At 38.6% G+C, this 72,089-nt stretch overlaps 1 protein-coding gene across 1 annotated transcript; it reads right to left on the reverse strand.

Moving 5' to 3' along the window:
* Nucleotides 1–3,861: 3,861 nt before the first annotated feature.
* On the reverse strand, nucleotides 3,862–24,902 carry LOC104262617 (desmoglein-4). Its single transcript, XM_009819037.2, has 16 exons — nucleotides 24,855–24,902; nucleotides 18,108–18,143; nucleotides 17,601–17,729; nucleotides 16,743–16,898; nucleotides 16,476–16,623; nucleotides 15,408–15,571; nucleotides 15,013–15,147; nucleotides 14,267–14,452; nucleotides 13,826–14,085; nucleotides 12,758–12,900; nucleotides 12,389–12,607; nucleotides 10,738–11,214; nucleotides 8,710–8,858; nucleotides 8,144–8,204; nucleotides 6,292–6,500; nucleotides 3,862–4,833 (listed from the first exon to the last, which is right to left on the reverse strand). The coding sequence occupies exons 1-16, from the start codon at nucleotides 24,900–24,902 to the stop codon at nucleotides 3,862–3,864; spliced, it is 3,492 nt and encodes a 1,163-aa protein (XP_009817339.2).
* Between the last annotated feature and the right edge of the window lie 47,187 nt (nucleotides 24,903–72,089).

The raw sequence follows: 72,089 nt of genomic DNA on the forward strand, positions 1-72,089 counted from the left end.
CCAAATACTGTGATTCAAGTGTCTTTTGCTCTCTTTCTTCTCTGTGGCTTGTACTCCAGCGTTAATCTATAGCTCCTCTGAAGCACTGTTTCAGAATTGCAGGACAGAAGAGTATCACAGAAAAGGCCATCTAAAGAGAGAGAACAACACACAGAATGATGGCTTGAGGAAATTGTACTGTAATTCTTGTGAGACCTTACACAAGTTTCTGCTTGACAACCTAAACCAAAGTGTCTTAGTTAATTTGACACACGAAATGTTTTCACCCTCGGATGCTCTGACTTTCTAAATCAACACCTTTTGTTTCAATTTTTTTTTCTGAAGGAAAATTAAAACTAGAGTTTTCCTGCACAAACCAGCAGTTTTAAGGAAACTACATTTTCCCACTGATAAATGGAAAAAAAATATCCTGAGCCACTCTACTTAAAACATGATGTTCCAAATGATCATTTATTTTATTTTTTCAGTGCCATTCAGAAATTATTACAAACAAATCTCTAATGTTTTTATTTATGAAAACACAATAACACTGTAATATTAATGATATTTTAAATAGAATGAAAATGATGCATTTGGTTACTCAATAGTGAGGAGCATTTGAATTATGCAGTTATGTTCATCCAAGCAAAACGGTAAACTTTTTTTATTTTTGCTTAAATTGTGTGGTCTTTTCATATTACAAGTAGTAGGTGCTGCTCACAACAGTTTAAATATCTTATTTATTACCACAAAATCAGGACTGAGTAAAAAGAATCGAAACCTGCAGTTCAAATTCGGACAGTGTTCCCAAGATAGAAATCTAATGAGACCCTCAGCTTTTGGCTCTATTATTTTCTTCCATGGCAGTATACTGCTGCCAAGATCTCCATGAGCCTGTGTAAAACTGTAGAATCCTGCTCTACAAAATCCAAGTGAAAAAAGAAAGCCGTAGACTTGGTGTCGCACACCGCTGAAACTTTAATAAGAGTTTTTTGCTTGAATGGTTTAGAGCAGGATTAGTATCACTACTCAAAGTTGTCTTTCTTTCCTGAAAACCATTCATTCTTCATTATTAAACAACATGATTAAAGGTAGACAGCAAGCAGGCTTCTAAATTACAACTGAAGTAAAAGAAACAAAACTAATGTCTGTTAGTCAGGATTTAACTATATGCTATGTTTTAAGAATAAAGTTAGAAAAAGAATTTGCACAGAATTTTTAATCAAGTGAGTATTTGTTCACATCTTCAGATACATTTTTCTTCCACAATTTGCAGTAACCTAAAAATGTCCACACCTCACTGAGGAAACAATTTTAAGAAAGTTTGTAAAAATTACACAGCAATAGAAATTAATATTCAGAAATGCACTGGAAATGCGCTGAGGGATAATGTTGTGATTGCTGTTTGATATTAAAAAATGCTAGAAATCTTTCAAGAAATTGTATTAAATAGTACACTATTTATCTTTAAAAAGTTGGTAAAAGACAGTGCTAGAAGTAGACAATCACTACATAACCAAAAGCTGTACTTTTTTTTTAAAAAAATTCTCTATTAATTCTTCCCCTTTCTATTTCTGGACATGCGAGAGACCATAGTTAGTTCAGACACTCATACTTTACACAGCATTCCTGTTCAAGAGGGTCACAAAGAATTCAGCATGTGCTGCTGAAGACTAGATATTACTTTGAAGCACAATTAGGAAAAATATTTCTGATTTGTGTAAGATAATTATTGAAATATTTACAAAAGGCTTCTTTTTTTACATTTAAAAATATCTCTAATTGTCTATATTGCATAGGCTTTCTAAATGTCCAGAGAGTCATACATATTTCAAATATTTGCTTTTTTATGTAAGTAGGTGGTTAGCAAAATGAAAGGGAGCTTGTCAGCATTTTAGTGAATTTCAGCACAACTTCTCCAGATATAAAAGGATGCAGCTTTATATATTAGTACCTTTTTGCCTTCTTTAAAGAATAGTTCCAGAAACCTTACTTACAGTTGGTACATAATGTATAGGAGACCTAATCCCACTGAAGTCAATGCAATTTTAGCGATAAGATAATCAAGGCTACAGGATGAAGTAAAAATAGCAATACTTCAGATATTAGGGGGAGAGCATCTAGCACGCTCAGTTGCTTCAGAAAAAAACTTGAAGCCATGGAAGGGACCCTTTCTCGAGGTAGCCTTGGATTTGGTCATGACTCCTGGAGATTACTGGTGTTAATGGCTGTGGCATTGACTCGGAGGGCACTGCAGGTTGTCTTTGACAGCGGATCTAGTTGCATTTCCAAAAGCATCTTTTAAAAAACCTTTTCCTGACATCAGACTCAGAAACTGGTCATCCAGTTCTTCTGAGATGAGTTAATCTGGATACGCAACTGAAAGTTTCTTCTCAATTTTATGGAGTGGGAGGTTCACAGACAACTCTTAAACTTTTCACTAATGTATCCATCAAAGCTGAAGAAGCAAAATTTGAGGGAAAACTACTGATTTGGTGGTCTAGCAAAAATGCTAGTCCCTCTGTATAACTCTATTGTATTTACACTGAAGCGATGTTGCGTACACTATGGTTACTATACATATGATACAGAAGTAAAATGAGATAGATACTATATTTCCATATTTTGCTCCTTCAGATCATATTCTAAGCCACATTAAGGTATTATTAGAATAACAGAGTCCAGTAGAGCTGTTTTTGTGGGAAAATAAAAGCCAGATTTAATTAAGGTTAGAGAATCATAAAGACTTTTTCAATCAACACATTCAAATAAACTTTCAAAATATCAATGCAAAATACATTGACATATGAAATAACAATTCTCCACATTACTTATTAGGAAATTTATATTGCTCCCAAGTGTTTTTTTCTTTTCATGAAGGACTTCAGCTACCAGTGTCAGTGATACAATACTTGCTATTGCTTTCCCACATCACAAAGCTTCTAAGACTTTATTTTCTTGTCAGTATTAGAAAAGAGAACTGGCATGGTATATTGTAGCCCTCTTAATATAACCTGACATTGGAGACTTAAATGGTAGTCATAGTTTGGCACAAAAATCTGACTACTAAGAGCTCCTGGTTGTCACTGAAGTCCTTTTAGATTTAAGTAAAGCTGTAACGGTAATGGAGAAAAGATGGAGCCAACATCTTCCTGGGTGACAGCGTCAACGCGGCAGTGCCGGCTGCGGCGAATTGCTGGTCACACTCCTCGCCATGAGAGTAACAATATGGCAGGCTGTGGCAGAGTGTTTGTTTTATTGAGAACTTCAGAAAGTGATGAAAATGTATTGTGTTTATATGATTATTATTTATAACTATTGAGGGTGATGGGAGAAATGATTGAAAGTGCCGGTTTGTAGCACTCCTTGAATTACATGCAAAGTGAAGTGATGCATTTGAAAGTGCTTATTTAGTCTTGAGTTGACTAATTATTAATTACATTCTTTTCCTGTATTGTCAGTGAGGGGCTATTAACCCGAATCTACTTATTGTGGGAGATCCCTCAGCAGTACAGTTTTTTAACACTTTTTTATATGACATTAATTCATACCGATACTGTATGCACACAAGGATCCCCTCTCACTGCTCCGCTTGGTAATCGGATCTCTCTCCAAAAACATTAGTATCTGTTTGTACGCTAGTAGTGCTAGGTGGAAAGAAAGAAATAAATTTAAAGCTAACTTCAACTTTCCCTTCACTGACAAAGTCTTGCATTTGACCTTGAAACGGGGCACCCTTCGGAGATCCTCACACAAGTAGGAATCCCTGAAACTTTAGCGCTATTTCCTAGTTATAAATAATAACAATATTCTTGGTGGCTGGTGGCTAACGAGTGTTGGTGCAAATGGCGATTTCGGTAGGAAGGGGCGCCGGCAGAGGCCTTACTGACTGGAGTACTGCACAGTGCTATACTTTGTCACTCTTCGCCGGGAGGTGCCGGGGGACACTGTGCCCATTGCCTGGCCAAGGTGACAGTCGGCGCTGAGCATCTGACCTGTGCTGCTCAGGCTCCCCAGATTTGCCCCCCCTAGGCTTGTCCCCCCCAGGCCGCTCATCCCAGACCCTGACACTACCCTCTCGGTGACCACCACATTGTGGGTGTTTGATAATTCCGAGGGAATATTTATTAAGCTGCCTGGCATGCCAGAGGCAGGCCTGAACACCCTTTCTGTCACCACCACATTCGACCCATCTACCAAATCAGGAATGCTTAGAGAGGTTGGGAGCCGGGAGTTGGGCGCGATTACTCTTTCCGTGACGATAACGTTGGACCCATCTGCGAGATCGGGGATATCTAGCATGCCGCGCAAATCAGAAGCAGATGCAGGACCAACAACCCTTTCTGTTACAACAACGTTGGATGCACGCAGAGGGTCAACGCAAAGAGAGGGGGAGCCGGAGGTGTAGGTCTCAGTCACCGTCATGTTGCCGTGGAGCACAGGATCCGGCATTGGTCTCGGGGGCTGTATGGTTGAGCCAGATGTGTAGGTGTTTTCAGTAACAACCGTTGTAGTGCCGACTGGGGGAGGCATAGGTGCACATCCATTGACAATGATGGTGGTTCCAGGTGGTGGGAGGTTTATATCACTTTCAGAGTTGGGAAAGGTGACATTAACGCCTGGCCAGGGTGGGTTGACATCAGGGAAAGGTTCGATCTCTTTGCCCAGACAGATCTCTGCCAGGGTCTTAAATTTTGGTCCTAATGTATCCAAATACGTTTCGTCTGTATCCTCTCCAATAAAGCTGCAGCAACCCACAGAGCCAACAGGAGTACCAACTCCTTCATGATCATATATTAACAGGCAGTCATTTGCTGGCCGACCTTCATCTTCATCTGCATACACAAATGCTTTCTGTAGTTTGCAAAATGAGGAAAAAAAGGTAGAACAGAGTCACTTTTCATCAGGTTTTTAACCATGAAATCTCAAACAATAGTAAGGGTTCCCTAACTACAGTAAGGCCCAGCAGACTTGAAAAACAGGACATTAACTGGACAAATTATATCATCAACAGTTTTGTGACCTTGAAATAAGTTTTATTCAAATGTTACTGATATTTTATTATTTTTTCTGCAAACATTTAGCATCTCAAATTTGGTCTGCCATCAGTAGGTCTGACTGTGGGGTGAAGGGAGAGAGCAAAAGGGACCGGGGAATGAATGTACTCTTTGGGCAGCAATATCAGGATGAGGCAGTAGGAAGAGGAGCGAAGCAGGATGGCCATGGGAGCAGTGGAGAGGGGATGGGACAGAGGGTTGGCCACAGCGAGGAAGGCTTGGTGGGCCCAGAGGGGAATCCATTTTGAGCAGAATGGAGATCACTGATTTGTGATGACCTTAGGGATGATGGAGTGGTCAGTGCGGAGGGATCAGGCAGGAAAGAGGAGAATTTAAAGTGAGTGATGGGTGATGTTGGAGGAAGCAGGGAAGGACAGAAGGGGAGGCCTGGGAGGGAGAGGCAGAGGGTTTGGTGATTGACATATTCAGTAGGAGGGGTAATCTGTGGGGGCTTACAGCTGGCAGACAGTTAATACCTAGTGCTCCCAGCCTAGGCAGGGAGATTGTAGTCTGGGAGAAGTCAATGCTCAGGACTTCAGGACTGCTTTGTCCTCTCCTCCACTGAATCTTGTTTAGATTTTGAAATACAGCAATCCTTATATAGTAACTGATATTTTGGTGACATATGCAATTATAGTATTTATGCCTCACAGATCATGTTAATTATGAAAATATATCCCATTAATCCATTAATCATGTAAATTCCATAGCATTTTTTTATCCCATATGTAAAGGCTAATTAATATGTTGCCAATTACAAAACTGTCTATTTGTGTCACTTGCAGTTCACAAGTCTTTTAGGGAACAGAAAGGGCAATAAAAATGAGGAAGAAAGTGAACTGGTGTTCACAGTTCTTAAAGGGTTAAAGTCACTTCATTAACCAAGCTGTACAGGAAGTACATGTGAACAATTGCACAAAGTTATTATCTATATATACACACTGAAAAAGGTGGCAAATGTATAAATTTGGTGGTCACTTGTGAAGCTGAAATAATTTAATTGCTTGCTACACATAACTGCACTGTGTCCATCAGTTTTACAAAAAGTACAAATCTACTATGCCAGCAGCTCAAAAGCAGTACTACTAGTGTCGTAGTTTTTCCTACTAGTACGATCAGCTTTGCTCTCACACCAGTCTTATACCATGGAAGTCTCAATTTGAGTGGAGTTATTTTGGATTTCCACCATGCCACTTGAGGAGGAGAATCTAACAGTAGGCTCACAGATATAATGCAAAGAAGATCAGGTAATTACCTCAGAGAAGTAGTTGTCTAGGAAGGCCATGTTCACCCCTCCTTCTCGATACTCTTTTATTGTACCTCCAATTGATCCTTTTGCTTCCCCTGTTCCAGAAATTCCTCCAGCTGTTCCATAACCAGTACCAGTGCCATAGCCAACCCCTGTAGTTTCTTCAACACCAGAAGCTACTACTCCTCCTCCTCCATATGTGTTTGTATATATGTCTGAAAACAGAAAATAAAAGTTGTCTTTCCTGTGCTCTGTGAAAATTTACACAGAATTTGCCAGGTTTTTTTACAAATAGTACAACAACAGTACTGAGTTTCTAAAGGTATTTTAGACTAATTTCAGTCACAGATCCATGCATATGTGCCAAACATTGACACTGCAATAAAAATTAAGCGCATATTAGAAGACATCTAAGATCTTGATTTTATTCATGAGGCTCGGCTGCATGTGCTTTTGTGCTTTAGAAAATCAATGATTTACTTGTGTAATCGGCTGGAGAGATTCCTCTGTCTGGTCTACATATATGCTGTCATGGAATTTGCATTAGAAATCGGAAAATGCTTATGGATATTTATGCAAATTCATAAATGTATATTCATGATCACTTTGGGGTTAAAATTATTTTGCCTTAAACTCTTTTAAAAGAAATAGCTTTGTAACTCCTGTCACATTTTCTAGGCATTAGATTGTTAAGGGGGATTTGGGAGAACAGCAATTGATCATAATAACCATCAGGGTTCATAATGCAGAATGAAAATGACCTTTACAATAAATTATAAAGTCATACTTACAGGATTTTATCTTCTCCAGAGTTTTTCATGTATGATAACAAGGAATGACTGGTCTTAAATATTGGCATGTAATATAATAAACTAATTGTATACAGTAGTCTTGACTGTGATTATATTAAGAAACATAGGCTAAATTATATTGTTTTTTTCATTTAATTTCATTAGTCTCAGTTTATAGAATTTGAACCAGGGACTTTCACCGTAATTGTACTGAACAGTGGAAATAAAGTAAATCACATGTGTAAGTCTTAAACTTCTCAATTGTTATGGCAGCAGAACTTCCCTGAGAACGAAGACTCCTAATTCATGTTTATGCCCCAAAATGTTCTCTTTTGATTTTACCTTAAGGATGAGAACATTTTTGAATAATTAATAGTCATGAGAGTAGTTGTCTTGCACAGTGACATTTCTTCCTGTCAGAAGTTAGTGAAAATGGATCTGTGCCAGCACCCTTCCTTCCTGTTGTGGAGCAAGGAATGGGGAAAAAGAGAAAGTGGCACTGCAGAGCTTGACTTATTCTCTACGGCCATCAAATTCCCTGGGGGAACCTTATCTCAGAAGCATAAATATATTGTGCTATGTACCAGCCTTCTGTCTAGGCTAGTGCACAAATGGTCAGTAATTAACTGGCTACTTGACAGGTCCTATTCTCCCTTGTGGGAAGCAGAGCCTCGAAACTGGGAAGAACTGAACCTTTCACCAATGAGTTATGAAAGAAAATTTCCTTATTCTGGCCTCAAAACTGATTTCTGCTAAAGCTGGTGTCTTGAAAAGACCCTCCATTCACTAGCTGGAATGATAAAGAAAAACTGCCTGAGATTTGAAAGCCTTGGCAGATATTTCAAAACAGATGCAGTTTGCAGAAATGAATCTTCTCAAAGGCTTAAACCTCAGAACCTTTATTCATACCAGGAGTTCTACTAGCATCAGTTTGACTATCTTTAGATGGAGGATTGGAAGGGTTGGGTTGTATCCGAGAAACCAAAGTACTCCTTGAGTCAGAAGACTTGAAGTTCTGAAGGATAGCTTTATGACAGCACACACAAAAATTTTTAGGATCTGCTTACCAGAGGGTTCACCAAAATCACCTCCTGCAGCTGTTGTTGGGGCAAGAATGTGTGAGACATCCTGGAAAACAACATTTTGACTCCTTGAATTATGACTTTGAAATTCCCATATGAAGACCAAGACTTTGTGAATCATGTTAAGGAATTAGCAGTCTAAACTGTTAACGATAGCTATTAATTACCATCTCCAGAAAAACAAACAAACAAACTAAAAAAGACTCCATCCAAGTTTTTTCATTGTCAAGGTAAAAGGTGATCAATGAAGATGGTTTGTGTTAGCTTGTCCTACTTTGCACTGAAAAAGCTTGCACTGAAAATCCTTGTGTTTCAGCTGAGGGAACAGTAACACTGAACTATTGTGCCAAGCTAACTAAACACAACTTAAACCACAAAAACTCCATCTGCAAATGTTAATTAAGAATCACCTTTCATATCTGCTTGGGAATTGTTGACAATGCCAGATTTCTTTTAGAAGATGACCCAATGCTACAATCACTTTCATGCTTCTAGTCAAATGCAGTCTTTTCCATAAGTATGAGTTACTGTGGGCTTAGAAGCATACTGACCCTGTCTTCAGGCTGTGCACCTTCTATTCCCCATGGATGAATTGCCCCTTCTGTGCATTCAGGTACAGGTTCAAATCCAGTTCCAACTCCACCTGCAGCGCCAGGTCCACAGCCACAACAGTCGCTCATTGACATCAAAATTGGAATCACTTAACAGGAAAGAAACAGGAAACAGATTTAGGACATCTCTTCCTCACAGGAATAGTTGCTTTTCCTAGAGGGCAAGTGCTCAAGAACATTTGGAAATATGTCTTTTAAAATGTTTCAAATCAAGCAGCCTGCAAGTCTGGCTTTCAGAATCATTAGCTGCTTTTGGAATTGTATGCATTTGGAAATTCAGAATAATTTGTAACTTTAGTTACAGCAGAGCAACGCGGGGGTGGAGTAGAGCTGTTACTCCAAATTTATGCCTATACACCTGGAAACAGACTTTGATCTATCTCAGGTGAATGAATATAAGTTGCATATGAAAATTAAACAAACAGAACCAGTCTTGCTACGTATAGAATTCAGTGACGTTCATTCTTGATATATAAGCATACATGTGCCTCTTCAGATATTGTAATTGAAAAGAAATACACATTAATAATAATAGACTTATGAGAATCAGTGGAGACATCTCCATCTGGCATCATTGATCTGTGGCTAAGGCTCCATTTGCTTTTTTTACATCATGTATACATAATGCTTGATTTGAAAAAAACAATAGAGGCAAACCCCAGACCCCAGTTTTAACAAATGATTACATGGAGTGAGTCAGGTTTCCCGGTGTGCTGTGTTATGCTTAGTTGTTTCAAGCACTCAGTGTTGGAAATTCCTGAATGCTTTAAACGCCAACGTTGAAAACATTGCTCATTTTAGAAAGGCACTGCAACATTAGTTCTGTCTGTCTTTAGGTCCTTAACCTAGATGGCTAAGTTAGAAACCTTGTATCGCTGCAGAGGGAGTGGGGAGAGGCGCTTGCCCACACCAGACTTAGCAGAGCATCTAAAGCTTTCAGTTTAACGTCAAAGTGAACTGAAGAGAAAAGGTGAAAGGCCTGTAAAGTGTACAAAGTGCTACCTCACACTGCATGGCTAAGGACATATTTACTCCAGACTACCAACTAGGACAGTCTGTCCTGTAACATTAACCACCTGGGAACTACAAACAAAACAGCCTTTTGCAGCTTCAAAATGTTGTGTTTGTTGATTTCTACTAATCAAAGATCAAAATCCAAACCAACCCCCCTCTCCTCAAAAAAATCAGGGGAAAAATCTATTTCCTCTGGTTCTGTAGTCAGTATTTCTGCACTGGGAAATTTTAGATGTTGATTGCTTGATGTCCAGGCTATGAAAGACGATCAAATCTGATTGTGGTGGTCTGAGAAGTAATTGCTTGCATAAGTCTAACCTGAGTCATTCTTATCCCTGAAACTCATATTTCTTCAAAAATACTAGGACATATGAATGAATGATCTGTTTTGATCCTGTTATCACAAATGATACTTGTTTTTAATAGATGTAATGTTTGGCAGCAATAGCCAAAAGGTTCAAAATTTAAGATGATTATATTTATTGTTCTACTACCAAAATCTGGCTTTGAGTTCAAAGTAAGCTTGTTCTTTACATCTTTTCATACCCAGCTTGAAGCTGATACTTGTCCATTTCTTTTAGTAATGTAACGGAAGTACGAATCGCAAAGTGTAAGTTGTAAGTGACAGGGACAGCTCTTGCCCAAAATCTTCTGAATCTTCTCCTAAAAGTTTTTACCCTGTCTCATGGTCTGAGAATTGGATAACACGTTAGGAAAAAACCCCTAAGTCTTAGGAAAGAAATAGTTATTTCTGAATGAAATATGTATATAAATATGTAGAATATAAAATATATAGAAATACTTATAATTTAAAAGGCAATTTTTCCTCTGTCAAATGGCCCATGGGAGCCAACAGGTTAACAACCAACAAGAAAAGTCACCTTGTTTTAGAAGAATTAAAAAAATACACTTTTTAGAAAATTAATAAAATTGCTTTCTTAATGTTATACTTACGAACAAATATTAATCCACCAAGAAACATCAGGCCAATGGCAGCACCGCTAAGTGTGGTAGAAGATGCGAATTTTCTGCCATCATTTCCTTCTCCAATATAAGTATCATCAGTGACTGCAGTAAATCCTTCATTACCTTCGCTGTATCCACCAGTATACTGCCAGTCTGTGTGGTCCTCAGTTTCTCCTCCAGGTCTAGACTCACCATTACCAACACCCTCTTGTCCTGTTTCTCCTTTATCTGTCTGGCCTACTTCACTACCACCACCATCACCGCCATTGTTGCTACTGCCGCCACCACCGATGATAATTATTTTCGTGGCCCCACTGGTGCAGTAATTACGACTATCACACTGACAAGCTTGCACAGGAATTATATGTGGTTTAGGGCAGCGTCGGCCTTGGTTATCTCTTACGCTGACATAGATCCTATAAATGTAAAAGTCCATGTTCTGACTCACTAGTTCTGCAGAGGAAGCTTTGGGGAAGAAAAAAAAAAGAGAAAAATATTTAGATTAAGGTATTGACTATAAATACTGTACAAATCTATAATTTTTGTGAGTAATGTTCATAGAACAGAATGAAGACTAAGTGTTCCCATTCTCAGATCTTCAGTTACTTATGCGTCTACAGTACTTACTCAAAGCTGAAACTTAGGATATTCATCTATGCTAGTTTTTTCTTTTGAAAAACCTGAGCCAGATCAGACGAGTCATCACTTTTTAACCTGAGAAATATAAAAGGGGCAAATACACTTTTTCTATCTACTGCTGCTTTTCCTGATTTTTATTCTCACAATGGTGAACATAAAAATTGCAAGTTTTATACGTTTTTTCTTCTCTCACAAGTGTTTTTCAAAAGTTTTTTCAGTAGTTTTGAAATATTTAAAGTTACACATTTGCATCTCTTTGGGACAAATAAGAGATATAAGAGTAGTTGTAATTGTGGTATTTACCATTTAATATAGTCTTCCATGCATACAGTAAGTTATGCAAATTCTGTCATTCAGTAATGTATGAGATTTGATTAATTCATTAGTTTGTCATGTCCTATTGTAGGAAACTGGAAAAGCTCCTCTGGGCACTGACTAAAATGTTTTTCTTAGAAATACAAGTAAGTACACTTTGTACAATAAATTGCAAAAGCTGTAATCTTTATTTGCCATTTTCATATGCTGCTCATAAAAGTAAAGCTCTGTCAACTAATAATTTTATACTCTAATAAATAAATTTGAGAGTTTTCTCATATGCTTCAAATTTTTTAGATAATATAGAAATAAAAAGGCATCAAATTGGTCCTTTTGAATCACCTCATTAGGGTTAGACCAATAGAGGTGCTTATCATAGCTACACTCAGGTAAAGTACAGTATTGCTGCTCAATTTTTATCAGTATATTTTTAGTTTCCTTTAAAAGATGATAACTAGATGAAACACATGTAATGATTCTGACTATAGTTCTAATATGATTTTTATATATATGTAAATACAGAGCAACTTCTTGTATTCATATGAGCATAAAATCACATTTAAGTAAGGTTAGAATAGATTCTAATAACTGTTTTGTTTGTTATTAAAAGGTTTTCCTAATATGTTATCTTGGATAAGAGCTTATTACTATGGTTTATTCTGTTATAAAATGTAGGTTAATTTACCATTTATTGATCTGATAATCCATGTAGTTTGAGGTTCACCATGTATGCTGAATGTAAAGGGGGAACCATAACGATCACCATCCTTATCCTTTGCTGTGATAATCACTGATGGGGAATGCATACACACTTTCCTTAATTCAGTATTAATAGTCGGGCAATTGTCATTGATGTCTTGTATTGAAAGCACAATAGTGCCAGTAGCAGTATATCGAGGAACCCCTGTAAAAAGAAAATATTTGTGATCAGGAAGGAATATTGATACTATAAATGATGCAGTTCAGGTGGGAAAACTAGAAAGAGGAAAAAAACATTGAGAGAGATCTGGAACAAAGAGAGTTTTGTTTCAGAAAACTTAATCTCTTTTCTTACCTCTGGTGATAGCCAGAACCTCTGCTCTGTACTGCCCATTGATCACATAGATTGATTCCCGGTTAATAACTTTGTTCAATGTGATTTCACCAGTGTTTTGATTGATCCTGAACCAGGCTCCTGGATCACGTCCTATACTATATCTGTATTTGGTGAAGTAAAAATAATCAGCATTATGTTATGGATATATGTATTACATATTAGTTTTGAAAATAATATTTGTCACTTTGGAATATTTTTCTTTAGGCTGTGCTAGGTCCTATTGCATTTCACTCTGTTTAAGCAAAATTCCTGTAGACTTCAAAAGAGGTAGACCAGAAAAATAATTAGGAATAAAGTAAATGCGTAGAAGTCCATTATATTTTGAAAGTGGTATCATAGTCTAAAAGTAAAATCTTTCTGGACCCTCTAAACCTTTACTAGAACCCTTGTTGATATCAGTCGTTAAATCCACAGCTCTTCCTATAACATTTTACAATTGTATTTGCTAACATATTTCTCTGTTTTATGAAAACTTTTCAAATCTTTGTAAGTTGGTTGTGTTTATTTCTACATACATTAAAAAACAAATTTTGGTCCCATTAATTATCATTAATTTTAGCAGAAATAAATGTAAAATTTTTAAATTTTTTTTTACTATAACATGAACTGATAGTGACATCTTCTATTCTGATTGTATAATACTGCCCATTATTGGGTTTTTCTGCTTGCTTTTTTTAGAGATGTTAACAAATTCCCTATTTGTAGTAAACATTTCAAGAAAAATATCCTTAGGTTGGGCTAGAAAAAAAATTATTTCTGATTTCTTTAAGTTACAGCCTGTTAGAAAATGGTATTTTCTTTGTCTTGTGCACAAGACTAAGGAAGGTAGGTCAGGAAACGAAAGAGGTCTTAGCATAAAAATGGGCTGAAGAATAGACTGCTCTATTGCTATTATTCTATTGCTAATCTATTAACATTTTTAAAGTTGTTTTTTAAAGCACCCTTTAAAATACCTATTCCTCATCCTGTTGAAATCTCAATTAAAAGAATTATTCCACCCAGGGAGTTAAGCGGACCAGAGCTTACACAACATTTGATGCAATAGCTCCAGTGTCCTCATCGATGGCTGTATATGTTCCCACAACATAATTCACTCTTGTGCTTTCTGATACAGAAAACACAACTGAAGATGGATGAAATCTTGGTGGTTCAATCACATTTTTTACTTCTATTGTGAGGGGTGTTCCAGACATTCGGAAGTCATGTGCAACAGAGTGGTGGAAGGCAGCTACATTCCTGACACCAATAATCAGTGAATGAGTTTGGAGTTGTTCATAATTCAATTCCTAAAAGATAAACCACAGAGAACTAGATAATAAATAAAGTTCCTTTGATTTTATTTAAGTATTTTCTATTTTAAATGGTGGAGTGACAGTATTTTTACTGCTTATTTAATTTTGTTAACAATTAATTAAAACTATTTTAAGATGATTCTTTCAACAGTTGAATCACAATATTTATCCATACCTTAATTACTCTAAGGATTCCTTGATTTGTAGCTCGATCTGTAACAATTTCAAACCAGTTATCTTCATTGCCAGATATAAAGAAAAACTCTGCTAACCAGTTGTCTGTATACTCTTCGTCAGCATCCAAAGCTTGTATTCGTAGCAGTTCTGAACTGAGTGAATTTTCTGAAATACTTGCTGAAAACTGGAATGACAGATAAATACCTATTAACAAACACTAAAATATATAATGTGAGGAAAACACAGCTGACTGCAGAGATTCTTTTGAAGGATGTCCTGCCCACAGTCCATGCCAATTTAATAAAAATAAGGCGTTCCGGGTAAATTGTGATTCTGGTTACAAATCTGAAGAGCTGTATCACCTCAAGTGTTTGCAGAGGCAGCTTAAAGGAAGTGGATTTGTGCTTTCTGTAAGAAAAGATTACACAAAGATTGGGTTAATCTATGTGATCTGGCTGTACTGCACGTGTCTGAACACCTGAATGACTGGATTTCTCTGAATACAGAGAAGTCAGTGTCAGGATTGACTTCTCTGCATACAAAAATAATCTATGTGTATGTTATCAGAATTGGTGCACAAGCGACAGATTGGATTTTGAGCACACTTCAGGGAAACTATCCTGTTAATCCAATGGAGCATTCGGATGTGCAAGCGCTCTACAGGTTATTAAGGCCTCTGTTATCAACTGAGTTTTTGAACAGGGTTCTAAAACAGTGATGCTGCTTTTGGTATTAAAAACTTACAGAGCTTTGAGCAAGAGTTGGGAAGTTGTCATTGACATCAATAACTTTAACATTACAGCTACAAAGGGATGATATTCCATCTGCAGCTCCATCCCGGTCTGATGCCTTCACAACAAGAGTGTAGCTACTATGTTGCTGTCACAGAAAGAGAAATGAGTGTGTTAGAAGGACCACCTGTACATCTTAAACATTATAAATACTCATGTCTTGCTACTATTTCCTAATGCAGGAATTTGCCTTAGACATTTTATTGTAACATACAGAAAAAATGCATTTCTCCCTTAATTTTTGTAAAAACCACAAACTTTCTTTCTCCCCCCCCCCCCCCCCCCCCCCCGTTATAACACATATACACCACAACATCATGTTATTTTACTTTGAAAGGGAAATGTTACCTCTCTGTCAAGATAATTTGCAAGATGGAGTTCTCCAGTATATTTATTCATAATGAACATGGGTGGACCTGAAGGTTCCTGACTCTCTATCTTGAAGGCAATTTTAGAATTCAAGTGATTAGGTTCATCTGCATCTGATGCAATTATTTTCATCACCAGTGTGTCTAAAAATAAAAAATAATAATTAAATAAAGTAATCAGAAAATCTGTTTTGTTCCTGCAAACAGCTTATCAAGACAATGCTAAATCTTGGTGTATAAAAATGATAGAATGCTATCTATTAATTGACATTTACAAAGAAAAACAAAAGTTTAATTCTGTAGTACTGATTCTAACTGAATGTTAATGACTTTAAAATACATTAAAAATTAAGGTCAGATGGAGTAATGCAGATTTTCACTGAAGTTCTTTAAGTCACCGTAGGGACTGTGTAAAAACAGTAAGTACTGAGCTTGTAGATATTAATGTAAGAATTCTCCACAGTCTTAGATGAGAATTTCTAGAAAGTAGAAGATGAGTGTTAGGCACCGTTGCCTCAGTGCTATTTGCATGTCTAATGTTGATCGCTGTACTTTTGGTAGAAAGAACCATTTTAGTGGTTTAAGTAAGGGTTTATTTAGTAATATTCTACTGCAACTGCAATACTCAGGCTACAAAATCAAATATTTGAAATAGAAAAAATGTGAAAAAACATATTTTATATACCCTCAAAGGAAATAAGTGTAGGTGTAATGTTAATTTTTTTGATAAGAAGGAATAAACTGATTTATTTTAAATTTTCACATCTGAAAGAGTTTGCATAATGGTATGGTTAGAAACTTGAACATTCAGCATTCACGTGTTTGAGCAAAGGCGGAAGGAAGCGTCACTGCTTAATTTTAGGCAATGAGCTCGGGCCCGGGCTTGAATAGCACTTGGAGAAGCATCTGCCACTCCTTCCTCTGCAGTAGCCCTGGCCAATATATGCAATTGCCTAAGAAAATGTAGAATGAGCACCCCAGGTTTATATTAACTGTATTCTGGGAGCTTCACTAATTATACTAGAACAGGCATAACATAGTTACTTACTGTCCATACTGCTTTCTTCAATAGATCCTGTAAATACAGTTTGCGCAAATATAGGAGGGTTATCATTTATATCCAGAACTCTGACTCGAAGTTCAAGAGGTGGTTCCAAATCTACACCCGTCACTGAGTGTTTAGCAAAGCAGCGTATCTAGATAAAGAGATTTACTTGTTTTAAAACCCAAAACAAATGAATTTGACTCCTTCTGCTCTCCCTGCCCCACCCTGGATCCATCATTATAAAGGTAAAAGAAAAAGGGGAGTACTTACAACAAATACCGGGGTTACTTCCCTATCCACTATTGATGTTATATTAATTTCTCCTGTTCTTGGGTTAACAACAAATATTCCATAGGGGGCACGATCAATTCCAACTCCAGAGATGCTGTATGTGATTGGATGGTTTTCTTCACAATCTGATCGGATCTACAATAATAAATAATAATAATTTATGCCAGTTTACTGAGGACACCCGCAGGGCTTTTTTCCCTGTTACTAGTTCCTTTAAAAAAATCTATATAATTTGAGTTTCTCAACCAGTCATCACAAGGTTCAATTGACAGAACCAATAGAAGGCTCTTCTACACAACAGTCGGCCTAGAGATCCATCTCCCCTTAAGTACTGGACAGGCTTTCCATTTCTCTTAAATCTTCTGGCAGGGAAGTGGAGAGAGAAACTTCTAAGAGTATCACACTGCAGCTGGACCTCAGTAAGGGTACAGTCATGATGGGAGGATAGGAAGACCCCTTCTTTGCTCTGTTGCCCACAGAAGTCATGCACTATCCTTGAACTTCTGCTCAGGGGTTCCTCAGGGTGAGAGAGAAAAGAAAAATATTGTGATCTAGTACACAGATGCTGTACATGAAGAGACTATGGTTGGAGCTGTCCAGGAAGTAGACTCATGGCAATGTTCTAGGAAGCCTTTGGTCCCTCCTCAGCAGCCATGTGGGTTCACCTTATGAGACTGTCTCAGCAGAGCTGGAAATATTGCATCATCTTCTTTTTATTCTCCATTCCTTCCTTTGACTACTCTAAGCAAATACACTTTTAAATCTCTCTGCTTTTATCAGCCTGACTTGAAAAAAACTTCCTTGTCAGTGAACACTTTTGTTTTTCTTTCTACTTACTTTGGCAATTGGATTCCTCTTAGAATTATCTTCACCTTCTCTGCAAGCTGCAGCAAATTTGATCCATTCACGTTTTTGTCTTCTGAAGGTTTTCCATCTTGCCATTCCATTTTCATCCCATTCTTTTACCTTTGACAGAGAGTTCCAGTATCATATGACCAGTAACCTCAATCCATTTTAAATTAATACAGACATTTAGAATTTCCAGCAATAAGGAGAAAGGGGATTTTTTATAGATCATGTGCTTTTTTATTTGTCTGTGAGTCCCAAACTCTAAGACTGTATATGTTTTCTTTAAAATTATTCCTGTGTATGAGATACACATTTAGGTTCAGGAGAATTTCTCTTGAGAGGGTGAGCAGGTTATTACCTGCAACTGTTCAATATTTAAATATGTTTTCAACCTTCAAGTTCAGAAATATCTTAGTTCAGTATTTTGCATTTCATTTTTGCATTGGTTACATTTAATTTGATCAGAAAATCAGTTTCTAAAGAAATATATATTACCTCTACATGAAATCCTGTGCTGAAATCCAAGAGTACCTGCAAGAACAATAAGAAGATTGGCATATAAAAATGCAGGGCAAAATGCAATAAGCAGAACCCAACTGCCATACATTGCTATACTGCAGGACTGGAGCAGTACTATTTTTTCAAGTCTATTGCAATAACCTATCTAGGCAGTAGCTACAGGATTTCCATAAATGACTTTGTGCAATTCATTTTTTTCTATATCCATCCCTTGAATTCCTTGAGAGTTAACACCTTCAAAATTAGTTCTGTCTTTCAAGGCTGAACTTTAAGTTTGAATGCATGTGCTACAGCAAATTTAAAGTTGTACCTACATCAAAATACAGGTTTCACACAGATTTTTAGGTTGTAACACCTCAGCTGAAGAGAGAAGTGGTTGCAAGAGTTGTTATTAAACAGTATGTCTAGGAAACTAGAAAAAGGGTATTTATATATTCTGAAGAATTTATTCTTTATTCTTTATTTTGTCTTACTTAGAAAGTCCACAGTAGACCTGAAGAACTTAACTATATATTTTAACCAAAAAGAATGAAAATGTTTTCTTGAAACTTCCCACTGAGGTCGAAGAGATTCAATGTAAGATGGAAAGCCAACTGCAATCATCAGGCAGATTTCCCTGGAGTGCGGTGGGCTTTGAGCTGAGGTCTAACTATGCAAACAAAGTCTTGAGTAAATAAAGGTGGCAGGATCAGATGCAATATGTAATGACTTCAAAATTAAAATTGAAATAGTAGAGAATACGTAATTTCTTGATTATCACAATTTAAAAGAAGGCACAGTTTAATTAACCTTGTTCCTAAAGAAGGTGTGAAAATGAAGTTCACTTGGTGCATGTACCTCTTCAGAGCATCTCTTTTGGGTTTAGGACCTGCCTCTGCTCGCTTCAGATGATAAAGGGTGAAGAATGTGGGATTTGCAGGACTGGATGCTTGCTTCATTCAATATTGGGAGAAAAAAAATATCCAGGTGACTTAAAAAGTGTTGCAGAGTTTCTCTTTTCTCACCAAATGTGGTTAACAGCTGTAGTTATCAATTTTCCACTTTCATTATAATTTCCCAGTACTGTTCAATAGCTTTTTTTTTGTCTGACGTGTTTTATCTAGTGGGTTTTATGTCAGTTATACTTGGATAAAACCTGTGACAATCTTTTTCTCTATGGTAGCTTTACCTTATGGGACTTCCCTCACTTCAGATTTATTGCATTGTTCTGTCAAGGCTGGAACATGGGCAGAGACTTTTTTCCACTTACTTCATATTAAAATAACCTCTTACCTGCAACAGATTAATGAACAGCAGCTTCACCCTCCTTCCTCTCTCTTCCCCCTTTTCCCCATTTACCTATATGCCATAAGAGGTCCACCATCTGCCATTTACAAAACAATGATCTGATCTTGCCCAGAACATTCCCTGAGACCTCGGCACATAATGGCTGCTCTAATCTGCTTCTGAATGAGGGAATTTAGACTGTGGATTTGCCCATTTGGTGTGCATATATCTTGAAATTTATTGGACTATTCATGGAGTAGGGATTCTTTTTCTTGGTTTTTTTGAGCAAGCCATTGACATAAATGGTTAAGAAAAGTACTCTGCAGGAAAATCATTACAATATGTTCATGCTGTGTGAAAAGTGTCAATACATCTTTTAATCTGAGTTTATGTCTTGGTGACTATTTAAATCTTCAGCTGCAGAATGGGGTTCAAATTCATGTGCAGCCATTACTCATCTTAGAGAAGGGACAATATCAGACTCCATTTAAACTGTGGGGTTTTTCACTCCAGTGGGAGCTCAGGCCTGTACTTGGATCTTGGGGAAACATGGGGGAATAGAAGGGGCAGAGCACACCCTCACCAGAGAACTTCCGTGATGAAGTCCACCAGAAGTAGCACTGATTCAACATCTCTTGTCTTTTGATCCCACCGGCAGAACAGAGCCGCTTTGGTGAGTACAGTGGAATCCTCTCCACCCTTAGGCTGAAATCCCTTCTGGCATGCAAGCAATTGTCTTGACCCAGAAAAGTATGGGTGTATACCTCTCAGTGCAATGTTAGTGAATCTTGTCTACTGTCTGCGTCCTGTGGCCTATTCTGTCATTTAACAGTGAAACTAACATCTCACATCCAGTCACATCACTCTTATACTCAGCAGGCCTAACTGAAAAACTGTGTTGAGTATCTCTGAAATAAGAATTATGCCTGTAAAGAATTCTGTTCTTTAAGGACATGAATATTCATAAAACACTTGATTTATGCCAATAGGGAGTTCTGTTTTCAAGCAGTGAAGAATATGCCTTTTACACTGGAGTTTCATCCTTTGTTTTTGAGCACCAATAATTGGAATGTTAGGAATTTGTTCATCAGTAGTGCTGGAGATTGTAAATTTAGGCCTGGTATTTCCACACTTGTCCGGTGCTAAGGAAAACCCCATTCTGCTACGTGTTGCTAAGGGAAGATCTTGAAAGAAGTCTTGATGGTTTTGAATCCAGAGTCCTTAGTACAGTTTGTGATATTATTTGAAAAGGCTGATCCGATGAACTTGATGTCTGCATTTGGCATGTCTTTCTCAGTTACTGCCGTGTTATAGGAAGGAGGGCAGGCAGACACCAGACAAAGTTGTCTAGTTCACCAGTTAAACTTCAACAATTCTGGAGTGACATCTATCCAACTTGATCCAGGGATGGAGGTTCCTTTGCCTCCCCAACTAACATTTTCCAGTTCTCCACTGTCACCAGCTGTTATAAGGCTCCCCCCATCCCAGTTGTTTATTTCTAATATCTCTCTGCGATGCAAACCCTTTTTTTCTAGTGCTATTTCCAGCAGAGAAGTACTGTCTCCTAGCAGCTAACTCCAGCATACTTATAGGTAGTGAACAAATTTCCCTTCTAAACTGGTATCCGGGTACAGTACTTTCCATAGATTCAGTGATTAACAATAATTAAAGCATTAGAAGCCACTGGAATGTGTGGGACGCATCCTGAGGACCTTGGGGTAGGCAAGCTGATCAGAATGATAACAAGTTTTGCTGTCCTGTTAGTCTCTGAGAGACTGTGAAAAAATGGAAACTCTGCAGAGAAGCTAGAGGCTCGTTGCACAAGCTGTTTCTGGTTTGGGTTGGGAAAGGTGTAGGCAGGAAACATGTCTATGGTGACTGTCATGTGCACAGTGGTCTGTCTTAAAGCTTGTCTTTTGCTGTAATGATCCAGAGCCTCAACCTTATGCCCAAAATTACGCCTTAGAGTCACACCAGAGTTATTCTGGATTTATTCTGATGTAAGTGGGAACAGAATTAGGCCCATAGGATGTGTATGGCTTTTTGCACCTTCAAAGCAATTACAAACAAGAATTAACTAATCGTTAATTGACTGCCAAGCAATATTACACGCAATTATGGAATCCTCCCTCCTCCACCTACTCAAATCTAAATGACTGACCACGCCTTTAACATCTTCCCAGCATTATTCATATTGGATCTGCTTCTCTCTCTCTTTGAAGTCAACAGCGGTATTGTTATTGGCCTGGACGGGAGGAGTGCTGAGAACTCACACATATTATATTAGTCATCAGGGTGCCATGGTAGCTCTGGTTGTGTCAGCATTTTGGGACTTTTACGTCTTTCTTGCTCAGCCAAAGCCCTGACTAGTAAAGGGTTGAAATAACGAACCCTTCCCTTTATTCATTCTGCATATCTTTAAAAAATGATAAATCAGTGCACATGAAATAATGAGAAGCGGAGTTGAAACATAAGAAAAAACCTCATATTTTAAAAAGAAGCCATTTGGTCCCTTTTAAATCGAAACATGAATGTGTTTTTGTCTATACTTTTCATTTTCATAGCTCACTAATGAATATGCTTCTTCCAGTTTAAGGGGGAAGTTTTTCAGGATGTTTTTTCTATAATTTTGTTTTCTAATTCTGTGGAAGTCAGGTGTTTCTGTTGCTTCCTGTGTTAGCAACTGATGTCAATATTTTGTGTCGCACTCAGGATGGACAATCCATTGCTATTTCAGCTGAAGTATGACAATGCTTATGTCAGTCAGAAGAATATACTCCAAAGTTTTATTTATCTTAAAATACGTTTATTCAAAGAACTGACCACTTTGGGAAAGTTTCCACTGAGATTGTTTCTGTTCTGCTAAGCCATACAGATGTAATGAATTTCCATACAGTAACTGAGCGTAACCATTAGAAAAATGAACAGAAAAGTAATTTCAATACAGGGTGTATGGCATTATCATTCAAATTTGAGTTTTTCAAATTAGTCATGCTAAGTCTCCTCAATAAATCTCCTCAATAAAACCTGAATTCTAATACGGCTTAGAGTGCTCTAGCTGCAAATGCGTGTTTGCTCAGGGGCCATTTTACTTAGGAATGTAGAACTGCAGACTTAAGAACCTAATCTGAGGTGATAATTCCTGGATGCAGAATGGCTTTAGTTTCTATTTCTAAAACAAAATTCTTTGGCAGAAGAGCCTGCAGGTTCCTGGCTACATCCTGGCTGATGTTTCATATGCATACGCAAGGAGAGGATTTGGCCCCTTAATATTTTTGTGTGTGACCAATTTATGAGTAGGAGGTGTAACCATAGCCTAACAACTGGAAAAAAAAAAAAGAAGCATAGATAACACATGGGAAAATGTAGCCAGACAAAACTGCATGTAAGAGATGTGGTGAATTTAAAATTATTAACTGTCACATGATAGCTGGCAGGAGAAGAGTCATACCTGATCAAACAGGTTGTTTCCATAAAACGTGTCTATGCAAGTATCACAAACAGAACTCCCTTACTCATGAGAATAACGCCTTTGAAGTCACGTGAGCAAGGGTTGCAGAATCAGTTCCACCAATGGTGAAATGCATATAGAAAATTATTAGTTTCAGGGCTGGTAAGTTTTCTTTTTTTGAAAATGTAGTAGTGTACTAAAATATGTGTAACTCCACAGCAATTTTATTTGATACAACTTATTAACAATATACTAACCATACACACCATTCAGAGAAGTGATTTTCATGAAAGATTAATCAAGCTGAAAACCAAGACTGTTTCTCAGAATACACTAAAATTGGATACATAATTTGTAATTTATTTAATCTCTAGAGGTTGTCCGTCAGCTTTCTATAAAGCACTGAAAGATGCTATTAAGCTGTACAGTCCACCATCTACACTGTTGTGCAGAAGAACGTATAATAAGAACAACAATTGTTTCCTCTGGGTAGTAAAAATTCAAATATTTGATAGTCATCAAAACATAATGGCAGTTTTCACAATTGCTCCTTTTTCCTGATCCAACACATATCCTTCATCGGTCACAACTGTAACAAAAATGTACTGAAAGAATGAAAATGGATCCAGAGCTGCCAAGAGAAGTAAAGCAGAAAAATCTCTTTTGAATGGACAGATCTTAGGTAAAGTACAGTCGATTTTTTTTTGAACTTTGACACATCAGGAGTATGCATCACCAAGTAACTGAGTAAAATGAATAGTCACTAATGCTACCTGAAAATCCAGAAGTATTAGCGTGATGTGCAGCATACCAATCTCAGAGACCCCTGCGCTGCGTTAAACAAGCAGAAACTCATCTGAACCATAACTTGCTTTTGCCAAGTTTTGTCGTTGTTTGCTTGGCAGCTGCCCTGTGTTAGTTAGTTCTACTTCACTGACTGCAGAGCTGTCATCTAAAATTAATGGATTATCTTTTCAAAGTAAGTCTTAGGTTTTAATGTTCTATAACAGCAAACACTTTTTCCCTGACTATAACATTTCTAGAGAGATCAATAACAAGAAGTTTACCAACATTTACACTTATTAATACATTGCGTAAAATCGAAGCCACAGAAGGACATAACTGTAATAGAAATCCTACTCTTTTCAATCTTCAGGGCCTTAAACCTCTACCTAATTTTCGAAGAGCAGCACAGATGAGTGAAAATAAACCACACAAAAATTGGGTTGCAGGAGTAGAAGGGCCTCCATAATTCTTTTAAGTCCTTTCTGGGTAATTTCTGTGCCTTGATGAACACATTGTACAACTATGCCACTTGACTACCACAACTTTCCTTTTACAGTGAGAAAAACAAACCCAAACAGCAACACTTTCATCATGCATTCACTTGTTCAGCACATGGCGGCTCAGACACTAATGCACTACAAGACAGGAATTCTTTGTGATGTGAAATAATAGGCCAAGTCTTGATTTTTACCTAGCTGAGGTCTGCGCTAAATTTCGTATTTGTCTCTTAAATATAGCTGTAGGAATTGGTCAGCTCTGAAGCACTCTTGCTAATCAGTTTAGAAAATGAGATTTGCTCTTCCTATTCCCTCAATTGATAAAAAAAATAAAGACATAGAACCAAATAATATCCAGTCAAGTTATTAAGACTTTTATAATGATAACACTTTTATTAATAACAGTGACTCCTTAAATAGTAGCCACAGACAACATTCACCTGAAAAGTCATGCATTAAACATAGAAAGTCACATATTGAACAACAACAGACTGCAGAAAGTCATAATAAAAAGAAACATGTCAGCATTTCATGAAAAACTAGATTATTTGTACAGAACCTTCAGAAGTGCAGTTTAAAAGAAGCACAGCTTTATTTTTATGCTAGATGTCACAAGATTTTTTTAGGGAGGTAGTTTAAACTGTAAAATATAATGCTCTGCTGAGGAAGATTCAACTGGCGTAATCACAGAGTTTACAATTATTGTTTTAAAATCTGACTTACCAATAAAAGGAACAGAAAAGCAGCCGTTCGGTGAGGGAGCCAATCCATGGCATCTGCCTTCTCGGGTACAAGTCCAACAGAGTTAGGGTTACAAGCCTGTTCCTTTTCCCCTCCCCCCCCCAACTCTGGTGTCTATTTAAAAAGACACTCGGTAGATGTCCTTATACTCAGCCCTTCAAGGTGTCTCTGCCTCCCTCTGAGGGAAGCACTGAAGATGCTGTATAACAGAGTGTCTTTCCCCACCCCAAAATCCTGGGCTGGTCTCACCTGAAACGCTTGACAACATCATTATTGCTTGCAGGTAAAAGCTAAGAGACACACCTTAATTCTTATTGCACTGAAACCCTTTGTTGGATACGAAAAGGTACGTTTTAAAAACAGAAGGCAAGCTTTGCTGGGAAGATACTGAATGATTTATAAATTACTCACGACATAAGGAATCATTAAAATGGTAACTTATCATTGCTTTGAATGCAATTACCAGTTTTCTCCGTGCACCAAGTGTAATAGAAGACCTTAATGAATATTACTGTAAAGAATATGGACTTTAAGAAATGATTAGTTTGAATTAAAATATAAGCCCATTTGTTTACTTCCAGGCGCGAAGAAGTCAGTTCCATGCACATTGTTCACAGAGGTGCAGCACTCAGAGCAGAATGGCTTGTCATTAAAAAGGTAACATATTAATTTGGGGAAAAAATAGTGTTTTATTCATTAGGCCACAAGAATATCTGAAGCAGAGGAAGAAGACTTTCTGCTTTCATCAACTGCAAAGCCTCCTTATGCCATACCTTTCCCTTCCTACGGGTTGTGCTCTCTCTGACATGGTGGAGAGGGAGATGTACCCATGCTCCATGCCAGAGAAACGGGAAAGCTGCTCAAAACAACAGCAAAGGGAGCATGTGCTGCACAGCTCACTTCTGGCCTCATTTTGGATGGCGAAAGCGCAAATATGTGAGGGACGGAAAAATCAAAGAGGATTCCCCACTTTGTTCAGCAACAGGTCCCTCTGTTCCGCAGCAGAGGTGTTGTAAGCCCCTCCTTGCATCCTTGGGACATCTGAACCGCCCTGTAATGGGCAATAAAAAGATAGAGTGAGCTTCTGCTCTGCCACTGAACCTGGGAGGAGGGTACACGTTTCATCCCTGAAAGTGCTGGTGTGCTCCTGAGCCTGCCAAGCCCTCCACGGTGCTGGGCATCTCCCAGGACTGAACTCAAGCTGGGAAAAGAGGGCTCAGCACCTCCCAGGATGAGGCCCCATGCTCCTGCTGGGTAAGCAGCTTTGCAGCATGCAGTGCCCACACGCTGCTTAGCACGGGTGCCTTGCTGCCTTTCAGCTGGCTGGGGCTGCCAAAGCCAGTCGTGCATGTCCCTGCTGTCACTCAGCTTTTGATATTGAGCTCAACATGCCCAGCAGTGAGTCAGTGAGGCAAACTGGGACAGGCAATGTTAAATGGATCACATCTAGATTTTCCCTTTTCTGGGAAATTTTCAACAATCTGAAATTTGCTTTTGGATTAAGTAAAAATAAAAAGTTATTTGTTGCACATATAAAATATGCATATTCTATTATGAACCAAAGTATCTTATTTTGGAACTTTTGCTTAATCAAATATTACAGAAGATGACAACTTTAAAACATTTTTCCTTCTAGATTTTTCAAATGTTCTGTTTGGAGGGCTTATTTTTTATTTTGCAGAATTTTTAACATTATTTTTGTACGTTCTTTAATGTTTCATACTATACTGATGTCATCATTATTGCAGTAACACGTAAAATATCCATATTACTAATGCAATAGTCAGTGGTTGAAGTGGGCCAGTATTCTGGCATTTCAGAGTTTCCATGTAGGGGAAATACATACAATAAGGGCAAACAAGGCTTCAGAATGAGTAGTTCTCAAACTTTTCTACAGACCTTCAGAGAGTTGGGTTAGTAGACTATTTTTAGAATATCCTTGAAAGAAGATTGATAAAACTTATTTTATTTAGATTATTGAGAAATCACTGCATGTGAAAGCTATATAGGAGCCCTGATAAGAAACCAAGAAAGGCTGAAAGTGTGTATCACTCAAAACTGCTCCTGGCAGTTCTGAATTTCCATTTTGTCCACTGGATAGAAGTAGTTATTTCTTGTAAATGTAAAATATGCATATTGTTTTAGAGACCAAAATATCTCATTTTTGTTGCGTCAAATTTTTTATTGTAACAGAAGATAATTCGATCTACAAAAGGTGAGAAAATGCCTCAAACAACAATAATAAGTCCCAGCAAAAGTGAAAACAAAAACCCCAGCTGTTACACTATATCTCTCTGTGCCATACCTCATTATGAAGAAGAGTGCACATGGACTAATCAGAAAAGATACAATCATTCACTGGGAAAACTTACATAGTAATTCCAAATGGGATTTCAAAACAAATGTTCAAACTTTCAAAAATATAATTTGCACATTAATAATTAAAAAATATAGTTTAGTCTAAACAAAAATGACCAAAAATGTACAATAGCTTGATCTAGCTTCAAGAAGAAATCCTAAAGCACTGAGAATTACCTTTCGGGAATATTGGAGTTAATAAGACAGAGTTAGTGGTACTAACAGCAATTTTGTGCTCTTGGAGCATTTCTCTCCTTTACATTTTGTGTGAAGATTTTTATTTTTTCTCTTACCCCTGTTAGCATCTTACAGAACAGCAGAGGAAAGGATCTTGCATCATTGTGTAAACAGAGCTGTATAATTCAAAATATAATTGGCATATAATGCAGTCAATTAAATTTTCACTTTTCTTTTAATGAAAAGATTTTGAAACATATTTTAGTGTCTAAAAATTCAGTCAGCCAATTACTGATATTGCAAAGCCAGCTAAGAGTCCAGTTTCTAGTGACTTCCATTTGCGTGAGGTAACTAACATGTTTAAGTGCTTCAGAAAGCACCCTTTTCCTATTGCAGTTGTCTCATTACTTTTAAAATACTGTTCTTGAGTATTTTTTTTAAGTGAGGAATAACCTTTTAAGCCTCCAAGACTGCAAGACTACAGCTGGTTTCAAACCTGCTTCATCCGTATTTGATGCAGCCCGCTTTCACACACACACATATATATACACAGACACACACACACGTAAGTCAAATTTCTGAGCATCTCACAGGAAAAAGTTTGGTCCTGCACCCCTCCTGGCACAGTCCCCAATATGACTTATGCCTGCCCCTGTCGTGGGGCTCGGTGGGGGGGCTTTTGCCCCAGGTCAGTAAAGAGTGAGGCCCCCATTTGAGGGTCAGTTGCTGTCCTCACTGGGTCAGCGACCACTCAGCACCTTTCTGAATTTCAAAATAAATAAATCTGCTCCACATTCAGAAAGGCTTCTTTACTTCCTGCCTATATTATTTTCATACTCAAAGACATTGGAGAGACATTCTTTTTTAATATTTCCCACGGTGCACAATATGCAGGAGCAAAAAGAGCTTCATGGGACCTAGAAAAAAAGACTGGGAAATAACAAAGAATGACATGATGAAGTAATAATAAATACCTTAATTACAGAAAAGTTAGGGATATTTGTGTATGCTAATAAATTTTTGGTACTTTTCATATTTTGATATTCTGAGAACAATTCAGGTAATGTGCTAGGGTAGCCCTTCTATAAAGTGGCCAGGTCTCATGGACAGAAATATTGATTTTTTGTCTGAATCTGTAAGATGTCCAGTGAGAGGGAGACATGCAGAAAAGTTAGTGGTGTAAGATACATATAACAGTAATACAATGCTGCTCTGTGCATTCAATTTCAACAGAAACTATCTTAATATTTAGATGGCTAAGTACAACTTTTGTGTCTCATCTAGATTGAAAACATAAAATTTTTCACTTAATAAAATTTCTGGCAATACTCTGTGATTGTTAATTACATCTCTAAATTAGTGCTCTTCATTGAACAAAACAGACCAACACATTATCCGTCATTGGCAAAATGCATGAAAATGAAATCAATACAATCTGAAGTTGCCTATAAGCTTCTTCATGCTACAGATGGGTTGAAGAATCAGAATCATCCTACAGTGTGATATGACTACAAAAAGAAAAGCTATGTGATTTCTTTGGCTTGTTTGTATTACAGGTGAAGGAGGAGGTAGTCACTGATGATGAGATAACTTGAGTTGCGGATAAGAAATTCCTACTGGCATAAATCCACCTCCGGCACTTGCTTCAGTGTGGAGGTTGTTGAAAAGCTTTGCTCCCAAGGCCCCTTCCCTTCAGGACGAGTGATGAGGTTACCAAGTGGGAATGCTAAAAGACTTAGGGAAATGTGGTGTCAGACTGGGCATCTCAATCAGATGTACGAGGCTGGAGGTATTTTCATACATGGCTAACATTAATCATAGAATGGTTTGGGTTGGAAGGCACCTTAAAGATCTTCCAGTTCCAAAACCCCTGTCATGGGCAGAGACACCTTCCACTAGACCAGGTTGCTCAAAGCCCTGTCCAACCTGGCCTTGAACACTTCCAGGGTTGGAGCATCCTCAGCTTCTCTGGGCAACCTGTTCCAGTGCCCCACCACCCTCACAGTGAAGAATTTCTTCCTAATATCTAATCTAAATCTACCCTCTTTCAGCTTAAAGCCATTACCCCTTGCCCTATCACTACATGCCCTTGTAAAAAGTCCCTCTCCAGCTTTCTTGTAAGCCCCCTTCAGGTACTGGAAGGCTGCTGGAAGGTCTCTCCGGAGCCTTCTCTTCTCCAGGCTGAACAACCTCAACTCTCTCAGCCTGTCCTCATAGGAGAGGTGCTCCAGCCCTCTATATTCCTGTAGACTAAAGCTCATAACCTTAACTCAAGAGTTGTCCTATAAGGGGAAAACACATGAAAGACACTAAACGTGCCTTTAAAAGTAAGCATAGTACAGTCTGGGATGATAAGCCCACAACTGACTTACTCATAAATTCATCATGACTGTATTAGACTGTTACAGAGCAGGCTAATGTGGATGTCTTAATTGAATTTTTAAATTAAAAGATTTATCACTTTTAATGTATTCCCTTTAGTTCTTCAGTTTCATAATATCCATCACATCTTGTAAAGTTTTTCTTTCTTAGCAATATTTATTTTTCAGTTTAACTTTCTTTTTTTGGTTTGCTTTGATTCAGTCTGTTTTATTTAGGGACAGTTTCATTCTGATCTTTTATTGTTTTTTTTTCTAGAAGTTTATGTTAAATATTTTTGTAGTTTTTCTTTCTTAACTAATCATATGCATTTATACAATTTTGTATTACCCACAACTGTAAAGAACATGCATATACTCAGTTGTGTGAGAGGCTGCATATAATTTTCAGATTTCCTAAATGGCTTAAACCCTGCATTTTTTCAAAAGGCTAAATATCCAGAGCAGTTGATGGCAGGGAGGAAGAGCTGAAGGTGCCGAGCCAGGGGCAGAGGATGGGTAGGACAGCCCCTTTGGGCTGTAGCAAGGGCTTGGATCTAAATGAGATAACCATGAACACACCCCCTAACACTGCAGTCTCAGACTTAGCCTTAAGTGAAAGTCTCTCGTGTGGGAAGTGAAAAACCCCAACAACTTTTAAGTAATTAAACTTTTCTGCTCCAGCCTTACCTTCTTGATTAAAGGAAACATGTTTCCCCAGCAGTTACCCGGAGGATCTGTCATTCCTAAATTAATACAGACATCCATTCTGAAAGAGGAAGCCAGCCTAAGACTTTCCTAAACTATCTGTTTTCTGGCAAGCACCCAGGAACGTAGATTTAAATTATTTTATCAATGCTATATTCAGACCTATATGGAAGGCTAAAAAAGAGAGTTTCTGTAATAGCAAGAGAAGGCAAATGGGAAATGCCATTAGCTCTATCAAAGCAGTGTATGATGAAGTTGGCACCATTTGCCCTATTCTGATGTGAGGAACCCAAGGCACAGCAAGATGAAGTGACTTGTCTGAAATACCTCGGCAAAGCAGGAACAGGACTCTGTCTCATCTGCTGCACTTCAAGGTATCTTACAAGTGGCATATGCATCTTACATATGGCAATGCACTCACCTCTGATATATCTTACTTTACATTTATGGAGCTGGAGGTCCTGGGAATTACTTGACAGCTAAGGCACACAGACACACTTTGTAATGCTTGTGGTATACAGGTCTATGTTTCCTCATATAATTTATGTTTTGGTATGTTTTGGGAAACTCACTTGAATATCAGCAGGATCACTGCTGTTGATGATAAAACTTCTATGGAGTAGGGGCTTCTCCTGCCAAGATTATTTCAGACTGCTAAGCATCCATTTCAGCCCAAAAGAATTTCTCTCCTAACAAAAATAGTTGCTAGGATGGGTAGTATCTCTTGTTATCAGCCTGATTAACAACACCATGCATTATATTATCAACCTATCTGTCTGGATATGAAAATGAATGTTAAAATTTGATTTAGTCAGGATCATGTCAAAGGCAACTTTTCAGTTTCTTCAGAACAGACGATTTTTGCAGCCTATTCATTTCAGCTTACTGATGTTGTTAGTAAGTGCTGATAATAATAAATGTGATGATAACATTGTCATTTCTGAGTTGCTGAAGATGTGCAGGCCAAACCTAGGAACATAATCAGAAAGACAGCCTTGCAACAAAACTAGAAAAATTCAACATGATGCAAGAAGTAGAGGGTAAGGAAGAAAAATAGTGTGTCAAAATGAGAACGATTAGAGCAATGCAATCATGAAATTTCTCACTTTGAGTTGATGCCTGCCTTCTCTGTCAAACCTTTGGACTCAACAGCAACAGAAAAATGTTCAGATTCATAAGTGCCCTGGGTAACAGTCACCTGCTACTTTTTCAAGCAGTTAGCATCTCCTGGCTGCCTTCTTATTCTCCCAAGCTGGGAAACAATTTTCCTTTTATTGATAATGAACAGCTAGTGAGGTTTATCTTCTGGTGAAGCCAAATTCACTGACTCTAAGGTTTGCAGTAGGGTCCAGGCTTATGTGCAGGTTAATGTTGCCTGCATGAGTTACTGCCATGACTCCCTCTGAATGATGAGTCCCACCATTGAAAGTCAGTATTAATGCTCTTGCCATCTCCCTGCTATGAGAAGCATAGCAGCACTTCCCAACTCCTGGGCGCGGCTGCATGGCCCAGGAACTCTCTAAGACCCTTCTGCAAACCATGACACTCCCTTGAGTTTTCTGTGTAAGGCAGGTCTGCAGCCACAAAGCACAGACTTCTGGTGTAAAATAGAAGATTCATTGGCATGTCCCCATGGTGGCAGCAGCTGGGAGGTGGTATCAGAGAACACATCAGGTGCTTGCTGACCAGTGAAGTTCTTCAGAAGTCTTCAAGTATTGTGGTAGAAAGTCAAGAAAGTCTTAGGGCCCATAATCCTCCCCATCTCTCTCAAACCCCAAAGTTATCCTCTCTTATCGATTATTATCTCCCGAGGAAGAGTTAATTCAGGAGGCAGAATTAATCTTGCCCTCAGAGACTTGAGAGAAAATGATTGGTCAGTATGGGCACAGGTGGAAGACCTGTGAAGAGCTAACATGTCTATGGGTATGTGTTTAGATTCACTTACTACTGAACCATCCCAAGCTTCCTTACTTTCTGCCACTCTTAGAGGAAAAGAGGATAAGCAGATTTTTTTTCTTTCATTGATTTTACTCAGACTATAGTGTCTAGAAAGAAAGAACAGAAGGCGAGGTAGTAGGCATCAAATAGGCTCTATAAAGCAGCAGCAAACCAGGAGCAGTAAAAATCAAAGAGATCTTTGCTCGGGTGGCAAGGTTCATATGCAGTGGCCAGTCTCAGAAGTTATTCCTTTAAAGATGGGGTTGATGACCACCTTAATTTTCTTTTCTGGGTTTTACTGCTGATTGATGCCTTCTCTGGTTTTCAGTAACACCCCAGATGCAGTGTCTCCCACTCCTTCCTGCAAGATCCAAGGGTGCTTGGCCTGGGTCTCCAAAGCAGTAGCTGTAGCTGTGTATAAAAGGTTTCTGGTATTTGTCCAGACTAGATTTTGCTTTTGTTTCTGGTTAAACAGTATCTGTTTGTAGGGAAAGGACTGCGGCTTGCTCCTATCCCACTTTCACCAGAGAGAGTAACAGAGAGGCCCAGGATCATAGGTCTGAGCAGGAGATGGGAGTGCTGGAGGAAGGTGAAGGCAATGGCCTCCTGGCACAGAGAGAAATTGTAAATGCATCCATCATGAACAAAGCTTAGCCTAACTTTTACTTCAAAGTCAAATAAAAAGAAGGAGATGCTCAGTAACTTCCGCACAGTTTTTACTCAGGTATCACAGAAAATAATGATGCTAGAGACCTATGGTTCGTATTAATGAAAGATGAACATCTTGTATTCCTGGTGGGATTAGCAAAGTCATTATGAATCCATACCTTTACTAGCTTCAGCCTGTGACAGTGATTTTGGAGCTGCAGTTTCAGATATATTTAGGTATGAAGACAAGCAACCTTGGAGCAGGGAACTGAAACCAGAGGAGAGGTGTACCTGTTGCTGAGCTGAGGTAGGAAATGGTCTTAGTACAAGGTTAGGCAGGTCAGCTACAGGACCTGTGTGATGCTTTCCCACAGGTTATTAAAGTCTGGGATGCTGTATGGAAAGAACAAAGCTGCCTGTATGGTGGCCTGGTTTCTCCTAGTTTACTGAGTAAAACAAAAAAATTATAAAACATTCTGATACAATAGGAGAAAGAAAACCTGTTCAATTCAGACAGTGAGCAAAGGTTATGTGAGTGCAAAATAAATGGTTTATATTACTGTTTTTTTAATATTCACGATGGTTAAAACATCATTCGCAATGTATAATTAACTTCCTTCTTGTTAATCTAATACATTGGCTTAACCATTTTATCTGAAGACTGGTCTGTTTATAAATCTACCTCAGCTGATAACTTGCCTGACTTACTTTGAGCATGAGTGAAGTTGATGTACTTTCCTGTGCTGTGCCAACGTCTTGTCAGCATTTTGAAGCTTCTGGACATAATCCCCTGCAAGTTTCTGAGGTAGGGTTGGAGACAAAGAACCAAACTCACAATACAGATGCATAGATTGAGGAGTAAAGGGGACACTGTTATTTGTTTGACTTCAGAAGCACTGGAGACCAATCGGTCTCTCACCTTATAATGCATGAAAAAGTAAAAAGCAGATTTGTAAAAAAAATACATGAAGAAAAAACAGTATGCTTCTGGAATTATTTCATAAAACCTCTTATGTCATTAAAAGCTATTGGAAAGTTGGGCTTTGCAGTACCTATAACATATATATAGGCGGCTAGATAAATAATGAAAGATTACCAGAATTAAAGAGACTGTAATGTTAGTTGAAACATCCATCAGAAGCCCCAAAATATGCTTTTTATTAAAGGGCAATGCTGTATTTGCTATTATATTGAGCATCAAAATCAAACTGAAGTCACATCATAACTCATATGATTGAACCTGTGTGTTGCAGTAGAGCACAGAGACTGCCCAGAGGCTGCCTTCGGCATCTGGCCCCGTTGTGTTTGTTGCTAAATAACTCATACTGACACGGTCTCCCTTCTGAGGAGCTCACAGTGCAGAAAAGAGATTCACAGTTTTAAAAAAGAGTTTTCAATCTCAAGTCGATATTTTAAATGTCAGAACTCCACTTCCCCACTTGTAATCCTGCTTTCCTTTCTGTCATCTGAATTGAGGATGCACTTTAAATTATTTTTATAGGTCAGTATGATGCCACAGTCTCTGAATAAAACAATATATTCACTCTATGGATGCAGTAACCAAGTCTATAGTTATTCAGGTGATATTCTGTCCCATGTATCCATGTACGTACATGGGTATGTACGTGGTGTGTACAAAGAAGCAGAGCAGAGAAAGAATGGCACCTCAGGAACATCATCCCTCTGCTTCCCTCAGAGAGCATGTAGTACTTTCCAAAGGCTTTTGTCTTATCTCTAAAATGAAATATCTATACACATTTGGTTCCAGATATCTTGCAGGCATTATAGATTATTAAATAAAAAAAATCCTACTAGTTATATTAAATTGCAAGTATTTTAACATTATTATCTCTTCAATTATTTATTTCAGTTTTTTGAATCATCAGTGTTATGTGAAATGTAATTAGTAGTGTCTGATTACATTTCTGAAATTTAAATAATGCCAAAGGCTTATATTATATCCACAGAAGCCAAAAAAAAAAAAAAAAAAAAAAGAAAAAGAGGGAAAGTTATGCGAGGCAAGTTAAAGCTAGGTTTTGGGAATAGTAGGGTGGCTAGACCAATGTGGATAAATAAACTCAGTCCTAATGTTTGAAATGTGTTCTATATTTTAGTGTTTAGATCAGGCTTTTCAGTGGCTAAAGAGTAAAATATGAAATTAATTTGGAAAATTTGCTTTTACCGTATATTTTGTTCATCTGAAAATGCGTTAGAAATCTCATGAGCTATCCTGCTTACAGACAAAGAAGAGAACCTCCATGCTGGGACAAAGAACAATTATAATCCCAGATTTAAGGGATAAAAAAGCTAAAGAATCAAGACAAGAAAGAAGCTCTAGGAGCTACAGGAGCAATGTGGAGCTACCCAGCACCACTTCTGTGACAAGTGGAGGCTCAACTTCAAGTAAAATTTCTAAAAGCTCTTACCAAGTAACAGGCTTGTTAAGTCACGTCCAAGCATCTAAGTGGCAAGACTTTCAAACATGTCAAGCATCACCAGAGTAGTGCTGCTAATTAGAAAATCAAGTTGGGTAACAGCACCACAGCATCACTTCAAAAGAAGATGATTTGAAGAGTCTAACTTCAGGAACCATTAAAAAAAAAAACAACGAGAAAATCTTGGCTTGGCAATCTAAAGCATGAACCCCTACGCGTACATGATTTAAAGGTGAATTTGATTTAGAAGGTGCAAACTTAGGTATCACTTTCAACGAGTTTGACTTCAGATAAGCAGATGGAAAAGGAGGAGCATGCCTGGGCATAAAGGACAAAGTTATAAAACTGTGTCGGGAGCCCTTCACTCTTCCAGTGTGCCTCCCTCAGCTGACTTGCTAAACTTTGGCACATGGTAAGGAGATTTTTTTCTGGGCTTTATGAATAATTTCACTGACTTTCAGTGTTGTTAAAATGTAGGGTACTTGGTTCAATTTTGCGGTTTGTTCTCCCAACTAAAAAAAAAAAAATCTATGCTGACATTTCACATTTTTACAATATGGATGTTAGTAAGACCCAAAGGTATGCGTGTTTGGCCTTTTGATATCGGTTGCAGTTAAGAATTCCCATCTTACCTCAAAGTAAGCTATTTTCTGAATGGTGGTGCTACCTCATGCAGGCTGCAGAAGTTCTGTCTTCACAGATGAAGGGCATGCAAGGGCACATATCACTTGAGAACTGGAGAAGTAAACAGCAAGGATAAGGTCTGTGTATAAGCTTGAAAAACTCAACATTCATGACGGGATAATTTGGATTTTTTAGATAAATATTAATATATATATATTTATATAGATATTTAAAGTCCATGATCGGCCCCAAATGAGCCAGGGATATATGCCTGAACTCACACAAGCAATCTCACCATCTCTATTTAAATATATTGTACTAAAACATCCATGGAGTTGAAATCCTGAGCAATGTTATGTTGTTATCCAGTCTTACTGCTTTCAGTACCCAAAGGCAAGTAAACCCCTGAAGCATAGTGCTCTCATCCTAGTTTTACTTTCAATTTTTTTCCACTCTTGCTAAGAGAATGTGATTGAAAGTCACATTCCCATGTTGGCTCAGGCGAAGTCCTGGTTGTCTGGATAACTGTGTTATCTCAGACACCCTGCACAAGTTCTGCACCTGGATCCTTCCCCCTGGGAGCTGCTGAGCAGGATGGGCAGACGAGAGGGTGCTGAAGGCAAGAACTGGTGAAGACGATGGGTCTGAGGAGGGCTGTGTGTTAGGAGTGGCACTAGAGCCGGGCACCCGCAATGGCACTGGCATGCTTTGCCTAACTCTGGATAGCAGCTTAAAGGAGACATCTTGAGGTTTTTCACCTGTGGGTTTTGAAAGGCAGGGCATTTTAATGAGCTTTTCCCATCCTAATCTCCGTTGGCTAGCATTAGACATACCTCAGAACAGACTGCTTGTCACTCCTAGCACTTCATACATACCCACTCACTTGTTTCTGGTTTTAATTAGCAATGAAATCCCTGATTTGGCTACCTGGTATGATGCCCTGTCCCACCTCTATTTCTAGCACTGCTTGAGAGTATCTCTTCCTCCCAGCCTATGTACGGCTCTGGCCATCTGTTTCCACCTGCAAGTCATGTGAGAGATAGGCAGACAGAAAGGTCTGCTCTTCCTCCAGCTCTCACTGCAGTGGAGCTAGAGGAGAGGCAGCACGAGTTCTGCTGGGTGGGTGCTCCTTGCAATGCCTTCACACGTGGTAGGAGGAGAGCTAATCCCGTAACTGCCCCTTCTTCCTGGGAAGAAAGGAAGGATGGATGAGAGAAAGGAAACCAGTGCCTTTCCTTCTAGGCCTTAGAGCTTATACTCTAATTAATGGAGTTTGCTTGAAGGCGGTTACAGAAACCCCAACACAGGCTTTAGATAGCAATGACGAGGTATTTGTATACGCTGCTGCAGGGCATGGTCGGCGGTCTTCATCTGCTGCCTTTGCTGAGGCTCAGGGAGCATTCACACTTCCATAGCACTAGCACTGTCATGACACTACTGAGAGTGTGATCGCTTCCTTTCAACTGACTGCATAGAGCAGGTATGTGAGCCACAAGGAAAGCATGCAGTTTCTTGTCTAATCTGACTGCTCAGGCAGTGATTGCTGTGTGAATTGCATGACTAATAGGACAAAGACATTCTGAATCCAGCCTTATTCAAGTATGAACTAGGTACCTGAAGCAGTAGCCATTTTCCTGGATGTTTTTGCTGTCTTAGTCATCACTACATCGATAATGACTTCAGGTGCTGCCCTGCCCCTTCAAATTATTTTGGTGCATGGATACCCATGTCTTTTTTTTCAGAGCAGATCTTTGTGGTGTAGCCTGCATCTGAGTGTTGAGGCAGTGAGAAAGTGGAAGTCATATGGTTCAGCAATCATCACTAAAACATCACCATTGGCAACAGTAACTAGTAAAGTCAAAATCATCTTTCTAACACAGCGCTTTATTAAAAATTAGTAATTAGTCATGGAAATCACTGAGTAAAATTAAGGCTATTTCCTTTTTCCTTTGAAGAGGGAGAACCATGGTATTTCAACACTCTGTGACCAATAGAAAATGCTGAATTCCGAAGTAGTGACCCCTGTTCTTTCAATTTCAACAACTAGCTTTTGTGAAATGATCACAAATATCCACATCACCCACAAAAAATATTTTAAGATGTCAGATTTTTTATTTATTTTCTTGGGTAAAAAGCCAATGCCCAAACTTGAACCTGAAATATGTATTTCGGTGTTTTCCATAATGTAATACTTCTGTTTTACATTTTATTTACATAACATATTACACATCTTCTTTAATGCAATGGCATTGTTATTTTCTGGTTTTATATGAGCACTAGTAATATAGGCATCCGAACTGTTTTAATGTTTCAGACAAAGCCTATAAAACATTATATCTGGCCAAGGATCTTTGCATATTCTCTGCTTGTATACTGAATTTGTGAGAAGATGTCTTAATAAAAATATTAAGTGGAGATAATGACATAAGAATGTATCACATAACTAGCTGTAGACATCAGACCAAAGTTCCCTCTAGCCTAACAGCTTGGGTTTGAGAGTGGCCAACAGCAGTTGCTTAGTGTAATAGCCAAGTTCAGAAAGGAACTCACAGAAAAGAGGGTGGTGGTTAGGAACTTCATGAGCTGGAAATTGCATCCATACGGCTATGCCTAACAGTATTTGATGCACCTTTCTTCCATTAATTTGTTTTAACACTTTTATACCACCAAAACATCCTCCGGCAATGAGTTCCTCAAATTTAGTTATGTGCAATGTGAAAAAGTTCTTCCTTCTGTTGTTTTAAACATGAGGACTGATTATTTCACTGAATGCACTCTGTTATGAGAAGCAGCAAGTAGTCATTCATTAGTCACCTTCTCCAGGTCATTTACTGGCATCCTACTGAACGATGGGGACTTACACAACAAAATAAATTGCATACCTTCTAAGAATGACTACTAAACTTCTCTTTTAATCAAGAGTTAGCCTTCCCTGTAAATAACAGTCATTATGCACCATTAAGGGTGAACATGGTGCATTGCTGGAAACAAAGACCAGCTTGTTCTATCTCTACAGTTGTTCTGGATTCTGTCTTTCATCTCTGGGATTTGACTGACCCAGAGACTACTGAATTCATGGGAAAGGTTGTCTTCGAGTTCGCTGAACTTTGAAACAGGTCCCATGAAGGTAAATCTGCTTCTGTAGGTGAAGTGGGTTTCCCTAATTTATGTAATCAAGGAGCGCAAGAAGTACCTCTACAGGAGGCTTGAATACAGATCTATGAAATCAGAATCCTACATTATATGAGTCGTGCTTTTAATTTATTCTCCTGACACAGGTGCATTTGAACACTGTACCAGAAGACCTGAAACAGCCACCCTTACTAGGCCTTGCAAATGGTCTGCTGAAGAACAGATGGTTGAGATTTCTTACACCCCTAAATCCAAGAAATAAATCCCCACAGGGCCTAAAGTGGATCACCAGAGGCTGAGCAGCATGTAGGAAGCTGTGTGTCTGCTATTGGCACGATGCAGCCTGTTTCCCATAACCTATCATGCCCGCTCTGTGGACCAACTTTCCTTTATATGCCTCCAAAGCCTAGATTCACATCACCTGCCTAATGTAAGCATCACAAATACATATATAGTCAATAGAGTGTCACCTGCTCAAGACAACTCAAAGATGAGCCTCCAGAGACAGCTCTTTCTGACTATTTAGAAAGTTGAAATGACTGTGCTTCTAATGTTACGCTTCTTACTCTGGTGCCTTTGTTGGGTGGGTGCTTAGTCAGATGGGTGGGATTTATCTGTTCCTGAGTTCCAAATTGTGCGTGAACTGAAGATGCGTCCGACCCTTGCACTGGTCACTTAATGACGGACAGGCTCACTGTGTGTTGCTCCATCATTCCTGTGTCAGCTTCTGTTGCAATCTGGCCCACGGACATCCCAGAGAAGTTGCTGAAGAACATCTAGACTGGGTTGGGTACCTATTACAAGTCTAATTAGAAGGAAGCGATTACTGGGATTACATGTACAATTGAGATTCTGTGCAAGCAAATATCCACTTCGGCATTTATTGAAGCTTCTATTTTAAAATGCTTCTTACAAAAATGTTCGTCTATTAATTACCATTAATTGTGTATACAATGCAGAGATTTAGGTTTGTTATAAAGTACTGCATTTTATCCAGGTCTTTCTCACAAAATCAGCCTGTTCTTGTTTCCTCTTGAATCTCAAGAAACTAATTTTCTAGTTTGGTCATCATAACATGGAGGAAAGGCATTGCCCCTCTGCAAAGTTTCAGTTCCTATTGATCTCCAGTTTAATTAATGCATCTTTTACTACACCTCTTAAAACTCCTTGCTCTCTGCTGTCTACTGCCAGTTTTCCCAGATACCGCCTGCCACAGCAGCCGCAGCTCCCAGTGTGCCCAGTGACGACAGGGCTGCCTCTGCGCATGGGGGGAGCCAATGGGACTGCAAAAACTGATGCCAGGTGCTCACTCACCCTGTGTATGTTATCTAAAGGACACATTACATTTTTTAAGTCGTGCTTACTTTAAGTCACTTGAGCAATCATGCTAGGTATACTAGAAAATCTAGAGAAATATGTATTCTCCATGTTGACTATTTTCTTTTTTTGTTATTGTCCCCTTTCTGGTGGTATATGTGGGAAAATTGCCTCTAGAAAACCCTTTTAAACCAATATATATTTATTTTTCTAACTTTGTTTGCATGGCATTTTGGCTAAAATGGTTCAGACCTGAGCCATACAAACCTAAAAGTGACCATTTTTCATTAGTGTCTGCTACACAGCCTCAGTGGCAGTACGTACTTGGAGCAACTAGTGCCGAGCCCCGTGGCAGCTCAGGAGGTGTTTCAGGAGTCTCCCTCAGGAGGGCAGACCTTGTCACCATGGTAGGTCCTTCCCTGGCACATGCGGTGGAAGATTTTCACCCTCCAGACCTTTACAGCACCCTCCAGCTTCCTCTTCTGGTGTCCTCTCTGAGGAGAGCTCCCTTGTCACTATGGAAGATACACAAGTTATTCCAGATGTTATTTCTGCTCATTTGGTATATCTAATGCATACATGAAATATGACAGTGTACTTGAACACACATTCACAAATTAATGAATATAATGGGAATGTATATAAACCTTGCATCCGCCAAAAGCTGGTGAGGTACCCGTGTAACTTCAGACAGTGTTAAATTGCCGGCCATTTGGCTGAAAACACAGTCATCCCCTCCTCACCTCCCCCGTGCATACATTCCTCAGTTAGGGATGTACTGAACTTTGACCTTGAAGAAAGCTGCCTCTTGTAGCAAATTTAAAAAAAACCACATGCCACTGATCCACAGATTGCCATCTTTGAGCTTCTAAGATACTTTTAAACCATTTGGGTCTCTTCACATGCAAAGACAAAGGGTGAGAAAGTGAAGCCAGCAAGAGGAAAGCAGGTATTAAGAACAAGGATAAGTCTTCAAAGACTGGATTTCACACTAGTGTTTTGTTCTGAAAAAAGTAAATCATTACCAGCAGTTTATGCCTTTATGACTGTGATGAGTAAAGGATGCTGTCAGAAGAAGAAAAGATTAAACACTAAAAAGTCTTAGTCATCGTTAGATATAAACTGATGCCTCAACAACAACAAAAAGAAAGAGTTGTCATGATATTAGCAACTTATCCACTCGGTTTCTCAAGAGTATGACGATGCACATGTAATTAGACAGGGAATGAGAGTGGTGAAAATGGAGAGGTGTGGCTTTATAGTGCACTGAGTACAGGCACACACCTAAGAAAACAGCCAGTCACTTGGGAAACTGATAAACAGTTTCTGTACCCCACATCCGAGGTGATAAGCCGAAGTCCGGCGAGGCAGAATGCTTTGTCCACTGTTTCAGCTGTGAGAAGTGCAGGTCTGCCAAACTAGCTTGAGAAAGGTGCGTGAACCCTAAGCGTACTTCAGCGAAGCATTGACTTTGGGTTGACTGGGAAAGCGCAGTTCCAGGAAGAAATGCACAGGATGCTGCATGTTGTGCAAGGATATGCCACTCTGCTAACTCTGCTAACAATACATATATATATTCTTTTTGCCCTCCCACCTTTGGACTATGATCTCACTGTAACTGTGTCTATCTTTTTTGTTAATTAATGGCAAGCCTCACTGGGAAAGAGAATTTGGTTTAGTCATGTTTATAAAAATTACAGTGCGGTAGAAATGTTTCATAGTAGTAGTAATGGTATTAATAATGGTAGTAACAATGAGGAAACAAGAAAAAATTTGTGTGGTGCACAAAAGAATCTTTCTTGAAAAGAAATACTTGTTTTTTCCCCTCTAAGCGATTGCTCAGATATTTCAGACTTGAAAGGAACAGCAGACAAAACCAGAAAAGTAATGAATCCATAAGAAATAAAAAAGAAAAAACCTGTTAAAATAAAGGAATGCTGAATATTTTGGATAATGGGACTAAGTGCCTGTAATAAGCTTATAGGAGAACTTTGTATATTATGAATGCTATTGGTTCTTTCTGTGTAAAACACATGATCTTCTAAAATAACCAAATAGCCTTTTTCTTAACAGTTGTCAAAAAAGCTAAAAGAAGGGTAATAAATCAACCTCACCCTACTGGTACAACTGGATTTAGGAAACTGCTGAGAAAGACAGTGACACAGCCGGTAGTTTGGTATGGAAATCGCTAAGAAAGCAAAAAGTGGGCTCTCATTCTATTCAGTGAGCATAGCTCTTTCAGCTTACACCAAATCCATGTATTAGGGGTGGAAACAGTTTTTCTAAGAATCCTGTTAAAATTCAATCATGATTTACCAAGAATAAACAGCCAATCCTTCAAAAAAAAACCCTACCAAAACCAGCTCCCACTATGGACACTATTTCTGCTCTTCTTTGCTGTCAATCACTAGAAATGGCTGGAAAATATTATCTGATGTATTTATACCTGTTGGCACAATCTTGGAGTTTCTCATTTTGTGGAAAAAGAATTAACATTTTGAAGTCTGATTTTACCATGTAGTTGAAATGATTTGAGGAAAGGCCATCAAAACCTTCACATTTTTCTAAATCACTTCAGATTTGATTCTTTACCTTAGGTATACAGTGCAGGTTCAACCAGTTTTTGAATAGGAGGAGGCCATCTGGAAAAGTTTGAGGACTCTGCAAATGAGCAATCTGTGGTGGCTGCGGTGAGCTGAGCTTGCACTTGGTATTTTTTCCTGGAAAAGAAAGGTACCACCTTCAAGAAAGGTGGTAGTTGGCTAGTGTCTCTGCACAGACATAGCAAGCAAAATGAAAGGACTGGACCACCAGCACCGGTGGAAGAACATTCCTAACTCCTGGTTTTAGCCCTCAGTTGCGATTTCCCAGATGCTTCTCCTGGTCCTCCTACCCCTCTGGTGCAAACGGTACTCGTACAGAGAGCAGTATGGATGAACACTCTCTTTGTGTTGGTCACTGCTGCCTTTCATTAACCTCCTGCACCAATTTCCTCTCAGGAACCTTTCCTTTGGGGTGTGGTTTTAAGTACAGCAGCAGCGGCTGGCATAATAAACTTCTTCTCCCCTCAGCCCACTGCATTAAGTTGCTGCACCAGAGGAAGCAGTTCATATGTTTTAAGGCTAGAGGGGACCATTACAATAATTTTGCTTGCCATGCATTAGAAACAGAGTACATAATTCAGAAATATATCTGGTCTTGACTTAAAGCCTTTGCGTGCTGGAGATGCCATCGCTTCCCCTGGTTATTTGTTTAATATTTACTATACTTCCACCTGAAAAATTGGCACTGCATTTACAGCTTGTGTTTCTCTAGCATACAGATTCCAGATTCTGAGTCTTGCTATGGCTTAGTTTACTGAAGTTAGAGAGTCCTCTAATGTCAAAATCTTCCACTCGTACATAAATATGGAACATGAAAATAGCTATGGACCTCTCTGCTCCCAGTCACAAGTGGTAACACCAGCAACAGTCACAACTCACTTTTCCTCCTAGAAGACATTGTGTGCTGCAAGACCTTTGCTATTTCCTTTCTACGCACCATAATTCCCCCGCACACCGGGCCACAGTCTGCTTTGCTCTCCCTTTTCCTTTCCTCCTCATGGAACCATTCACTGGAAAAGTGATCCCTCAGAGAGCTTACTTCTTCCAGAAGGAAGTACCCAGAAAGGCAACAAGCATATCTGAGGAGGAGGAGGAGGTTTTTTGTCTCCTTCCACCTCCTAAAATGGGGTTGTAGGAGCATAAGATTTATGGCTAAAGAGGAAAGGAGCTGAGTGGTACCAAACCATGCCCAAAATTGTTGGGGTAAAGTCTTTGTGCAGTTGAGGATAATAATAAAAAACCCACTTATTATTTCTGTGAGAAAAGGATATCATGCCCAGTCTATGTATGCCTTTCTCATATGCAGAAGGGAATACACATATTTTAAATACAAATTCTGTGTAACTTGCTTTCCAGGACAAAAAAGGCAACAAAGAGGGATACACTGCAATTCCCCTGGCTAGTCTGGAGGAGTCTTTAGTTCATTTAACTTTATGCACCTAACTTGGGCAAATCAAATAGGAGCACAGTCTCCCTGTGCAGTCAGTGGAGAGGAAGTCACCTGTAGAGGATGAATCAGAGCATCCAAGATCTCAATTACTCGCTGGAGACGCTTATCTCCTCCCAGTGACTACAGAGGGAGCACAGGATGATGACATTTAGCAAGTCAGAGCATCAGCTGGAGGCCTACAGTGAGTTGGCTTTCCATCCCTCTGAAGAAATCCACTGTACAGATATTTCTCCTCTTACAGAAGTTATTCTGCATGGTGTGACTACAGAAAAAATGTTGTATGACTTAAGTGAGCTGCATGGCAGGTCCAACTCTAAGCTTTGTCGTTTGGATGTTTAAATGAATTCTTCAGCAGCTTTTGCAGTGGTCTTGCAGCATCGCATTGCCATTTTGGCTAAATTAAAAGCAAATATATAAATGAATAAACTGCTCTTAACGCCTAAGTAGTTTGCAATACAGGCTGTTTACATACAGTATTAGCTGCAAATTCGTCACACAGTCATCTGCCGATCTTTGTGGACACTTAGCAAAAAGCTTTTTGACTCCTAAAAAGAGAAAAGGATGATTCTGCAATTATGGTGTATGTGTGACTCTTTCCCTTCCCTGTTGCCCTTCCTCTGTGACACAGGGTCAGGCATCTACTAACATTTCGGCTTCAGTGCTTAAACTATCCATTACTTGGAAAATACTGCCCTTTTCTAGAGCGGTTGTTATAAATCATACTGGAGTCAAGCACCATCAGGCTGCAATCTGTCCAGGTACAAGACCAATTGTTCATCCCTGAGAGTATTTTCAATGAAGGACAGAAGTTTTGCTTGGTGAACTCAAGCTTTCAAGCAGCTTGTATAACCGCAGAGGCTCTTACTCCTTTGCAGCTTCTTTCATCTTTTGTCACTTTGTAGCTCTAATTTGTCAAGGAGGACATGTAAACTTCCAGAGATAAACGAATTCCGCACATTCCATCAGGCTCATGCTCCAGTCCTTTCAGTGCCTTAAACATATGATAGTTCCAAAGCTTTGACAGGCGGCTGGAAAAGAAGCCTCAAGGCTTACGCTCTGTTTAGATATGTTACCAGCCCACTTCTGCATAGCTTGCAAAACAAGCTCCAGTGTCTGTGCTGCAGCTGAATTTACAAGAAATTCCACAGAGGTATGAGAAGGTAAAAGAAAATCTATCCTATCATTTGCAGATTACAAATTCAGCCAACAAGGAGGCATTCGTGCCTCCTAAACTTGGAAATTAACCACACAATCCACAGCAATGGCAGCCGAAGCTTTTTTAGCCTAGAAACTTTATGTAAGTTGAAATATGCTGATTTTGAGCAAGCTTGGAGACGTGGGCATGAGAAGGATGAATCACCTCTGAGAGCTGGCATAATTCAAACCACCCTAGCCAGTGTCAGCAGTAGTCACTGAGCCTGAGGAACAGCTCAGTTCTTCGGTGAGGGGATAGGAATCTGCACAGCAAATTCGCAGCAGTATGCAAGGCAAAGGAAGTTTGAGAGAATTTTGCCTGCAATTCCAGCATGTCCGGTTGCCACAGCTACATCTCTCATAAGGTTATGCCAGTAGTCTGCAGATGCCCTAAAGATATATGGGTGATTGAGGGCACTGCATTGCACTGGAGTCCTCTGCTTGGAAGGTTATCTTTGCTAGGGACTGTAGACACCTGCATAACAGACTTCCTCTGGGTTGTGTTGTGGTTTAATACGGTAAGAGTTAAAGCAATATTTCCTGCTGCAAAATGCAATCCTGTTTTTCTTCCTCATGTGAGGAGTCCCACTGAGCCAGAGGAACAAGCTGGGCTTGTAGGTTACATGTATATCAGCCTTTGAACTAAACTCTACCTTCAGTTACACCTCTATGAATTGGACTAAGTCTTGAACTTCACTGAAACTAGCTGGGATGTTTCATTGCTGTTACGGAGGAAAGATGACAGCTCTAGATCTTTTCACTTAATTTGAAGTTCCTAGAGCAATTTCCTAGCACAACAGCAAAAGGTCAGGTGAAAGTAATAATTTGGTCATCCTTGCTTTCTGAAGTAAAACCTGTTCAGAAAAATAAATATTTCTGACTAGGCTTCTATAAAAAGGCATTCATTGATCAAAACTGAGCTACAGCTTTAAGTAATCCTGAAATTCAGAAGTCTAAGGATGCTTACAAAGCATTTATCTGATTTATGGACCTTGTGCAAGCATGTTTTATTTTAAATTAAAAAAAAGGTAGCAGAACTTTTCTACAAGAGAGAGGTGGAGTTTTTCTTCCAATTGGGAGAAATATAAAATAATAAGGATAAGAAGACAGGCCCATGAGGCAAAGGATTCTGCTGTGAATATTGTGATTTTGCTTGTTTTCCTGAAAGCAAAGGATTTTAGTGTTGTATCTGAAATAAATGTTTGTAAAAAAGTATTTCACCGAGAAAGATACATTAGCAACAATTTTGGCTGAGAAGAGCAGAGGAAACCTGTGAAGTGAGAAACAACAGTTTGTGTAGAAACTTAGTTTTAATAAGATCAAGTTTTGCCCTGCCGTGTTTTGAAACTATCTGGAAGAGCCTGTTGCCTTCCACAAAGAACAAACACAGCTAAAATTACTAACGCAATGACTCTACTTAATAAACAACTTAATACCTGCAGACTTTCTAACTGGGTGTGGAGGTGTAATTTGCTCTTTTGGATCTTTCTGCTTGGACAGAAGCCAATGTAACCTCCCACGCCAAGTCACCCTGATTTAAAAATCATTTTCTGAAGCTCTCGGTTCTCATGAAAGCCTGATATTTATTTAGTATCCGGAGATTCAGATACAATTGAAACACTTCATGTGGAGACTTTCTCTGAGTACAGTCTGTAAAAGCAGAAGCACAAACATGCTATAGAACACACAAATACCAATGCATCGCACCTTGGTCCTTCTAAGTTAATAAAAGGAAATATTCACAAATGGAAAGTATCTGTTTATAGGTATTAGATCATCGAGCACAGGCATGTGCATTAAAAAGATTTTTTTACATGAAGACTGCATTGTACTTCTAACATCTATGCACATCAGGCATTGTTGTTTATAATTTTAACTGGAGAAAATCTCTGCAATGAATTCCAGCCACTTTCACATTGTCAGAAAAATATTGTGAATATTTTTTGGAGGCATTTTCTAGAGCAGCCAGATGTAATGGTAAAACTTTCTACTTATGACTAAGAGACCATGTACGTTTCTGTTTACCATTTTATAAAACACCCTTGGACATGTTTAACCTGTGAATGCTGGAAAGGCTCCAAGGGTCTCATTGTGCAATTGCATTGACTTTTTTTTCCCCAAATACAGATTCATTTCCATTCATCAAAATATGTGATATACTGTCATCTGGCATGTAAACCAGGCAAAACATTAAATGAATTTAAAAAGATACAAAGATTTAAATCAATCACTGGAAAAGCTTTTAAGCAGCAGCTAATTAGATGACCTTTCTTATCATTCAGCTAGATCCAAATGGTCTGCAAAGTATTTATGGCTTATCTAGTCACAGCCTGGGTGAAAGCTCAGCGTAGAAGTCGGGAAAACAGATTTCTGAAAGTGTTGCTCTTTAGAGAAAAAGGAGTGGAAGGAGGAATAGAGAGCTGGGACTCTTACCTTCTTTGTCACCAGAGATGAGTGGATACAGAGGTAGGAGACAGACAAATTGCCATTGCAAGAAGGGTGCACAGGAAAGACTTGCATTCTAGACATGGACCCTGCTGTGTCTGGACATGGTCCAGTTTATACACCCTGTTACACTCAGGGCTCTTCTAAAAGTCTTCATCTATTTCAGAAACAGAAGGAAGTCACAGGCCTCATTTCCACTCAGTTTAACCTTTGCCCTTTGTTGTAGATTTTTTTTTAATATTACTGTAATTATTATTTTTTATTCTGATTATTCAGAATGGCAGGTAAGTAACACTTGCCATCAGCTGAGGTAATACCACTCAGCCATTCCAGTTGTCTTTGCTATACACTCCGACATGTTGTCTTCACGTCTCAGTCTACATGCATGTCTGGAGTGCAAAATGGCCCAGGTGAAAACAAAACCACAGCTATAATACTGACGGTAGTGCAACCGCACCAGAGGTGAGCTCATTCTGCCTCGCCAGAGCTGGGGCTGGAGGCAATGAGTGGATCTCTGACAGCTGCGGTTTTGCCAGAGAGAACTGATAAAAAAATTTTTGGAGTGAAATGCTAAAGAAGCTGCACCAGGAACTCCTCAACACAAATAACAGGCTGTCAGCACCGCTGTCACTTCATCTGTGCTAATATTGCAGATGTTATAGGAACACAGAATATTCAATAGCAACTACCCTGACTTTACTGAGGTATATACACATTTTTACACAGCTGTTCATCAAAACTCTTCCTGGCTTATCTGTTAGTGCAGGGAAAGCTTGCTGTAGGAACTAAAAATAATGAGGGCAAATTGCAATACTAAAATTAAGCAGAAAAAAAGCCTTTTGAAGTATTGCCCTGTGGGACTAGCTTAGACTAGTTTGGTCAGGTTAGGGAATCGTTAGAAGATGGAGGATCTGAAAATGAAGAGAATCTCGATTCTGACATGAGAGAATAGGCATTTTACCTATCTCATCATTGACAGATATAAGACTGAGCAAGACAGAGGCAAACCCTCTAAAGGATTTCGATGTGGAAAAAGCCATGTGACAAGCAGGTAAGCTAAGTATTATTCATGTTATTTCAAGATTTTTAAGGCATGTTTTCTCCCAAATGCATTTTCTAATTAAATAGCATGTGCTTTACAGAGCTGGCTGGTTGCTGGGTGCCTCTGAGAGAGCAGCACTCGAGGAGAGGTGCAGGGAAGCCAGGCCACTCTCGCCAGCTGAACAAGACTGAAAGACAAAACATTGGTCTGGAGTTTTCTGCTTTGGGAACCTGAAAACCAGTAGCCTGCACTACAGCGGGGAAAGAGTCCTGTTGGACTGGAAAATGTGCTCTGCATACCAGAAAATGGATAAGAAGAACTAAGGGCTAGTTTGCAACATTTAGGTGTAGCCATTATTAAGCAATGATGCAAATTCTTTGTTCCAGGAGGAAGCACCGAGGAACGTGCCCACATATTGCTTTACTTTCCCGTAGCTATGCCACCCTGCATGGGGTGCTTCGACCTGCTTACCCAAGTGTGAAAGGCTGGACTCACCCTCTCTGAAAAGCCTGTTTTTTCCAAGGAGGTGGGGATGGAGTAGAGGTTGCATTCCTCTGGGGGCAGAGTGAGATTCCCTCTGGCTGTCCCAGGGACTTTGCCAGAACACCCTGTACCTCTTCTCTGCTTTTTCTGATTTGAGTCTAGTTAAATAAAAGGCTTATCCCATAATCTTTAACCATAATGGAACTTCCCCCCTCCCCCGCCCCCGATTTCAGTATGATCTCAAGTGTTTGCTACCACAGGCAGTTTTAAAAAAATTTGCTTATATAAAAATGGGTGATTCATGCCTCTGTATACATAGGGACAATGGTGGGTGAAACCCTTATCCCCTCCTTTTTCTGTCACCAGCCAGCCTACACAGACACAGCTAGTAACTACAAAGAATAAAGTAAAAGAAAAAAGAAATATTTGTAGGTAAATGGGGGCTCCCTACAGTGTTCACTTCACATTACAAAGAGGGCTTTAAAGCGGACAGAGAAGACAATCCATCTATGATGTGAGTCCTTTTACAGTGCCTGTGTTATGTAAAATGACCTTTGTGAAACAAAGAATCAGGCCAAAAATATTCAAAATTCACCATTTCTGGTATGTAACGCTTATAATAATTCATGAAGATCAGTAGCATGAAATGCTAAAAGGCATCTAAGGGAAAGGATGTCCTTTTTAAGTTTTACAGCTCAAGAGAAAAACATAGGAAATAGTGCAAACCTCGAACCAACTGCTAGCACAGAACTTACTCTCAGTTATACATGTTAAAAGGTCATATGTGGCACTACTTATTAACAATACACAATTAACACTTATAACTGCATGGTCATGTTCTGGGTTTTTGCATGCATTGAAGGCTGTATATTGATTTGCTCATGATGCTGCCACCTTCAGGAATTTAGCTTTATGTAAATTTAAAGTAACTGTAGTGCCAGATGAAATAACTAGCGGTAATCTAAGTTTATCTAATTTGCCAGATACGTAAACCACCTTAGATCCACACTGGATTCCCTGTTCATCTGATAGATCATCTCTGAATTTAGCCTTCATAGTCTAAGGCTAAGAAATTCTAAAGCAATCTAAGGCTGCTTCAATTGGTGTGCCAAGGGACTGGGTAAGGGTGTTCCATGTTAAGCAGATAGCAAAAAGCTATATGGATGTGTAAATTAAAGTAAACCAACTCCCCTTTTAAATTACTCCCTCTCTGTGTATACATTCCACCAGACGGATCAAAAGGGTTAGATGTTCAAATGTGCCTTGGAGGCACAGACTGTAGCAAAAAAAGGTGTGGAACTGAAGTGAGCAAAAGATATTTTTTCCATCCCTTTGAACTATTAAATATTTTCAAATGAATCTTGTACTGCACTGGAATGAAAAGGGGATCTTCCAAAGTTTTAAATGCCATTCACATCAGAATAGTAAGTATGGTAACACCGTAGTTGGTAGGCTTTGATAGGATGTAAAATATAGTGATTTCAGTCCTTGCTTTGAATAATTAAGAACAAAGATTTGTCCCAAGGTCTTTCCTACTCCCAGAAAGTAACCTAATCAGTTGGGTATTTTAAACTATGCCTTGCTCAGGCTCTTATATTAGATCTGTTTAACATACAAGTGAATCTTACAAAAACTATTTTCACAGTATCACAAGGGCCAATATTTATTTATCTAACTTCTTGGTGTCTGTGATGTAGATGTCTACATCTGAGCTAGTCACACAGGTAACCTAGGGTTACCTAGTCACCATCTGTAGTTAGTGGAAGTAGAGTAAATATGAACAATGCCACGTAAGACAAAATTAATCTGACCAAATGTAGGCATCTAGCTTAGGATGAGACATATCCATCAACTATTGGCCAGATCTCTGCTGACTATAAAAAAGTCTAAGCTCAGATGTTTGTGTCGGTGTAGTAAACATTCATTTAGTCAGACGAGTCTCACACAATTTCCCACATTAACTAAATTTCAGGGATTGGTTATGCTACTTACTTTGGGTGTTTGGGAACAAAGGTTATATATTTCCTTTACTAATTTTCTCACATCCTCCTAACCTATCAGACCTGGTCCACATTGTAAAAACAATTAAATACTTTTTGGTCAGCCAGCCTGATTCTATGATTGATCTGATTTTCGTAGGATATAGCTTCCACTTGGGTTTGTAAACAAGTATTGTCCCAATTGGGACAAGTATTGTCCCAATTCTTTCTTTGTCCTTTAAACTACATTTCAGCTGAATTAAAGGATTGCCTGTATACATTTTATTACTTAGTTTTCCTACAAATTTGCTAAGAAATTGCAGCTTTCCTGCCTAAAACTGAGTGTATGCCATAAGAAAAGGCTTTCAGCTTGTGAAAGGCATTTTTTCTTGTATCAGAAGTAGAACTCATCCATCCTTACTTTCACTTTTAAAAAATGTCATGTAATGCAGTATTATGGCATCTGTGTATCATAACTTTAAAGTTATCAAAAAGGAAAAATGTAAATATAATTAAAATTATTATTATTCTTTGTTAGCCAGTCCCTATCTTATGCTGTCCATTTTCCAGATACTATAGTAAACAAAGTTAATTGTCTTATAGGAAGAAAAAAGCCCCCAACAACTCTGTAATATCCTTGTGTACCCTACAGATTTTATCTGCTTCTAACATCTGATGATCTCAGTTTTATAATTATATACAGGTACCTAAAATAAGACTTTGCTTTGAACTGCTTGAAATGCAACATAAAAGAACTACACACTCTAAATGCAGTATTAACTTGGCTTGCTATAATATTGGAAGATAGCATGCAGATAAATTAATTATGGGACAGAGGGTTTGTGTCTTGCCCAAGGCTATACCACAAACCCAAGAAAGCCCAATTTAACTTCTTGCTCAAGCCAGAGAGATTCTTTCTGGTAACTTCAATAGGAATTGGCCTGGGTCCAGGAAAGAAAGAGAGGATGCTATCAGGCATCAGCCGCTTTGCCTTGGTAGGAACCTGAGACAGGTATGTTTTTGGAGAGTTACTTTCAACAGCAAGGGAAGAGCCTTGATGGTGTAAAAATACATGGATGCAGCCTCACTCTCAAATACTCCCCCCTCTGAATCTGAAACAAACAAGTTGCAGTATAAGTTTTCAAATACTGCCCTTTCCTTTATCGTTTGACCACAACTTCTCTTGTGGCAGTATTACACCTCAGGTGTAATTGCATTTTTCTTTCTTTTTGATGCGTGAATTTAAGAAAAAAAGTGTGAATGAAGGTTGAAATGGCAGAGGAATCTGATCAGCTGTAAACCCTGTGGAATAATAACAATTTTCATTTTAGTGTCTTCTAATAGGAAGAAATATTCTGTAGTTACAGGGCAATGTTTTTGCCTTCTCCAAAACCAAGAGATAATTTTGGTTGATTGCACTTTTCTAAGTCACTATATTTTACACAAGAATTAATCAAAAGAGAAATAAGTACAAATAAAGACAAATGACAAGGCAATCCAAAAGAACTTTGAAAGTTATGTGCATTTTTATAAATACTTTTTTTCTCTTAAGAATCTGAAAGTTGTTCTAAAAAGGGGTGTGAGTTAGCTCATGGAATATGGTCCTCTGGTTTCACAGTTACATGCAGTAATACTTTACTTCTTTGGACTAATTTCTGTGTCCAATAGAAAATAAAATATCCCTGCAAGGTACTTTCCAGTATAGTGGATTACCTCAACAACATGATTTCATCATCCCAATGTCGTCATCATATCCAATAACTAATGTATCACAGGTTTGGTGAAATGCCATCTCCACTCCATCATCTTCAGGATATAAATATTTCTTCTTTTTTAGTTCTTTACCTCTCCCTTTGCAAGAAAAGGAGTAATCACTTTCTCTATAAATAGCAACATTAGAATGAAGAATAAAAGAATTTGTCAGAGGAGGTTTCATTTTGTAGAGCAATTAAAGTTTAAAGTACAGATAGTTGCAGTCATAGTTGAAATGTGTGCTTTATTTAAAATGTGGAGTAATATTCATTCTTGCATCCACTAAACATGCAAACAGACAAAAACCCCAGCCATGTTTCTTACATTTTTGTTTTTTGGCCACAATACATCTCTCAGGAAGCTAACAAAATGCATTCAGACTTCATATGAATCGTCAAGTATGCCTGGATATTTAAAACAATCCAAAATTTACAAAATGATATCACAGGTAAGTGAAATGGTACTTTAAGTTTATGGACCTCAGAAAGCATGCAGATGAGCTGCAGTTTAACAGGCATCTGATAACAGAGGAATGTGGGGCCTAGTTCTAAGCCTTTAAAAAAATGAGTGATGAGTTTACAAAATAACGAATGAACCTGTTTTTCAGTAGGGAGAAAATAACTTACTATGAACTGGATAATCTAAATATAGACAGAAATGAGACAAACACTGAAACCAGCCAGTCCAAATATAGGAGCACTTTAAGTAAGTCTTTTTTGTATGCATTTCAGATCAGTTTTCAGATATATAAAGGTATGGACTGAGTATAAGTCTACCAAATAATAAAAAACTTCTTTTCTCTAGACAGATGAACTTACTGTTATGAGTCTAGAGGTTGAAGCCCAAGGCCCAGGAGTTCCCATCTTTTATTCTTTCCCCTGACACCGATCAGCTCTGCAATCAAGTGTGGCAAGACACTCCAGAATCTATTTTTCTCTCTGAAAACCAAACGGACCATATGACAGTATTTAAAAAGCTGTTGTGAGTGCTCAAGTAGTTAATGTTTCTGCAATGCTTTAGGCTTCCCCAAAAACAGACTTGCAAGTTATGGTATCCTGTAAGTAATACAGAAGTTCACTATTTGGCAGTCATGAAGTCCTTGAGAGCCTTCACAGAGACCATGTTCAAAGTTCTTTGGAAATTTATGGTTAATTCGGGGTGTGGGGTGGATGACTGAGGCACAAGGGAAGGGAAAGGGACTAGCAGTAGGAAGAGCTGTTCCTCTGTTAAGAGGGGCCAGTGGTGCTCTCAGAGAGCTCTGCCTTTCTGGAAGTTAGGCAGGGATGGGAGATATGGTCCAGGAGGGTGAAGGTAAGGAAAGAAAGCTAGGTGGGCACACTGCCCCTGTGCAGGGGCTGGGAGATTCTCACAAATGGCACGGAAAAGTGTCTTCCTCTGTTTAGTCACAGACCGCCTCACTTCTGTATAGAGATCCTCCCAGAGTTTCACTTACTGCGAAACTACCTCCTTCCTCTTCTACTTTCTTCTTCCTGCAGCAGCTTTGAACAAGTTATGGTGCCTCCTCTGGGTCTCCTCTTCTTTGGACTAAGCAATAAGTGCTCTTTCAGACTGTTATCATAGGCCAACTTTCTTAGGCCTTTGATCAGCCTTGTAGCTCTCTTGTAGACATCTTACAAATGACCCGCATGAAATAAGCCTTATCAGAGATTAGGAGGTCAGAAAGTTGGCTTGTATGTCTTACAAACAGTGCTTCTGTTTATATATCAGGGTTAGCAGGATAATAACAATGTTGTTGTTCCTATAGATTGTTTTTCTGCAGTGACTGAAAACCTTGGATTCAATTCAGCTTGTGGTCCTCAAAAACTTAGAGCCTACTTGGCATACTTGTTGCTTAGCTAGGCATTCTCCATCTCATATTTGTGTAGCTAAGTGTTTTTATGCAGAAGCAGTATATTTTTTGACATAACTCACACAAGTGGAATTACTTCCCTCTTTAAAATTTAAAAACTACATGTATTGCTGAATAATATTAAAGCCAAACTTACTGTTATTACACTGAATAGAATTCGTTCCCATAGAGACAAGTTTTCTAGTAGTAAAATTGGATGTGTAGTTTTTGTTTGCATGTGTTGATGTGGGTTGAATGGAGTACTTGAATGTGTGGGAAGCATGTTGATAAATCACAACTAGCATTTGTACGTCAACATGCATGTTGCAGCTTGGTTTTCATAGCATTCCACTAACATGGATCAGAGCATTCCTTGCCCTTTTCAGTACCTATTAGCCTTGTTTAGGAGTACAAAACATCTGCATATCTCTGAAAAAAAAGAAGGAAAAGAAAGCCTGAACTGGTAAGAAAGCTATTAGTCTTTATAGTTTTCTGAAAGTGAAATACATTTTTTGTTTAATGTTCATTTACAGAATATTGTTTTCATCTGGCTTTTTGCAAAAAAAGAGATAAATGAGGGTGGGCAAAACTGGCTAGAGGTAGATTTGATTTGCTAAATCATTCCTCCTGGATTTCATTTAACCACACAAAGGACAACTGAGTGTTTCAGATCTGAGTTGGATTTTGTATGATCTTTGAGGGAACGGTTATCGTGAAAATGATAAACACACCAGGAAAACAAAAACAGTGAAAAGGACAGGCTGTCTTCTTCAGGTTTGATGTGGTTTGATATGGTGTAAATATGATAAATTGTGAAGAAATGTATCAGTGAGCTCTGGAGAACTTCAGAGATTGTGCAGAATCTTATGGCACACAGACTTTAAATAGAGAACAAGATACTGCCTGTTGCTTAGCTTTGACTGAATAACACAGTCCAAGAAAACACCAGAAAAATAGTCTTGACAAGTTACTCTCTACTTAATTGGCACGCAATCCAATGTGTTTCATCATGCATATTACTATTTTTGAAGAATAGTAAGTAGTCTTGTTTCTCAGTTCACTTTGTTAGTATCAATGCTATCATGAGCTGTTTAAAAAAAAATCAACAGTATTTTGCAGATGTAAAAAGGTGCAATCGATTAGGAAATAAGGCCCACTGTGCTTACAGTTGCCCACAGAATGTGCCGTTAAGTAGTTATTCTCTACTCCATTACTCTCTACTACATCTGTCCTTGTGCAGTCATTTATAAAGTGAGAAGTAGCAATTATATATTTCATATTACAAGTGTTTATAACTGTAATTATTTTCTGCACACTTTCCACAGGGAAAAATGGTTACCTAAGCTAGCGTGCTTGATTCTGAAGGTCATTTTGACTGAGTAAGGACTGTAGGATTTGAGTGTCAATCAAAACGTCTGGAGACATCTTCCTTTTTATTCTTCAGAGCATTTCCTGCCTGGAAGACTACTATGGCCAATGACATACAACGTGATCATACTTATAAAGCAAGTGTGAATTGCCAGTGCTCCTTGATGGCTCGAAATTGTTAAATATGCATTACACTGACTAACGATACTAGAAGTAAGGACAAAAATAGCTAGTATTTCTCATATAAAATGTGTTCCTGAAATCTTAGATGTAATTAACTCTTTCCTAAGAGTAATTTCCTGGATGAAAATAAACTATCTTTGTTGATCATAATTAAATGAAATACTAAATTTATGATACAACACTTTAACAATTAATTATCTCCTAAGATAATGGTCAAAGCTGTGCTAGGGGGTGTTTAGACTGGATATTAGGAAGCATTTCTTTACTGAGAGGGTGGTCAAACACTGGGACAGGCTTCCTAGAGAGGTGGTTGATGCCCCAAGCCTGTCAGTGTTTAAGAGGCATTTGGATAATGGCCTTAATAACATGGTTTAACTCTTGATCAGCCCTGAATAGGTCAGGCAGTTGGACTAGATGATTGTTGTAGGTCCCTTCTAACTGCAATAGTCTATTCTATTCTAGTCTAGTCTATTCTAAGCTCAGTCACACCTTGAGAGGCTTCTTCTTTAATCATGTTTGTGCCATCAGCCATTTTTGGCTCCAGTTTGTAGAGAATGTGCTGTCACACTTGGAAAAAAATCTTTTGTTTGTTAATATGACTGGAACTAAAAGAGAGAGCACCTTGAGCCTCAGAACTGTCCCAGGAGACTCAGCTGAGAAACAGCTGTACTTAAAGACTGACAAAGAGTAATCAAACAACAGATAAGGACTGGAATACCGCTGGGTGATAACCAGACAAACACTAAAATCAGTTTTTGCCAAACATGTTTATCTTTTCAATACCTGGAAGGAAGCAATTATTAAACACAAAAGAAACTGACAGTTTTCCTGCAGTAAATGCAGGCTTAATTAGTTATTTTCAAGTTTTTGTATAAAAACATTGACCACTACTCTCTCGTACAACAATTTTTTTTTTTAAATAGTACTATAGATCAAAGAAGAAATATCTACTCTAAATGATCATATATTGGTATTAAGTATACCACAAAACAGTGTATGAAGCAATGAAAAGGCCACACAAAGGACTGCAACTGTGAGCTTGTTTTTATATGCATTACCTATTTAGCAACAGAATGAGAAATAATTATTTTGTCAGGTGTTTTTATTACCAGCAGTAAATTTAAGTCACATTCCATTTGCTTTGGAGGAAGAAAAGCACAGAGAATTTGATGGGCTTCCACATCAGCTATATTGAGAAAAAAACACATTTGTGAACTACACGCACAATCCAAAATGCTGTAAAATATTTACAGTATGATAATTTTTGCATTTGTATAAACACTGAATTTTCATTTGCTGGCTGAAAGGGATATGATCATTTTGTTATCTATATTACTCATTCTTTCAAAAATAACTTCATGCTTTGCTTATTATTTCTGTGAACTTTGATTTTTACTGAAGCTGGTATCATACTGAAAAGAGAAGCACCCTGCCTCCTTGGTGTGTTTTGCTGAGTGCTCTGGTTTTTCTTAGCTCTCACTCCAGAGTATCTAGCCCTCTGAACATTCGATGCAGAGCTGTAATCCTTCTAGGACTAAACAACACCTTAGGTGGCAGAGCAGCTAACGTACCCCGAGCCCTGCTCTGGCACCTCAGGTGGGCTAGGATAAGCCCAGCATTGCCAGCAGCTGGCTGTGGATCCATGTGCTTCCCTAACAAAAACATGGAGATTCAGTCTACCCTGAGGAATGCAGTGGGAGGGGTGTTAATATATATTCTACTTACATTATCAGTCCTAAATAGCCCAATAAAACGGTACTAACAACAAAGACCTTTTGTTTGCCTGACTACATAGAAATACTTCCATAAGAAATGATTCCTGTTCATGAAAAAAACTGCTTAGAAATACTTCTGGACTAAATCATTCTTGCTCACTAATCAAAGCAGATTTTTTAAAATGAGCATGTGATTACCAGTGCAGGAAACCTTTTACTTATAAAAATATTTGTGGTTTTTATATTTATTCACAAAGGTATTGCATGTATGTTGCATATATGTTGTACATATGCATAGAAAATCCATATGTAAAAGACACATTTTCAAACAAATAAAAAATATTTCTTATTTTAGCTAACTTAGGCGACCAGTGCACTGTATTTACTGTCTGAAGGTGATAACCACATAAGGAAATACAACATCGCACAATCCTAAAATACTTCACCTGGCAAGCTTGAATTGTTTTTAATACCACAGAGATGAAATGTGAGCCTCCTGTGAGTGCTAAGAAGCCTGCATCTGCAACCATCAGCACAGCCTGGAAATCAGCTCTGCCTGCTTCTTTAAAGAGGTGATCACAACATTAAGCGACAGAGAATACATAAAGAAGAGCCATGGAGCATGTCTGAGCTAACCACAGCAAGTTAGGTAGAATCTCGCCTTTCTAAAGTGAATCTTATTTCAGACTCTTGCGGACAAACCAGCTGGGACAAAGTAACTGCTTAACTCGTTTAACTAGTTCCGTTTTATTTAGAATAAAAGGTAAAGTTTCCATTGAACCCTGAAAGCTTAATCTTCTTTTCCTGTATTTTCTCAGTCCTATTATGTTCTCTAGTTTTTTGCCAGTTCTAGAACTACAAGCACCTCGTACTAAAATAAATGCCGAGACAATTTAAAAGGATAGCACTGGGGATGTCTGCCCCAACTTTCTGCTCGTGGTTGCCTCCCCACAGCCGGGTCACAGAAGTGGACTGAACCAGTTCCTCAGGCATGGCAGTTCACAGCCCAGCATGTTAACGTCGGCCAAAGTGAATGTTGGGTTAATGCACCCAACCGTGAATTACAGCAGCCAAACACTGGTCTGATCTTGCTGACTCTGTGAGAAATCTGAGTGGGGAAGAAATTCTTACATCTTCTGTGATCTCGTTCCTTATAGATTATGGAGGTTTCATCACTTTTCCCACTAGGATTTTTTGCTGACGGGCACCGTCATTCTCAAACCTGTAACTAAGCGGGAATTGTGTTTTGGCCAGGGTTTGCTGGTGTGTCATACTAATGCAGAGTTTTATAGGCTGGTGTTTAGCAGAACAGGGCAAATGAGGGAGAAAGGACAATAAATAAATAGTGATTCTTTGAGCATGCAAGTGAAAAGTTCATGCTGGAGTCACAGCTTTTAAAAACCATACTTGACAAATAGGGAAGCACACCGCACCTGCGGCAGGAACAGAAGACTATAAAAAGAGCTGTGCAGTGTGATTGGAAATATGGCTAACAGGGAGACTGGGTAGCATGCTACCTCCGAGCTATACGCTGCATAAATCACTTGGTTCTCTTGCCACCAACCCTGTTAGCAAAAGTTTTATAGTGCTTGAATATATGAATCCCAAACTAAAATGCTAACTGAAGTGGATTTTAGCCCTGTAACAGCTTACCAAAAGCATTTTGCGTGGGTCTTAAAAAGAAACCGCACACTGAATATGTTACTTGGTATCTCAGCATGAGAGACAGAGTGTAGCCAAGCAAAACCACATTCCCCTATTTTTCAAGTCTCTTAAAAATTTTATTACCCTTTAAATATTTGTTTTCACAGCCTGAAGTTGAAACCACAGCACTGTAAACGTTGTTAACAAATGCTATTTGAGGTTTTGACTGAAACCTCACTCAGATGTGAGATTCGTTGGACTTTCTCAGGGAATCACCCATGAGTCTGAGCACAAAAACAAGGCTGGGTGATAGCAGAGTGCAAGTGTCGTGCTGCTGGAGCTGAAAAGCTGTGCAGGCTTCTCCCTCGCGGAGGGAGGTGGGGAGTACCCTCCACCCGGGGTGTCCACCTGGCTCCACTTCACCTGGGCAAGTCCCACACCTGGGACTCTGCGTGGTGGAGCCATCACTGCTGAGCAGAGGGTGTGAGAAGAAGGATTCACAGCTTTTTTTGCAGTTTGAAAATAAGCAAAGTATTCCATTCAGAGCCTCCTGGCATCCATGGGATCAGTAAATCAGTTTTTTTGTCCTTAGAAATGTGCTTTTTGGGGTTTTTTGAGATATGAATGGACAAAACAATTGAATCCATTTAAAAATGATCTATTAAACAAAAGTAAAATTTAATGTGTTAAAGCAGCTTTATTTCTTTTAATCCCTTTTTAGACATTTAGTCCAAGCCTAGTACGGAACTCCCTTGAGTTGACATTAGAGAATAAACCATGCTGTGTTTCTGATACAGCTGTGTAAAAGCTTAAGTGAAGAGAAATACATGCATATTAATGAGTTACATCTGGCAGTAGGAGTATATACCCCTTTATTTTTGTCTGTAGGGAAAAATATTAGTGTATTTTTATCATCAGGTGCATTATAATATGGTCATTACAAAATGCTCAGAAAGTGTTGCTAAAAGGCTGTTTCTACCTGCCTATAAAGCACTTGTTTCACTAAACCTCCTGCATAATATAGAAGGGAAGGGATATTTACTATTGTAAATTAATCTAGTTCATAAAGATTTTATTTTTAAAGTAGTTTAATTTCAAAAAAATATCAGAATGTGTAAAAAATGTTGCTTTTTGAATATGTCAATATTGAAAGCAAAATGAAATTAAAGTGCCAACATCTTGAATTTCTCTTTGGGTGTGCAAGTTAGCCTGACTTCTTCAGCACTCTAAAAGATATGAAAGAATTACAATTCACAGATACTTGCCCGATGATTTATCCACTAGTCAGACGGTTACTTCTTAGTGGTATCAACAGCATCAGTTCAGTAAATCTGAATATTCACATGAGGAGTGAGACTGAGGCAAGTTCAACAGCCCAGCTGTACAGATACATATTGATGTTATTGAAGAACTACAAATAGCAAAAAGTTAGCACTCACAACAATCTGTTGGGCCTATTTTATTAACTGAATAGACAATGGTTGGGTGAACTTCTCAGTTCAGTGGGTACAGAGACCAAGTTTCTAATACTTTTGTATACCAATGATTTTTCTAATTGTCCTAGAGCTTTAAGACGTAGTTGGCATGCAATTTTTTTTTTTTTTTTAAATCAGAAGCAATTATTGCTACACAGGGTGAAAGAAGCAAAGTCTTTTATTCTTGACAATTTTCATAACAATGTCATCATTAGTCGTGTATTTGCGGAACTTGATAGAAGAGATCTACAACATTAAGTATGAGGGTAGAAACTGTGTTTGAGTTTTTCTAAATTACAGAGTCACAAATTCATTCACTTGGGATATTACATTGGTATAAACAAGAGAAGAATGTGGCTAACAATATTCAAAACGGCAAACAAATAACCAATTAATTCGATATTATTATAATTCTTATTGCATGTATAAGATAGACAGAGAAGTTCAGGGATTTGCCCAAGGCCACAGGTAGAGCTGGAAATGCATCAAGGATTAAAATGGAGGACAAACTGATTATCATCCAATTCACACTTCTTGTAGACTGTCCAGTAAAGACTGTATGCAGCTAGATCAGATACACGAGACTATTTGACTCTTATTTAATAAAACCTGTCTAAAAAAATGGGTATTATGTGCAAAAAAACCCACCCCACATTGTAAATGATGAATTTATTTCATTTTACAGTCTTTGACAAATGTACCTACTAAATAGGTCAGGTAAAGATTCTGCCCTGTCAGCACACTGATTGTTGTACATACTGTTCTGATGCCATCAAGCAAGAATGTGTCATTGAGTTTCATCTTTTCAGTGAAAGAAAGAAAAAATAAATCCTAAAAGTGATTAAACCACACCAGAATGAACAGTGGAGAAACGTAATTGAATGTGAGCCTTAACATCCATTGTTACCATATATATATATATATGAGAAATATATACACATATACACACACACATATATATTTGTTGCAGTATGTATGCAAGAGTGAAGATTTTATCACCTGCAACATCAGGATAATGCATAAACTCTATAACGTGGTTCTAGCTGTATAAAGACAGATCAAAGATTCAGCCCAGGTGTGGCTCTGGAGTTTCATTGCTCAAGGCTAATTATTCACAAAAAGTCCCCACCCTAGAGAGTTGTCTAGCAGGTTTATCTTCTGGCTGGTAGACATTTTAGAGAAGACACTACCTAAGCTCAGCTATTTTGTATGACACACTACAGCATCCAAAACAATTGCACAGATTTTATAAGATATTTGACCAACTGCAGATTACATGTGAATGTCGTTTTCTCTCCCAGAAGCAGACAGGAGTTTCCAAGACCTTGAGCTCATGCTGAGCTCTAATTAAAACCAATTTCAGTGAATAGGCAAAAGCACAATACTGTAAAGACTGCTTAAACTTTTAATTTCATAAAGAGCAAACCTACTCAAAACATTTGTTCTGAACACGACCAAAATATGTGAAACATTACACGACACACAACAAAATAACTGATTTAAGAATGCACCAACTATCATCACAGTTTAAAAAACTACTTTTAGAGACCTTTTTTAAAGACAGCCTCTACCTTTATTTGCTTAAGAGTCATCAACTGTGATGAAGACTGCTCCAGTCAGTCTCAAAAAAAAGGCAAAATATTTATTGCGATCATCTGTCCTTGTCATATCTACAAGGACGATTAGCAAAGAAAAACAATAGCACTTTTATAGAGACAAAACTCTGTCCTGGGCATCAAGTTAAAGCTAAAGAAGTAGAGACAATCCTGTTTCATGTTGCAGTGCTCTGAATTTGTTCAATGTTTTCTTCTGGATTTCATTTTAATGGTCCAGCTGGACCATTCAGGGGCCTCATTCAATTATTTGAGCAAGAACTCTATAGAAAACATTAACCTTATTTCTCAGTAGTAGCAGTCCATTTATTAAAATGGTTACCAATATTTTATTTAAACAAACGACTTTTTCTCCTAGCAGTTGAGATTGTGGGGGCACTGGTTCTGCCTGCCTCTGCTCTCATTTGAAATATGTTTTTTTTCTCCTCTCTGCCCTGGTATTTCTATATCTACCTGTTAGAAATGTCTTGATAGTACCAAAAAGTACCAGCATCTGTCACGTATAGAGTTTTCAAGAGGTAAGTAAGCTAAGCAGCCAATTTGCATGAGTATTTGAATTTAACAATAAAAGCTGAGATTCTTACTCAGTAAAAATTCTCCTGGAAGACAATACACTTTCCATCTGACTCAGGAATGAGTAATGATTTTGTACAAGAGGACATCTGAAGAAGTTTTCATCTTCCAATAATATTACAAACATCAACAAATCAATAAAATACATTTGTAAGGGGAGTGTCATTGTGCATGTTTTGGGATGCAGATATTTTATTAGAGGAAAGAGAAATATTTATGAATGATTACTGGGATCAGGAAGGTTGGGTTTTTAATGCTGTGTTTAGTCCACTATACTACACCTGCCATAAGATATTGCATCCAGTTATTAAGGGCTATCCCTTCACAGAGAGAGACTGACTGGGTCACTGGACAGGATGCTCTGGTATGGCCACAGGCCACCAAAGACTGGCTTCCTCTCTAAGGTAGGTAGGCAAGTATCCTCTTTGCCTCCATAAAAACAATATTTTAGTCAATTAACTTTATTAGGTGGTTATAACTCCTATGAATAGGTAAACAGAAACTGTTTCTGTGTTTTGTGGCCTCACAGGATTCAGCCTTTCAGGAAGATGGAATCTCTGTCTAAATGCCAATGCATTTAATACTGTTGATACCAATGAGAAAGCTGTGTATGACTTTTTCAGCAGAGTGAAAATAAAATTGTAACAAATTAAATAACACTTTTTCAGGTAATTCTGATTCTAGGTGTGATTCTCCCCTTTTGTGCATGATCTTGGCTATTTGTATCAGATCAGAAGATAACAAAGATCCCTTCCTTCCTTTACACTGATGAATTAATTTCTTCCTCAGTTCCCATCTATGAGCTGTGTACTTGGAAAAATGTTGTATTACTATACTTTGGATGGCACTTTCTGTCACTTTCTGAGCAGAGTAACGTATCTTTAAGTTCTTTTTTTTTTTCAGTTTAACAATATGATGTAGAAGAACTCAAATAATAATAGTGTAAGTAAGTAGCTTAATCTTCCTGTCATTTTTACATATGTGTTTATGTACATGTTCACCTCACTATGTTACAGCTGGGCTTTTGGCAAGAGTACAGTTTTCTTGAAGTCCTACAGAAAACAGTAAGTTCAAAAAGATTCTTCATGATGTCATCAGAACAACTTTTGTAAGTGACAGGAGCTTGGAGGAGGAAGTAGAAGTTACCTGGGATTTTAGGAAAGGGTGCATGAGACTGACTTGATCCATCAGACCAGGGGTTCATTCTAACAGAGTCTTGGCACAGATGGAGAAATAATATTATTTGAAATAAATTAGAACTTTAAATACTTTAAATACTTGATTGTGGTATCATTTACTTGATTTTGGGTCTTGCGAGTGATGTGATGCTTAAGATGGTTTTAATGTAGGCTGTTAGTATGGATTTTGATGACCACCTGCAAGCCCCAATGGTTAAAATGCAAAGTTTTGTGAAGAAAGCATATGGATGGTGGTCTGAAATTTGATCACAGACTACTTATTAGTCTATATTAATTATTAGTACTTTTCTGTTCAGTAAGACAAAGACACTGAAAAAAGTGTATAGGAGTAGTCTCTGACACTTGATGTCATACCATTAGTGAAGCCTTTTTTGCAATTATATAATAGCAAAAGGCTGGTCTAATTTGTAGCACGTGCTATGTAAGGAAGCTAGATATAAGCTACTTCACCTTGGACTCAAATACATGTGGACTATCATAGCTTGCATGCCTGGTAACACCACTCAGATGGGTGAAGATTAAGTAAACACTAAATAAATAGTGTTTATAATAGCTTACACTTTATTTAGTGTAAACAGGTCTAAATAAACAGCATATAAAAGAGCATAACAAGATGACACAATTTGCTAGTGGTGTTGTCCACAGCACATGTATCACCTTTTCCTTTGGGAAAAGGGAAAGCAGGGAGAGGAAGAGGTAGAAGAGAGCTCTCTCAGGGACACAGTGCGTCCTGAGGGTGCCCGAAGGTGAGCTAGAGCTCACTGGCCATGCCTGGCTCAGAGATCTGACCTGAAATATTTGTCATGTTAGTATGGAGATAGCAGCAAGGAGCTGATGTTGTGCATAAGCATGTGAACACGTGTAGTTCACCTGTGCATACATGGAACTGGAGACAGCCAATAAGAATGTGAGGAATTTTGTAGACTAAAAGATTGGAGATTTCTAGTTTTCTTTTGAAGTTGTGTATTTTGGAGGGGAGAGGAGGGAAAAGAAGCACTGCAGAAAGTGAAACTGGGTTATATGAATCTGCAATCAGTGTTTTCAGGAACTTTTGCAAGTATTTAAGAAGTTAAAGCTGTTAAATAAGAACCAGAATGTTAATTTTTTCATGAGCTTCTGCAGATGATACACCTTATTTTAACTGATTATTATACAAATCATGAACTATGAAGATAATTTCTTCCCTGGCCAAATGACAAAGGAATTCTTATTTCCAGTATATGCCCTGGTGAATGCCGAAGGCATTGTACATGCTAAGGCTAATGCTTTTCTGTATAATAGACACCTACTGATTAGTAGTTCTCAAGCTTAATTTGGTTATGGTATGATAAATTGGGGAGTGTCTTTCTAAGTAATACTGACATAATGCTTTTTTTCCACTGGAACCTAAAATAAATCTGTGCTTCCAATACAGCACCTCCAGATAAGTTAATTAGATTAAAATTAAAGCATCTTTTGCATTTCTTATATTCCACAATTTTAAAATGTGATTCCATTCTTCTCATGTTTGATTGTTGTGCCTGTCTAATTGTTTTCCAAAGTTACATTAAGCAACATGACTACCAGGCTCACGTGTGGCTCCTTTGTCTATATTTCTCCTCAGGGGGAATTATGTTTTTTTTTCTTTACATTCTGCTAATGTTTTTATTTGTAAGAAGCCAAAGAAGACTGCCTTTAATGATTTGGCTTCTGTGCAGGATACACACATTTCTCTAGTTTGAACACTCGCAAAGGGGACAAAACAAAATGCATTTACCTGGGGGAGGTTTCTGAGAAGACTGATGCTGGAGTGTCACTGTAAAGGCAATAGACAATGACTATATTGATAGTGTCTCACTGGTGACTGAGGGTGAGAGAGAGCGTGATGTCTGCTGCTGGAATGAGAGTGGGCTCTGTGTTTTAGGAAAAGTTTTTAACAGAGAGAGAGAGAAGTGTTTTTATATCCATTGGACTAAGTCACTGCCCAGCAATCAGCTAAGGCAGGAAAACACAGGCAGCTGGCTGTTATATTGTCTGGATATGTAACTATTTCTTATGCTTGATAAAGATTGCTGAGGTTTAGAACCCTTGCCAAAAATATACCTATATGTGACTCAAATCAAGTTTGCCCTTGGAAAGATGAGCTATACAGCTTGAAAACCTTTAAGACTGGGGCTGTGAGAAAGAACAAGAAGTTGGGAACTGGATCCAGCTTAATCTGTCGGGCTTGGGCAGTCCTATATCCATAAGTCTGCAGCAGACAGTAGTCTATGTTGAGCAGGCGACCACAGTAAGGCCCAGAGGTCTGCTCAGCCAAGCAGATGCTGAGGAGCCCGATGGACCCCCTAGGACCATGCACAGCAACTTCATATAAAATATTTTGAGACTAGTGGTTTTGCACCTGTTTACCGACCCTAAATAAGCACTGAATATCCTTGCTACAGCGTAAGGGCAAGGAGCCAAATTGCTACTGAAAATATGCAAAATGCATGCCAGAGCAAATCCATGAAACATGCAAAAAATATTTGTGCAGGCAAAGAAGGGGCTTTACAGGCATCAAAGCAGTAGGTGGGAGAAACTTTACACCATCCTCTGTGATATGTTTGCACTGTGCTATTCATGTGGGAGTAGTTACCAAAGATCAAAGGTCACATTTCAGCAGAGGAAAAGAATAATGTATTCACACACAGCCTTATTATTCCCTCTTAGCTAGAAGATAAACATAACTGTTATTTATATATTTTATGGATTCTGTCTTTATATTTGTGGTTCACACAATGAAACCCCACAGACATACATTACAGACTCCACCTTAAATTTAATATCCCATGAGGACAATGAGGCTCATATGATGAGGAGAAGGTGACTCTTTGGTGTTCCTACCATTACTGGCTTAATACTATAAGGATATAAAAATAAAATTGAGTCAGTACTTAAATAAGTGATATTCCCGTAATGGAGGTTGTAAATCATGCCATATAACTAGCACGTATGTCTATACATATTTCAGCTTGGCTTCTCTAGAAGACAAGCATTGTCTCAGGGAAGATATAAAAGAATTATTTGAATTTCATTAATAGCTATTTTTAGTTATTAATAAGGAAGTTATTAAAACTGTGAGTGAAAAAGAAGAGGGAAGGAAAGAGAAAAATGCCCAAATGATAAATACATGAAAAGCAGAATCCTTTTCTAGTTACAGAAGCACAGAATCATTGAGACGATAAGGGACCTCTGGAGATTGCCTACTCTAACAACACTCAAGCAGAGTCACCTACAGCACATTGCCCACGACCTAGTCTTATGCTAGCTACTTTAATTTATCAAGAAAATACACCCTACTATATTGGATCTATTATCTGTCTAACTTTCTATAAGATTGGAAGTTACAGGTGGTTGTTAGGAGGATGCATCATCTACCCTCTCCAAGTTCGCAGCAAATATGATCTTTCATTCTTTCTAGATAAAAGTTTTTAATATGAAAGTACCATTACAAATACTTAGAAAACTATGAAGATTTACCCATTAGGCAGTAAGACACAGATTCTACCACTGACTTTCGAAAATTGCCATGTGGCTGGAGACCACAGGACATGCATAATGAAGCCTAAGTAGCCGAGAGGCAGAAGTCAGGATGTGATAGCACGTCCCAGATGCTCACTGTCCCATTTTGGGTACAGCTGGCATGGGTGTGCAGCTGAGCTGCAAGGTGATCCAGAAGTCCCTGCTGACTTGCTTCCACCCAAATCATCATGCTGATGTACGTCCATTCCTTCATCCTTCACTTTGGGGCCCAAAGTTAATGGAAGCCACTAAAGAATTGCAATGATTCAAATACTTATTAGTGGTTGAAGAAGGAATGGATAGATCAGGAAAGGTTGCAATGAAGAGGAAGGGCAGCGACAATTTCTTGTTCCAAACAAACAAAAAGCTTGTGTAAAAAACAAACAAATGAAACTTTGCAGCGCTATAGCACCTTGAAACCAAAGCTGTCCTAGTTGGAGAGACCTGAATTGGATAACCTGTGTTGGATGAATTTATCATCCTTGACAAATATAGAAATGAAACAGGAATCAAAACAAGGTCACATCTGACAATCAGACAAAGATGTCAAAAAATATCAGTCATCAGTACTGCTTTATTCAAAAGTAACAAGTAATTGCACAGTTCTTCCAAAAGGCCAAAATCTTGCTTCTCAGCATTCTCCTTACATGGTGAAAATAGGACACCTGAAATGCCCATCATATGCCATCAGAAATAATTATTGATGATATTTGTTTAAAGTAGTCTGTACCTAGGCTACAGAATAATGAATCAGTCCTGATAGAACTCAATGCTGCTTTGTATCAGAATGTTCCACAAAGTCTGTTCAGCACAAGGACACTGTATTGTTTAAAATTTTAAAAACAAACCTACTTAGGAGAACATCTATATGATGCCATGCAGTGTGTATATTGATACCTGAGCATAGGCATTTAATAGCACCATGAAGAAACACTAGGTAAGGTTTTGAAACGGCATAGCAGCTTCTCCGCTGATTAGTCTGAATACAATGTGCCACTGATGCAGTTAACAGTGCTAGCTCAGTACTAGTCCAGGGATTTCTGCTCTATTGCACAGTACAGACTTCCCTGTAATATTATGCATGTTACATTATTTAGATACTTTTAAAAGTTTCCTGGTTGTACATACAATTTCATATATCTCAAGCAGATTCACACCGAATGAATGTAAAAAAACACTTTGTGTAAAGCATCTGGAATATGTGCAAAATAAATTGGGTAATTCTAGGTCTGTTTCTTGGTCTAAGCAAGGTTGCTAGCAGACACCAAGTTTTAAGACTGGGCTCATAACCCCAGAGAATTAATATTTTGTACCCCTTCCTTCCTCCTTCATTGGAGGATGGGCTGGGAGGTAGAAGGAACAAAAGAACAAATTCCCTGTTACGGTTCATGGTTTGAGTGCGGGCAGGCTCAGCATGCTCTCTTGTGTCTTGAAGTGGGACCCTGGATGTCAGACTTTTCTTTCCCATTTGGCTTCTTTGCCAGAGGTGAGTCCAAGGCTCAGCAGGGGCTCAAGTGTTGGTAGCCAGTTTTCCTGGCCCTGCAAAGCTTACCAAACCCACACTGCTCTGAACACACATGTGAGAGAGGTGAAGGATCAGGGTGCTCTGACTAGCTCCTGGCAGAGAGCACGGTGGTTTCCTATGAGGTGCCTCACCCCATCATTGGACAAGGCAGGACCTAATGTGCAGCTGGGCCCAAGGGAGAGCTGCCCCAGGAACGACTCCTTTGCTTTTTCCCTTTACTAGGGCTTCTGGGCACACAGCAACTGCCACAGCAACACCACGTTGTTGTCAGCCTTTTGATAGAGCAACGCTGGCAATTGAACCACAATACAATCACAAAAGGGACATGCCTGACCATCCCTGAGACAGAAAACCCAAGAGAAGGGATAGTGTTTCCCGAAGTGACAGCACTGCATACTGGGGGTGGAAAAGTAAGCCGTGGAAGGGATGCTGACTATAAAACCATACCACTATTTCCTTGATGCTGTTTTTTAAAATGCTTTCCTCAGTAATCCAGCTAATGCTCCAGCTCCCCCGCAAACTCTACAGTGGGGCTTCTCTCTGTCGCACTGTCCAAAAAATAAGTTTTAATGATGACTGCAGTATAAACCACAGTCAAATCATTTGGCTTGAGTTAATCTTGATTCAGTATTTTGAGAAAGACAAATCAGCCAAGGCTCAAAGGCTGTACTAGGAGCCAGCTGATCTGGACCTTTTTCTGGGCCCTTCCAGCAGAGTGCACATCCTTGGACAAGCCATTTCACAGCTCTGTACCCTGGTTTCCCTCCCTGTAGAACTGACTACATTCCTACCCTGTGAGATGTTTCAAGGAAGTTTCAGGAGAAGGATGCTATTTATGAACAAACAGCCACAAAACAGTAAGTAACCTCCTATGGAGTTTAATGGCTGCCCATCAATCAGTATCACAATTATCAGCATGACTATGTGCAGAAGATCCAGTAATGTCTGTCTTTAGGACTGCTTTGACTCTCTTTCATGAACAATGCATCAACCCAGCATTTTTAAACATTCTTTCTTTGTTCAAAACAGTTGCCCTCTTTATTTTGTCTGCTTGGGTACAAAAATGAAACAAACAAACCAACCTGATCTAGTGTTAATTCATTTGGGGTCCGGGAACACACAAGTGAGAAAACATGCATTATTTCTTGATGTTTATCAGCACTGGGACCTCTGCTTCTTTTCCAATAAAACCTGCTGTGGTATGCGTGCATCTCACTGTGCCTGCACACCGCTTCATTTGTTTACACTATTCTATGCCTATCTGCCCCTCCTATGTATGCATTTATTATATAAATAGCTATGAGTTAGTGACTTTTCTGTGATCTACCCATGAGATTTAATAGCAAGCTGTTCAAGTTCAAAAGTAACTTACTGATATTAGAAACAACAACAAAACTCTCCCAAAACAAGAAAACACAAACATTCAGTGAGTGCTTGACCTTGATGTGGTGGAAAAGCTTGTGTGTTCCCATGGTCCTGCAGCTACTCCAATGGCGGTGGTGGTGCAAGCATGACACTGTTATCACCCAAGCTGGACAGATAGGGTCCAGAACAAGGGATGTGGCACCGGTCTTTCAGTTTGCCTATGAAAACACCAGGAAACTCAAATAAGCCACGAAAGAACAGCAATAACAAGGTCATCCCATAAGGATGTATGACTTTGACCATGCAAAAGCACTGACCGTTCTGAGTATTTACATGCATTCAAAGAGGAGCTAGAAGACTGTCCCATATGCTTCAAAGCCTTGTAAGAGATAGAGTGGCTGGGAAAAGTTAGCAAGCTTACCCTGTTAAACAACTGTGGAGAGACTGGAGAGCATTAAATGGGAAGAGATATTTTAGAGAGTGTGCTTCTGTATTATCAGTAGTTATTAACCATAACCAGCAAAAT

This window comes from Gavia stellata, chromosome 3 (genome assembly GCF_030936135.1).
Source record: "Gavia stellata isolate bGavSte3 chromosome 3, bGavSte3.hap2, whole genome shotgun sequence".
Lineage (NCBI taxonomy): Eukaryota > Metazoa > Chordata > Aves > Gaviiformes > Gaviidae > Gavia > Gavia stellata.

Coding starts and splice junctions, on each gene's coding strand:
- LOC104262617 (XM_009819037.2), bottom strand. CDS start 24,902: ATGGATTGGCTCCCTCACCGAACGGCTGCTTTTCTGTTCCTTTTATTG. Junction 18,144..24,854: donor CTTTTCTGTTCCTTTTATTG/GTAAGTCAGATT, acceptor TTGTTCTTGCAG/GTACTCTTGGATTTCAGCAC. Junction 8,859..10,737: donor TGGTGGATTAATATTTGTTC/GTAAGTATAACA, acceptor TTTCCTGTTAAG/TGATTCCAATTTTGATGTCA.